Source organism: Podarcis bocagei (genome assembly GCF_964188305.1).
Source record: "Podarcis bocagei genome assembly, chromosome: 1".
Classification (NCBI taxonomy): Eukaryota; Metazoa; Chordata; class Lepidosauria; order Squamata; family Lacertidae; genus Podarcis; species Podarcis bocagei.
Window position 1 is genome coordinate 44,689,464 of NC_138125.1, and position 60,948 is coordinate 44,750,411.

At 44.5% G+C, this 60,948-nt stretch overlaps 1 protein-coding gene across 3 annotated transcripts; it reads left to right on the plus strand.

Moving 5' to 3' along the window:
* The first annotated feature begins 33,317 nt into the window (after positions 1–33,317).
* On the plus strand, positions 33,318–50,063 carry DLL4 (delta like canonical Notch ligand 4). Of its 3 annotated transcripts, XM_081206195.1 has the most exons (11): positions 33,319–34,890; positions 35,057–35,320; positions 35,922–35,979; positions 37,820–38,092; positions 40,469–40,529; positions 40,696–40,826; positions 42,277–42,446; positions 43,608–43,827; positions 45,250–45,958; positions 47,057–47,165; positions 48,217–50,063. In XM_081206195.1, exons 1-11 carry the CDS (start codon positions 34,837–34,839, stop codon positions 48,220–48,222), a joined length of 2,055 nt encoding a protein of 684 aa, XP_081062321.1. In that variant the 5' UTR covers positions 33,319–34,836; the 3' UTR covers positions 48,223–50,063. The 3 variants fall into 3 exon arrangements, with proteins under 3 accessions (XP_081062319.1, XP_081062320.1, XP_081062321.1); XM_081206193.1 differs by having other exon boundaries at positions 33,318–35,320; XM_081206194.1 differs by having other exon boundaries at positions 33,318–35,320; positions 37,823–38,092.
* The last annotated feature ends 10,885 nt before the right edge of the window (positions 50,064–60,948 follow it).

The following is a 60,948-nucleotide window of genomic DNA, read 5'->3' on the forward strand; positions in this document are numbered from 1 at the left end:
CGCCAGAAGCGGCTTAGTCGTGCTGGCCACATGACCCGTAAGCCGTACGCCGGCTTCCTCGGCCAGTAAAGCGAGATGAGCGCTGCAACCCCAGAGTCGTCCGCAACTGGACCTAATGATCATGGGTCCCTTTACCTTTATGTCAATTAGTGTTGCCAGCCTCCATAAATTAGGTCCAGTCGTGGACGACTCTGGGGTTGCACACTCACCTTGCTCTGTAGGCCAAGGGAGCCGGCATTTGTCTGCAGACAGCTTCCGGGTCATGTGGCCAGCATGACTAAGCCGTTTCTGGAGAACCGAATTTAAGATTGGAAAAATGAGGAACTTAGAGACAGATTCGTCCATCCTGACTCTGGAGGGATCTATTCTGAGGAGGAACTCTGTGACAATGGGCTATTTTGTACTGTAAACACTAGTTGCTGCAAAAAAGAGAAAAGGACTCTGTTAATCTTCTTTCCCTGCATGTTTAACAACACTCTATCATCATTAATGTCATTTTCCCAGAGAGAAGGAGTGTCGTTCCCTGGAGGTTTGACAAGACAAATCTAAAACCTAAATGTCTCGCATTCTTACTAACACCGCCATTTTTGTGGTAGCCACTTGAGGGGTGGCCTCTGGGAAGCGGAAGTCATGTTTGCTAAATCTCATTGATCCAAACTCAGCTCCAGGAACAAATCTTGCCCAGGTGTACCCCTGCCATATGGACTTCCCAGTTCAATGAATAATGAGACATGACAACTAGTATTTGGGTTAAATCAGGTCATGACTTTATTGACTACAGATGTAAGAGGCTCCAAACTCAGTTCCAGGACCAAATCTACTGACTTCTATCTTGTGTAGCCAGCCCTCTGCAGAACCTCAAACAGGATGGTAAGTGAGCTACATGGCTGTGTAGGGATTTTGAACCTAGGTGTGCCGGATCCTAACTCAACACAGTAACTATAACATCGTACTATAATGTGGCCAGTTTACTGGGGAAGTATTAGATGTTTTTCTCCCATTTGAATTGTAGCACATACACAAAGCCCAGTCAGAAATCGGAAAAGCCAAACTACAAGAGAATTTTTTTTGCCACTGTTAAGAAGAAAGATTAAAGACTCCGCATATTGTGTTGTTCTGCTCTGAGAATCAACCTGTCCACATTCTGGAATATATCCTCATTTCCCAGAAGTGAACTAGTGACTTTATGTGCCTAAACTGGTAATTGTTTCTTTGCCTCACCTGCAAAGAGTTCCCCTGGATGTTAAATGAGTGAATCATTTGTTAAAGAACATGCCCAATCTGATTTGAAAGTGCCAGGCTGCTGTTTGTCTTATGGGTGGGATATTTGGCAAAGCAAGATTTGTTAAGAGTGTGTGTCTGTGTGTGAGAAAGAGAGAATGTATTTAAAAACAAAGCCCCCCTTCAGTGTCTGCTTAACCTTTCATACTGACTTCTAAGCAGAGCTGCAACAGCTTTTCAAAGATACTCACCACAATTCCAGTCACACAAAACTAACAGCACAATGCAAATAATCTACCTGAATCCTCTATTATCTATTTAATTGAGTTTGCATACCACTTCACCATCAAAACCTCTTAGTGGTTTACATAAAATATATGTTGAAATTACTGACAAATCTTATGTTAAAAACAAGAGGGCCTTGAACTTGGCATCCGTTTTGCCTGTTTTGAAAGATGACAACGTTTGTTCTTGTGAAGATCCTGGGATTTTCTTTTTTTAAGTTAGGCGCGTGCAGGTACAATTTTGCATGCCCAAAATTGGGGGGAGGGGAGTAGTGTGTCCTGCAGAGGTGTCATGGAGGAAGTGACCAGACCCTGTGAAGGAGTGAGAAGCACTCAGAGAGTTGGAGCAGAAGGATCTTGGTAGAGGCCCTAGTGGGACCCCAAGAATTGTCTGATGCTGAGGAAGGGCTTGGAGAGCTGGAGGGGTGTGTGTGGAGAGACAAGTGAGCTGTTGAAATAATGTCTCAGCTCTGATACTGGATGCCCCTAGCTCAGTCCCTCCTGCTGAGGAGCTACCTCCATCGCTTCCTCCTGTCAGCAAAGACTCATCCCCTGATGCTGACCTGGCTTTATCTCCATCTCTGTCTCCATGGAGATACCAGCAAGAACAAACCTCACAGAGACAACCCACTCGAAGGAGGACCTGTTTGCCCAGGCCCCCAACCACTTGTTGCCCCAATAGTTGTGCTGCCCCACTTTTCAAAAAGAAGATGGAGAGGGTGTTACTTGTTCGATCAATGTCTTAGCTTGTGCTTAGCCGCGTATCTTTCCTCTGAACCTTGTAACCCATAGTTTGCCTTATGTGCCAATCTGATCTGAGCATTAAAGCCTTTGGCAGAACTAGAGCCAGGAGTTTGAGTTCTTCATCTTGTGGGGAGGTCCAGGGCATAATGGATGGTAGGAGAGGAGCAATTTGAGGGGAGGGAGAGAAAAACAGAGTCCCAGACACTCTGCTCACTGGGGGAGTGATGAGAAGAATATGTGCAGAGTAATATGCCAAACGCCAACACAGAAAAATGTCATTTGTGACCTTTGTTTATGATTTTCATCGTACAGTATGATCCTAGCAAAAATGAATACCATAAGTTGCCTTGTGATTTCAAGGAATACCGTATATGATAATGCAACTACTGGGAAAGAATAAACAGCCTGAGAAACTTGAAGAGACATGAAGCGGTATGAGTTGGTCACAATGGGAAATCCCAGGTTGTTTTTCTCAGGTGCTAAATGGGTGGGATTTATTCTTCGACACAGAAGATGTAGAACCATCTTCTTCATATAATCCAAATCACTGCAGGATTCAGTTTGATCTCAGGGCATGATCTGAAGGATTCAGTAATGTTCCTAAAGCTAATCAGGTTTAGATGTGGTCTCCCCAAAGAATGTGTGGGTTCTGTGGAAGAAAGATGGGATATACAGGTAACTTTAAAAAAATAATAATGGGTTAAGCTGCTTTTGGTTTCTGGGATATCCTATACTGACTCTTGCCTTTAAGTTAGCTCTTTTAGCCTTCGGTCCTGAAAGCGGAGACAGCCTCCTATGCATACGATGACAAAGACACTGAGTTTACATTCAGACAAAGCAAGAACTCCTGCTACACTGTGTGCTTCCCAGCAACCCCATCGGACGGAAAAGAAATTTAGATTGGCGTGAATCTCTTTCTCTTTGTAAAAAAGAAGAAACGTCAAACCAAGCTGTCCCAGAAGACCCACTGATTCAGACTTTGCTTCAGAAGAAGAGGAAGTGTGTGCTCTGTTCGCTGGCGGAAGACTTAAGAGGGAGCAGGTGGCACGTGCAAGTCTCTTAAATCCAAGAGCTGGTGCCAAGAAAAACATCTCCATGTAGCTTCATCCACAGTGTCAGTGGGGCAGGACAACTACAGTCATTTCCTCTCAACTGATTGGTGAGCAGACAAGTGGGATCGTTTGTTGTACTTGGATCCTGCCTCATGTTCAGCTCTGGATTTTTAGCACCAGACATGGCCCTTCAATTGTCACGTGCTCAGACAAGGATTCCCAAAGTGTGGCCCAGGGAAGGGGAAGAGGACTGCTTGGCACAAGTGTGAAGCATTGGGAAGAGTGATAGATCATGGCTTTTCTTTAACCTCATAAGCCTGGCTGAAAGGCATTGCAGAAAGAAGGGAATCTGAAACAATCCTGTCTCTTGTGGAGAGAGTACATTGCTGGGTAGGACTGCAATTTTACAACCACAGAGGTAGAATATTGTGCACTTCACATGCAACCTGGCGGCCACTTGCACAAATACCTACCCTTCCATTTAGAAATACAGTAATACCTCGGGTTACAGACCCTTTAGGTTGTGTGTTTTCAGGTTGCGCACCGCGCCGAACCCAGAAGTACTGGAACGGGTTACTTCCGGGTTTCGGTGCTCGCGCATGTGCAGATACACCGAATCACGCCCCGTGCTTGCGCAGACACAGCGCTGTGGGTTGCAAACTCTGCGGGTTGCAAACGTGCCTCCCACATGGCTCACGTTCGCAATCCAAGCATCCACTGTAGATTTTAATATTTGATTGTATTCATGTTATGGGGCAGAAATTATAAATAATGACATATTGGATAGCTCTTACTGTGTGCTTCTAGAAGGAGAACAGAAGCTTTCATTTCCATTGTTAACTAGCCACAGTTTAGCATTGCCCCAAACCAAATGCACTGTGGTTCATCTTAACTATGACTTACTGGAACATGGCACCTTTAAACCATGGGTGTCCCCGTGGCATGGAAACCTATGCAGAAGGAGCTCCTCTTCAAACTGCAGAGTACACATGGACACCTAGGAGCAGAGCTCAATGCTGGGGTGGGGCCAGGAGCATGGTGCTGTGACCCACTAATTGTGTGATGTGCCTTCAGGCAAGTAATGCTTGAAGGGGGACATAGGAAGAAGGCAACCATGTCTTTTCTTGCAAACTATAAGGCCTAGAGTTTCCCGTTCATGCTTTCTCTTGCACCCTCAGATGAGAGGGTTTCAACCAGCAGTCGATTATTCAGGAAGTTGCTTCTACAGTCCTTTTAAGTGGCTCCAGAAAACTGTACAAGATCTAGATCCTCCATATAAATACTTAGATACAGGAAAATAAGGTTGCAGAAACACGCTCAAGCCCAAGCTCACTATTTTTCCTCATGGCAACGGACTCTAGCTCCAGGCCCCAGCAAATTGTGCTTGGGTTCTGTCTATGGACTGAGTGTACTTTGCTTCTGTGCTCTTGCTTATGACGAAGCTTTTTAAACCTCAAAATAGTTGGTCCTCAGTCATTAATAATCATGAAATTATTAATGGTTTGTCCAAACTGACCCTTATGCTTCTGGAATACTAAGCAAAAAAACTGTTTCTGCCATAGTCAAAATAAAAAAAAAATTCCTTCCTGTAGCACCTTAAAGACCAACTAAGTTAGTTCTTGGTATAAGCTTTCGTGTGCATGCACACTTCTTCAGATACACTGAAACAGAAGTTGCCAGATCCCTCTATATAGTGAGAAGGTGGGGAGGGGTATTACTCAGAAGGGTGGTGGGAATTGGAGATTGGCAGATAGCTGAGATGAGCCTGTTGACAACTCTTAACGACTGTAATAGGTCTTACAGGAAAAGGCAAGGGGTGAGAAGGTAAGCCATTTCTCACCTTCTCACCCCTTGCCTTTTCCTGTAAGACCTATTACAGTCGTTAAGAGTCGTCAACAGACTCATCTCAGCTATCTGCCAATCTCCAATTCCCACCACCCTTCTGAGTAATACCCCTCCCCACCTTCTCACTATATAGAGGGATCTGGCAACTTCTGTTTCAGTGTATCTGAAGAAGTGTGCATGCACACGAAAGCTTATACCAAGAAGTAACTTAGTTGGTCTTTAAGGTGCTACAGGAAGGAATTTTTTTTTTATTTTGACTATGGCAGACCAACACGGCTACCTATCTGTAACTGGTGCCATTTTTATTGCTTAGCTCAGTGCTTCCCAATTAGCTAAGTAAGATGGAGCCCCTGTTTTAAAACGACCAAGCCATGGACCCACAACTTTTGAAAAAATCGTTATCTCTATGGTAGTTTTGTTACCCCTGGGGTCTGCAGACCACCTATTGGGAACCACTGGCTTAGTTCATTAATTTCATGTTGGGAACAAAGTTAAAGCAAGGTTGGGAACCCTCGGTTGGGAACCCCTACTATTTACTTCTGTTGCTCCACCCACTTTTGCCCCTGCCCCCACCCACCACTTGTATGTGGCCCCTGGAAGGTTGCCTAGTAGGGAATGTGGCCCTCTGGATAAAACAAAACAAAACACCTTCCTTATCCACAGATTAAACGGTGTGTGGCGTCAGAGTAGGTGAGCTGCATATTGGGGGTTGTAATTAAAGGCACAAAAAGGAGCTGGGGGTGGAGGAAGTAGATGGCGAGGCTGAAGTGATTGAGTTTTGTTCTCAGTAATCTGAGATAAAGAAGCTTCAGTGTTTTTCTTTCTCTCTGGCGTTTTCTCTGGGATCCTTACAACGCAACAAGGTGGCAAAAGGAAACGTTGACTATTGTGCAAATGTGTAGAATTAGAAGGAAGTGGGGGAAAGGAAGATCCTGCATCTTAATTACTTTTCTTTACATGCAATAGGGAGAACTAAATGCAGACAGGGATCTTAGGAGGACTTGCCCACGTGGAGTTTCCCTCAAAGGCATAAAACAGAGTGGTAAGTGTTTGACTGGGAAAGGCCACAGCAGCAGGAGAGAACAGAGAAGCTTGACCTCCAGTTTAGGGTGAACGTTTCACTGGTGGAATGGGCTGTGACTCTTCTTGCCCATCAATAAACATTTCCTGAGTGGCTTACAACAAAAAGTAAGAACTTGATCTCTAGATTCACCACCCACCCAGCCCTAGTCCAACACACTAAACTGCATCACTCTGATTCTCAATAATATCCCATCAAAGTTCAGTTTTTAAAAAATACTTCCAGATACAAGACAGGCACTCTGGACATGTATTAGGAGGTTGAACTAGATAATGCCCAATGTCCTTTCAAAATGTGTTAGGGACGGGAAGGTTCATTGGGTTGTTTTTGTTTTATTATGATTTTTTGTGTTTATATTGTGATTTTATGTTGTAACCGCCCTAAGACCTGTGGGTATAGGGTGGTATACAAATAATTAATAATAATAATGATGATGATAATAATAATAATAATAATAATAATAATAATAATAATAATAATAATGTTTTATTACTATGCTAGTCAATGTTTCTTTTTTTCATGGTAAGACATGAGTGGCCTGATTCCAATTCATTTTGTTGAATCTACAAGATGATAATTATTTTCATTTATAATTGATTATGTGTATAACCAGGACACTAGTACAGAGACATTTGAGACTCAGATGCATTATGCCCTTGAGTAACCGTTTAGTTCAGCTTTTATTCCAAGGAGACCATTGTCTGATTATCACAACTTAACAGGGAGATTTTCACATCACAACCTGCATTGTTCCCATTTTACCCCCTGAAGCCATCAATACATGCTGTAGCAAAAATTTATCACTTGCTCTTCCTCCTTCTCCCCACTCACCCATAGAATTCTACCAGATAAGAAGCCGCAACTGAGTCGAAAACAAGCAGAGACCATTCAATTCAGCTCATGTCTCGCACCGGGATGGACATCTTGTTACGATAAATCAAGGTGGATTTCCCCCCTCCCCTTCTCGATTCTTAAAAATAAACAGAGCAATAAAAGTGAACCATGTCACCATTCATACACTTGAAGGGGGGGCGGGAATCTTTAATCTGCTTGGGAAAATCTTTTTCTCCCCTAACAGGAAAAAATATTAGTTGTCCCGATAACAAGGAAAACAAAATCAAGCAGAAGGCATTAAGGAACTTCCTGAAATTGAAAGAAGAAGGGGGGGAGAGCGAGACCAACAATATTTCATGTAGTAGATTTACTTTTTAAAATGTGGGGGGCATGCACAGCACAACACAACAGAAGGATCCTTTCAGTTTTTTCCAGGTCACTTCTGGTTTCAGGAACATGAAGAAATATACAAGCTTCAAAGCGGCTGGGCTTGGAAACAGGGGAGGGGGGATGTTTTGCATGTAACTTCGACATGTTTTACAGATCTCTTTTCCCAGACTTTTTGTGTTTCAAGAGGACCCCATTACGCCATCAGTAACCTCAGGAGGGGCAACAGCATAATCAGCAGTATCCAGTCAGAGCTTTGGGGAAAGCTGAATTCCACCCTATGGGGAAGGCCCTCTGAGAGCTTTCGCAATGTCGAAAAGGAGGCCTGGCACAAGAAGACTGGGGGATGTGGCCATTAGCCATTCCAGATGGAGCTGGTGAGAGGCCCAACAACATCTGGAGATCTGGAGGGTTCTTATCCCTCAGTGTAAGGAATTGCATAGCAGACATTTCTCAGCTAACCATGGTCAAAACCTTCATGCAATGCTCTTTGCATTCCAGTTTGTTCTTGGCTATAGCTCATTGGGGGGGGGGCTGCATGGCATTCCTCAGAGTGCTGTTTTTGTCTGCTGCCACTGCCAGGTCACCCCACCAGAGAGAAGAAGAAGAGGAGGAGGAGGAGTTTGGATTTTATATCCAGCTTTATCACTACCCTAAGGAGTCTCAAAGCGGCTCACAATCTCCTTTCCCTTCCTCCCCCACAACAAACACTCTGTGAGGTGAGTGGGGCTGAGAGACTTCAGAGAAGTGTGACTGGCCCAAGGTCACCCAGCAGCTGCATGTGGAGGAGCGGAGACGCGAACCCGGTTCACCAGATTATGAGTCTACTGCTCTTAACCACTACACCCACCACTGTAGGAGGGAGCCCACCACTTTGTCAAGGGCCGCCTAAAATCTGGAGCCGGTCCTGAAATAAACACAAGGAATGAAGGTTGCCATGCACTCAAGCGCAATCCCACTGACATCATCAGGTGAAATTGTTACAAATGTGAAGCCGTTTATTGCAACCTAAAGCAGTCTGTGAAATATCCCAAATTATACTTTCATGTCCCGCATGTTCGCCATCCCACCCCAGCACAATGAGTCAAAATTTGTTGACTGAAAGCCACTGTATCCTGAGAGGATACGTGACAATACACAGCATGTAAATTGTCACGCTTTATGATCAGATGTTATTTGTTATTGCTGGTGATGCGCAAAAGAATTCACAGCAAAAAAATATACAACAGTTTTCGTCTATTTATCTACCCGGGGGATATCCGTGAACAGATAACTTTTCTCATTAAAGGGTTGCTGTTGTTGTTTTTCCCTTTTACTGAGAAGGCATTTGATGATTTAAGTATGATTTATGCTGTGATTTGTTTATTTTGTAAAATGGTATGTGAATTATTATTATTATTATTATTATTATTATTATTATTATTATTATTATTATTTCAGGTCAATAGTTTATTTAGGTCAGTATATCATTTGCTTTGGCTTATTAGTCTATCATGGCCCTTCGAGCACCGGGACACACAGGAATTTATTGGGTGAAACTTCTTCCTGCCATGGGAACAATTGGTAGGAACAGTAGCAGCATGTCAGGAAGGCACTGTCCTAGTTTCAAAATCCCTCACAGATGCAAGGCATAAGGTTGCCAGCGATTCGACTGACCTCTGTAGCTGTGCTTTGAACTACAACTTGACATGAAAGCAATTCCCAACATGGAGATGACCAAGATCGCTAGCTCGTTGCTGCAGATCATGTTAAAGGCACAGTTACAGAGGCCGGCTGAAACGTTGGCAATCCTTGCACAACCAAATGTCAGACCTTGGGCACCACCTGAATTTGGACCAGCTTTTATGTTTCGACCAGTGTGGCATTCATTAGCGAGAGATTAAAGGGGCTTAGATCCAAGCATTCTGCCTTAACTGGCTAGACTCAGCTGAAAATTCACATGGAGACGTCAACTCCAGAAGGTGCAGCTGCAACCATGCATATTTCACAAAATACAAGCAAAAACATTTCTGACAGCCACACAAATGCCAACTGGAGCCCTTTTTTAATACCTCCTCTGAATATGGATTATTACAAGATGAGCTTTAAAGGTGTACAGAAGATCTTGTCCTTTTCATATAGCTCTCTGGGAGTGAAGGCTTCAACAAACGCAGCTTTTCTCTCGCTTGGCGAACTGCCCCTGCCAAGATTCCCTCTTCTACCCAACGACTGCCTTTTCATCCTTTCCTTCGCCTCAGGTCACCCTGGTATACAACCCAGCCTCCCTTTAGCAAGCCAATTCAGTTTTCGGCTAATTCAACGTAATGGATATCAATGACTGGTGTCCTCTCTTCTGGATGTCCTGGCGAAACCCACCATTGCTCGCTAATTTGTTTTAACGTGATTTGGACTGAGGGGAACCTGGACTCTGCAGAACAAAGATGCCTTTTGAAAGACGGCCTTGTTATTAAATAAATCCCACACTGGCAACATCTATCAGTCTCCAAAGGCAGCTATTTGATTGCTAAGCATGTAATGAGTCCACCACCCAGTCCTGGGTCTTGCGATCTTTCTGTTTTTGCCCCTCCTCCCCTAACAAGAATTTCCATCCCAAGCTCTGTGGTCGACTTCAGTTCCCTCACCACCTGCTTTTCCTTGTTTTCCTAATTACTGAGCAGAGTCAATTCCTAATGAGGCTGCTTGGTTTCCTGTTTTTCCATACTTCTTGAGCCACTTAAAGCGTCAGGCCAACATGAAAGGGACCTTTTCTCAACAGATTTGAAATTAATTACCATAACCTTGGTGCTGCTGGTTGCTATGCAAGGACTTTACACGGCTGCCTTTCTCATTTAACGTTTCCGAGTGAAACAAAACTATGTGTTTCTCCCTCGTCACCAGCGCCTCCTCCTCCTCCCCAACATCGCTATCCTGAGTTAGGAATTCTGGTTCAGGAAGCAACGAGCTCCAGAAACACTGTGCCTAAGGCCGAGGAGGAAAAGCGGATGATGTCACACAAGGGATTGGGCTCTGAGAAAAAGATGGAGTGCCAAGAAGGAGGGAAACAGTCTGACATCCGTCCTACGAGATGCCAGATAAAAACCCGTGTTGTGAATGGTGCCGGCTAGCTTCCAAAGACCCAGCTTGTACAGGAATAAGAACCATATTTAAGCCTAGGTTTTTTTTAAAAAAAATGCACAGCATGTTTACCAATTAGATCAACTAGCTAGAGTGTGGTGCTGATAACGCCAAGGTTGCAGGTTCGATCCCCGTATAGGACAGCTACATATTCCTGAATTGGAGGGGGTTGGACTAGATGATCCTCAGGGTCCCTTCCAACTCTACAGTTTTATGATTCTATGTCTGCAAATCTCTTGTTTATGTATTTATGCATCTCTCCATAGTAGCTAACCACCAAGCATACAGTATTGTATTTCCATGTGCATGTATATGTGAAATTATGCATATGTTTTGTGTGTGGGTGTGGGTGTTTATATATTTGTGACAAGGCCCCTGACTTGGTTCTAAAATTTGGTTCTGCAGTCTGGCCCCAAATCTAAAGGATGAATTTTCTGACATATGCAAAATCCTGGCTGAAGCATCCACAAGCACTATGGGTGGTTTGAGACTAGTGTGGGAGTCAGGCATCAGTGCAGAAATAGATTCCGAAATGTGAGTTTAGATATGTGGGGGGAATCATTTATGCCCATTTAAAGGGGGGGAGGGGAATGGAAACTCAGGAGAAATGCCCAGAAGTCCCTGTTGCAACATTTTGTTGCAGGTCCTATGTGTGTGACTACTTAATAGTTGTGCATCACAATAAACAAACACATTTCAATAACCAGCTTCTGGCTACGTCTCTGTTCTTTAACAAAGTAAAGAAACGTAATTGTCCGAAGGCTGGTACCAATGTCCCCATCCCACCGTAAGCTTTCATTCCCCATGTCCACCCCGACATCCTAGGACAAGAGACAGTTTAATCAACAACCAAATTTGCCAGTCCAGGTATATTGCACTGTTTGTATTATTGCAAACAGAAGAATTACAATTATACCCAAAGCAACCAATTTCGTTGCTACGCCTCACAAACCCAGCCACCCATCTCTCCTATAATCCGTTCTGGCTCCTTGCAACTCCCATATCATAATCAGGGAGGTTTTATTGACATACAGCAAGCACAGCAAAGCTCCTAGTTCTACAAACCTTACAAAAAGATGCACTTAGGTTTCTCGGAGTCTGCAAATGAAGGCCCCAGAACTGACTCTCTAGTTCTCCACTTCAGCAGCGAAAAAGCCAGCGAGTGCTCTGCATTCCAACCCCACCCAAATCATAAAGCTGAAAAAAACTTCAATGGGATCTAGATTATTATTATGACAGGGTTTTCCTCTCAGGATTCGGCTACTTTCTAAATGGTGGGAAAAGCTGCTTTAAACAGCCTCCAGTCACCACATGACAAAGTGGCCGGCCATTCCTGCAGCCCCTCAAACAGAATAGACGGAATAAGCTATTGTCTGCACTCAGGGCTCAGCTACAACCATGACATTTGATTGGTCCAGGATGTAAAAGAACAAAAAGGTCATTGAATAAAAGAGGAACAATGCTCTTCATGAAACAAATGAGCGCCGACTAATTTATACCCTGTTTGGTTTGGGCAACATATACATTGACATGATGCAATTGGTCACTGAGTTGCCCCTTTCCACAGAAAGTGAGATCAGCAGCTCCTCTAATTATGGGAATTTCCTGCCGCTGGGTTATGCTCACTGTGCTTTCGAGCGGTTTATAGGAGTGCTGCTTTTCACGAGGCACCGTTTGTTCTTGTGCCACGTCCATCAGAATGCAGAGGCTACAAAAACCTGTAAAAAGGTGAGGCATGTGCCTCTGGATGTCATGAAGGTTTGTGTCACAGGACACCTCCAGACTGTCACTATTTTGCAGGAGGGATTCGAGAGCATACTGAAATGTTATGTCCGTGCTGCTAAAGTGGATTAAAGGGCCTGTTGCCCTCACGCAACAAATCCCCTTTAAAAAAAGAATCGGACAGTTGTGGGTTGGAAAATGACAGGCGAACGAATTGAAAAGCGTGGAATAAACTAATGACCAATGAAATGAACACACTTGCAAGCAAATCAGGATGAATGCAGGATGTATGTTCATTGTCATATAACTACCCCATCAACAAATCAGAATGAATGCTAACAAATCAGAAAATCTTCAATAAAAAAACTATTTAAAAATAAACAGGTCCTCTAGAGGTGTTCACAAACTTTACCACAGGTTCAATGACCTAGAACCCTCCACACCTGCTTAAAATATCATGGTTTCGGCAAGCCTAGTCAAACATGAAAAAATTGCATGTGTTTTCTCTCTTTTTAGCCACCACTGATTTTAATAATGTTTTTCAATATTTGTTCCTGTTTTTTTAACCGAGAATTCTAATGTTTTATTATATATTTCTGAAAACCACTTGGAGGTTTTCTTGCAATCAAGCAGTATATAAATTCTGTTGAATTAAACAAACAAACAAAACATTGCTGAATTTGCATATCTCGAAAAGAACTCCACGCCTGTAAGTTCACCATGACCATTAGATTGGGCAGAACTCATTCCACAAGCTCTCAACCCTGTTTGCCAAATATCACGAACATGGGGGCCCAGGAACATTTGCATGGGAGAAACAGTGATTTAAACCCTCATCCAATGCTTTCCCCTACTGACCTCGCCAGACCATTTTTATCCCAGCTGGGCTCATCTCTGCTCTCAGAAGTCACCCAGGGGAAAAAGACGATTCTCCCTTGCAAATGCACCTCCACCTTATTCAGCAAGCACACAACTGGAGCACGTGTTCATTGGCAAAGCATGCAGTTCCATTCGAGGTTTGCACTGTGCAAATATGCCCACTGCATCCTGTGTGTCAACCAACACACATGCTCCAAAGGCTGTAATCTGCCTGTCCCTTTTGCCAGTAACAAACCCTTTCGAAGCTGGAAATCTGCAACTTTTAGGGAGTTTTGAATCTACTATTTTTTTTCTTTTAAGGAAGGACATTTTTAAGCACGGTATTCTTCCTTCTCAGGAAATACCCTTACACTTTCCTTTAGCTCAAAGGGGAAAGAGACTGAGCACCATCTAATTCACACCCCTTGTTTTCCCTCACTTGTTATTTGTCGTGCAAAAAGAGAGACCTTTATTGCTGCCAAATATCCCATATTTCACGTAGACTAAAATTCCAGCACTTCCCACATCTGTAAGCAGCTAAAGAGGAAGTCTATTTAACGAGTAACCTTGAAATGACACAGTTGCATTCTTTAGAGCTCTCCGTTTTGCCATTCTTAAGTATGTGCCGAGCTTTACCTTTGCAAACAGAGCTTTTTTTTCAGCCGGAACGCACCGGAACTGAGTTACGCCATCTCTTCAGTGCGTTCCGGCACCTCTTTTTAGCATACCGGCAGCTGTGCAGTATACCGGCACGGCGCCCAGAGCTGCGTGTTGGAGACTTCGGGCAGCATGCTGCTCGTGGCTTTGTGTTGGAGGCTGTGGGGCAGCGCGTGGGAACTCCAGCACCTCTTTTTCTAGAAAAAAAGCACTGCTTGTGAGTAATCTTTCTGAATAGCCAGAGCCTCAACAACCGATGGTTTTCCACCTTGGATGTCAACTCCATGGAGGAAAGAACTATGTGCACAATGCGTATACCTTCACACTTGACAATACCACACCTGTCGTTTTTTGGCAAGTAGAAGTAGTGGGAACCTGTAGCCAGTCACAGTTTCCCATCACTGGTATAAGCAACAAAACAGACGTGTGTGTGTGTGTGTGTGTGTGTCCATGCTTTTCCGGCAGGAAACTACTCTTCTTTACTACTGATGACAACATTGCAAAAACACGTAACACAAAATACACGCATCACACATTTTTATATGACATTTAAGAGCATGCACCATAGAACTTCTTTTTAAAAAATATATATTTATATATATATATATATATTTATATCCCACTTTTTTCTCCAAAAAGTTCAAGACGGTGTACATAGTTCTCCCCCTTTTCATTTAATCCCATGACAATCCTATGAGGTAGGTCAGGCTGAGAGAGACAGTGATTAGCCTCAGGTCGCCCAGTGAGCTTCAAGCTGGTAGAGTGTGACTAATAGCTAGCAGCCACCAAGCATCGAAAGCTATTGGTGGTCATTTAAGCAAACATATTCTAACCATCAATATCCTTTAAGGAACCATCCTTAGGTGTTAAGCTAAGGTGTTAAGCTTCAAAGGACCTTTAAAGCCCTTTGTGGCTTAGGGCCCTCGTATTTATGGGACCGCCTCTCCTGGTATGCCCCGCAGAGGACCTTAAGGTCCATGAATAACCATAGTTTAGAGGTCCCGAGCCCTAAGGAAGTCAGACTATCCTCCACCAGGGCCAGGGCCTTTTCAGTGATGGCTCCAACCTGGTGGAATGCTCTGTCCCATGAGACTAGGGCTCTGCATGATTTAACCTCTTTCCGCAGGGCCTGTAAGACAGAGCTATTCCACCTGGCTTTCAATTTGAATTTAGCCTGATATTTTATTCCCTTCTCTTCCCTCCCCTTTTTATGAAGATTACCTGCTCTGGGACCCCACAGCTAATTCTCCCCTGGCCTCCTTGCTGGCCCGAAATAGGACTAATTTAGCCAGCTAGCCCTGGTGACCATCTAATGTTTATTGGATGGATTTTCCCCCAAATTGATTTTTGAGCTTTGAATTTATTGTTATTCATGCTTTTATACTATATTTTATGCTGTTTTTTGTTGTATCATAATTAAGTGTTTTAAATTTGCTGTTAGCCACCCTGAGCCCGGTTTTCTGAATCAGGAAGGAAGGGGTATAAATAAAGATTTATTATTATTATTTATTATTATTAAATAAAGGCCTAGGAGAAAGTACCATAATCTCCGTTTTCACAGCCACAAGAAATTCTTCCTAGTATGGGGGGGGGGGTGAGAAAAAACCAAGATGTGCATCTTTTTCTTATACTTGTGCAAGCTCTGCCATAACAGAATCCCATTCAATGGAAACACACTGCACAAGAGGGGGAACGCATCATGAAAGATGAGCAGAAGGGAAAAGTGAAGCATCGGAAGGAAGCAGCAATTCAGGAAAAGAAGGTGAAAGTAACATTTGAAAGAGGTTAGTAAAACATAGAAGAGAAGTTGGGAAGATAACAGCGGCCACTGGGTAAGATCCAGGAAAGTAATAGGAAAAAAATCTGTTGAGAAAAAATCTGAGCAAAAAGTAAATAAAGGCAAAAGCAGAATAAGATGGGAGCTACAGTAGCACCTTTCGGTTAGTGACTTTATTTTATTTATACACTTCACTTCCTGCCTTTGACTCTGGAAAATGTCCTACAATTTGTTAATTTGGGGGAAGGGAGAGGGAGGTGATGGCAGAATGTGATTGCAAACGGGATGTAGGCCAACTTTCTGCTTCTCGCTGAGCACAAAACTAGGCTAGTGTCAAAGCAGGTATTTTTAAATATCTCTGCATCTTCCTGTCACCCAGTGTCGGGAAGATGCAGCTATATTTATACTCCCTGCACCATGCTAGAGCAAAGCACCCACAACTGACCATCTTCTTCCTGCAGAGCAGAGGCAATATTTAGCTCTAGAACTACCAGGAGGAAACCAGATCCTTGTTTACTTACACAAAGGCTTGTAATTGGGTGGTATGAAAAATGGCCCAGAGGCAGCAGAGAGATGCAGCCATAAGAACTCCAGGTCATGTGTTTAAAGATCATTAATGTTGCAATGGATAGGTGTGATAATTCATTCCACAAATAAGAGGATATATTGATATCATCATGTCAATTGCCAATATGGGAGCAATCCAGAGCTATGCATTTAATCCTGGTTCACAACTGCATGTTTGCCATGGCTCCTAGACAAGGAAGTCTGGGAACTAGGGTGGTAGGAAGGTGTTCTGAGCTTCTTGGAGGAATGGCAGGATAGAAATACAATTCCTATATGACCAAAATGAAATGGGGCCTGATCACCCTCACACAGCTATAATTCTTTGGAGGAAGCTATGATATTTCCACTGGTTTCAAATCTGTTAGATCAGGGGGACTTCAATACTGCAGAATCATCTTTGTCGCCCCCTCCCTTAGAATCCCCAGGTCCACCAACAGAAACCAACTGCAAAAGGGTGCTTTAGAAAGAGGTGCAGACTTGTACTTCGAATTAAGGAACAGGATGCATCTGAATGCATCTCATGAGACCTCATAGTCCTTCCATGCAAAAAATCCATTTCTAGTTGTCCCATCATCCCAGATTTCTTGGTTTCAGCAGCCTAATTTTTTTGGGTGGAGGGGGGGTTATCACTACTTTAAAACATTTGGTAGACAGAAAACCTTGTTGATCTACTGCAAATTACTTAGATATATATTAGTACAGTATATCCTGATCTGCCCACCCCTAATGTATATGAGCCCATAACTCAATTGTGGCAGCCCATGTCTGTAGCTCCCTTGCTGCAAAGTTTTCTCTTCAGCTTCAGATAAATGCTTCCCCCCCCCCCCCATTTGTGCAACAAAGTTGGTTTTGATGCTGTTTTAACACTGAAACACAACCCATTCTGCTGTTTTGTTATTTTCTTACTAGGTTTTATTGTTAAGCAGGATATCAAGCACATTACGTTAAACAAACAAACTTATAAGAACAATTCATTTTCCAAAATCAGGCAGTAAGTCCATGGCAATAGGTAAGTAAAATCTCCAGTTATCTTAGCAGATTGGACAAAGCTAATTTACACCTTTGTGACATTAGAGAGGTCCAACGCACCTATCCTTGAGATACTAGGAAAATCCATGCTTTTAAAACGTTACATAATGTGTTTGTGAATGCATAGCAAATGTGAATGTATAGAGTGGCATATAGGCTCCATGATTTATAATTAATGATTGAGGATGAATAATAAATAGTAATCCAGTGTCAGGCATTGCAGACAGATGGCAAGCTAACCATTGGAGTTTGCGGTATCTAATAAATTGCTATTCACTTTTTGCCAGTCCTTGAGCTATCCTCTCAGGCTTCCCAATTCTATAATAAAAACTCTCGAACCAGGAAAACTCCAGTAAACTGGAATGAAGCAGTCCTCACCATTCTTCTCCACACTCAAGATTAACAGACAATAGCAAAGCAATGGCCTCCTCCAATGCTGAGTGACATTTCAATTGTTTGTCCTACTTCCAAATGACTTTGTCCTTAAAAAAATAAAAAGCACCGTTGAGTGTGTTTCCACTACTGCCATTGGTTCATCTAAACCAGGAAGTACTACGAGTGTAAAATTTGACCATGCTAGTGCCTGGGTTTTGTCCAGCAGTTGATTTCTGAAAAAGAAAAATGTCTAGAAGCAACGGAGAGAATAGCAGTGTGTGCATACTGAAAGAGACATTTCTTTCTTAATACTTTACATGTTCCAGTGAGTTATGCTCAGGTGACCATGCCTTACCTCAAACCTGTGTTATGCAACAGCCTGCGGGGTTACTTATACAGTGGTACCTCGGGTTAAGTACTTAATTCCTTCCGGAGGTCCGTTCTTAACCTGAAACTGTTCTTAACCTGAAGCACCACTTTAGCTAATGGGGCCTCCTACTGCTGCTGCTGCCGCCCCGCTGCCCCACGATTTCTGTTCTCATCCTGAAGCAAAGTTCTTAACCCGAGGTACTATTTCTGGGTTAGCGGAGTCTGTAACCTGAAGCGTATGTAACCTGAAGCGTATGTAACCCGAGGTACCACTGTATACAACCAAATGGAGGCTGCTCCACGAGGGAAGCTTTTCATGCAAAGATTTTCCTGCTCTCTCCCAACTGAATGCTGTCCTGCATTGATGGCATAGATATATGGGTATATATACAAATTCCCTGGTACATGATGAACTGCATGAATGATCACAATAGCAATGACAACTAAAGTAATAATATTGTATCAGTAAAATAGAACAGGCCATTGTTTATAAATAAATAAACCATCCCATCAACTAGTAGTAGTAGTAGTAGTATTGCTGCCCTTCATCCTAAGAGCTCAGGGCGGTTCACAACATAAAATTACAACATAAAAAACACAAAATACATAATAAAAATAAGAACAGAAACAAACCAATAATCTCCCCTGCCACAACACATTTAAAAGGACATCGGGTGTCAATCAATCAAAGGCCTGGTTGAAGAGGAACCATAGGAGCCAAGGTCCCATCGGTCCTCCCCAAATATTTGTGATTGATTATGCAGTGTGAGGCTTACCCGGGCCCCTTGAATTCAAGTTGGCACCCTGAAAGGAATGTTTTTGCCTGGCACCTAAAGGTGTATAATGAAGGCGTCAGTCGGACCGTCCTGGGGAGAGCATTCTACAACTGTGTAGAGTCAATGCTATATAAATGTATGGAACAATAATAATTCCTCCTCTCTCTTTCTCTCGCCCTTCTTTTTATGTATATATATTATTGGTGCATTTATGGCATTTATCTAGCCAAAAGGGCTTACAAGCAATGGTACTGGCGTGATCCATGTCTGCAGGCTCACAGTCTAAAAAGACATGACGTGTGAGGGGAAAGGAAGTGAGGAGGGAAAAGCAAGCTCAAGTCCAAGCACTTCAAGTTACAGCTCTTATAACACAATTATTTAGGTTCTGGCGGTCTTGCCCCTGAAAATGAACAGTTTTTCGCAGAAGCACCTCCCACATCGCCCCTCACATCAAATCCAGGAGCAGAGCTGGTGACAATGACCAGGCCAGGTCAAGCCAGTTTTTCTCCAGGCCAAGGTTCTATCCAGCAGTATTTCCAAGGGTTTCAACCAGCACAGCCACAAAGAAATACACAAAGATCATTGGAAGCAACTGTACAGGCAAATACCAGGCCCACCTGAGATCCTAACTGCATCAGCAAATGTTACTTCATTGACTTTGGCACAGCTGCACCTGCTTGTGTCAACCATAAATCTGCCCTCTAAATTTCAGCATTAAATAAGTCTTGATGGCCCTGCAGCTGCTGCCTCCGTGATTGCCGTGGGTGGTGATGGCTAGCCATAAAATGGAGCGCAATAAAAAGCATGCATTGCCACACCCAGCAATGTGACAGTGCTGTTGAGAAATATTAGTCAGTCATCAAAAGGCAGCAGGTTCCCAGACGAACAGTAGGAGCTACCTCTTCACACAACAAATAGCTAGAAATTAAATGTTCATGTTCAGGTTACCAGATGTTGCAGGCAAACAGTGCAGAAGCCATCAACCCTGGTACTCTCCAGATGTTTTGGACTACTACTCCTGTCAGCCCTAGCCAGAACAATCAGGTGCAGTGGCCACAGAAAGCTGGCAAACTCAGGCAGTACACCATGAGAATTATTAATAATGATGATGATGATTATGATTATGATGATGATGATTTATACCCAGCCCATCTGGCTGGGTTTCCCCAGCCACTCTAGGCAGCTTCCAACAAAATATTAAAAATACATTAAAACATCAGTCATTAACAACTTCCCTCAACAGGGCTGCCTTCAGATGTCTTCTAAAAGTCAGGTAGTTCTTTATTTCCTTGACATCTGATGGGAGGGCGTTCCACAGGGCGGGTGCCACTACCTAGAAGGCCCTCTGCCTGGTTCCCTGCAACTTTGCTTCTCGCAGTGAGGGAACTGCCAGAAGGCCCTCGGCGCTGGACCTGTGTCCGGGCTTAATGATGAGAGGGTGGAGATGTTCCTTCAGGTATACTGGGCCAAGGCTGTTTAAGGCTTAACCTAAAGAGTCATGGGTTCCGGGAGAAAGCGAGGGCCAGGCCTGTACCACAATCCTCCAAGCCGGATGTCTGCCTTTGATCTAGTCCAGAGGTCGGGGTGCAAAAAGAACAAGGAGTGCTGGTGCCCAAGCAGTTTCCTTCCCGATGGCGAATGGTTAGGTCTGGGCTCCTTGGGGAGGAAGGGCGGGATATAAATTCAATAAGGAATAAGTCAACAAGTGTGCATTTCGCGCGGGATGAGGTCAGAATCCAGCCTTACAGGGTTGGTGCAATCCGGAGATGTTGTTTGACTACAACTCCCATCATCCCTGGCTCTTGGCCATGCCAGCTGGGGCTGACGGGAGTTGGAGTTCATCAACACCGGGATGGCTGTAGGTTCCCCGTCCCGGATCTCGATAGGGCTGCCCGTCAGAGTTTCAAGCACACAGTTCTCCATTACTTTCCGTGTGCACCAACAAGCGTCGCCTGCGCATCTTTTCACCCCGATCCAGATCAGAACTTTGAAGCAACTTTCAAAGGACAAACCACTGACCCACAGGAGTCTCCATTGCCTCCTTGTCTCGATGGCTGCGGTTCCAAACATACCCGACGAAATCCCTTTGACATCCGTCGGATTTTCAGCTCGGTTCTCGGCGTACTTCAGCAGAAAGGGAGTCTCATTGATTTCAATAGGGTTTGCCTCCAAGTCAATATGCTTCGGACTGCAGTGGACTCTTCAGTGCAGAGAGGACTGGATTTCGATCTGCGATACAATTCGTATCTCTACTGGGGAGTCTTAGTCAAGCTGCTCTCTCCGTCTCACTTTCCCCCATGTGTAAAATGGGAATGATTAGGGTAGTGCTAACAACCATTAGACTTCAGAAACGGTGTATGCAGCAGTTAGGTAGGCATTTGCCTTCGAAAATCCTTCTCGATCAGATAAGCCCAAAACTAGGCTACAATCCTGTGCACGCTTAGAAAGAAGAAACTTGGAACTCAATGGGGAGGATCGATCTGCAAGTACCCACGGAACTTCCAGTCTTCAGGTTTTAGGGGCATTAGTAGTGCTGAGATTATAAAAAGGGGACTCCAATTGATTTACATTTTACTGCAGCTTGTTCATTTACCGTTCCTATGAAATAGTTTTTACTATCTTGAATGCGTTTGCCCTTACGACAACCCTGTGCAGTAATAAAGAAGAGGGGTGGTTTGCTACTCATTTTGCAGATGGGAATCCAACCGGAATATCCAGACGATGTCATCCCTGGGCCTGCACGCCCAGTAAACTGCTCTCTAGTAGCTGTTGGTTTTCCTCCCCGGCCACCCCATTACCCTTAGTCTTTCATGCCTCACCTCAGTTGCCTGTGAGCATCCCATGTATCAGAATGTTATTGCCCTGATCACCTTCGCAAGTGATGGTCCTGTTTCTCGGCGCTTAAAAACAAGTTCCAGGAAATACCCTTTCGTGAATGCACACATTGCTCTGCAAAGGGATAATGTTCCCCATGCACCGTGACACACACACCCCTTTTAGCTCACCAAAGGAAAGGTAATTCGGGTTCGAGTTAGGGCCTCATTTGCACTGTACATTTAAAACAGTATCCTACTACTTTAAACTGTCATGGCTCCCCCAAGAATTCTGGGAACTGTAGTTTGTTAAGCTTTAAATGCAGATGAGGCTTTTAGATATTAAATATTCAGCCCTGGAATATTTTTTATTTTCCTGAAACATACCAAGTGTCCCGCCCTATTTTTGTTTTTTTACAAAAGTAATTTTTGTGCATGTACAAGGTGCCTTTTCCTTCCCTGCGATGCATCCTGGCATCTCTCTTAAAAATAAAGTGATTAGTTTATTAATTAAAATACACTTGAGGAATAATTTTACCCAAAAAAATGGGTCGGGATCTAAAGAACCCTGGGAAATGCTCAGAAAAAGAGCAGCCGTCAGAATCTAGAAAGAAAGGAGTCGAGGTCAGCTATGTCTGCGGGTAACCATTTTTCTCCCGTGCTCTGCTGGGTGCAAACGGGCAGACTGAAGCGTCTCCTGGTTCTGCTTGTGGGGAGGCGACTGGTAGGTGGGCCCCGAGCTAGCTTGGAGAGGAGAAGAGCTGGCGCTGCTGTGGCATCTGGCCCCGAAGGAAGGAAAGAAAGGAGGAGGGGGTGATGTCCTGCGAAGCTGTTACATTAAATTGGAAAATCGATTTACTGAATGGCAGGTGTTCGCTACCAAACAGATGGAGAACTTCAAGAAACAAACATGCATTTGTATGGAAAAGAAGCCATCGATTTGGAACCCAGGAGTCAATCGTAATCGTTATACCATTTCCAAAAGGCCTCGTTTTATGAGTTAAACTCTGAATAACAAAAGGAGATGGACGTACCCGGGTTGTAATTGAACCCAGCTCAAGCACTCGCCCCCACCAGCAAGACATCGCTAGCTGGTTCACTTATTGCCATTTGGCGCTCTGAATTCTGTTTGGGAGTGGGGTTAATGGCAGTGCCGCGTAGGTGGCAAATTCTTTGGGCATGCGCTGTGCCATTTCCATTTTTGTGTGTGCAGCGCGTAGCACAAGGAGACGCAACGTGCAACGAGTACAAGAGCTCCACTTGCTAAACAGGTGGTTTCAAAGTTTCCTTAAGGCCAATAAGATTTACCTGGTAGGAAATTCGTTGGGGATTGAGGTCTGCCCTATAAAGAGTTGATTTGAAGCTTGGGATGCAGCGGGTTCAAGTTTCACCACCTCTGCTCTCTATGTGGCGGGGTTAATTCCATGCGGACTAGTGACAGTGATGATATGCAATTGGCTGGAAACGGTTTTCCAGTACACACACACACACACACACACACACACACGCTGCTGGCAGGTTTATTTTTAAAAGAACCCCTGGAAAGAACGGGCATTCGCTTTATAGATCCTACACAGAATTGCACAACTGCCCGCCAAACCAGGAATTCATGTGCTCTGGGCAAAAAAATATCGTCCAACCTCCTTGGAGCGACTTACCGGCCAAACCACAAGTCTGCGAAATGCCCAGCGTGTTGTAATGCAGCCGCTTTTTAAAAAGGAACGAAAGCAGCTTCTAATATTATATTGACATGTGGAAATCCCTGAAATCAAATGTGGCTCGATCCGGCTGCAAGATTGCTATTATATATATATTCAGACTGCCCAGTAAAACATTTGATCGCCTCTCCGCCCCCCAAAGTTGATGGGCACTGCCATTCAAATAGTGCGCCATGTCATGTGATCGATTATGGTGGGTGTGAGAGAGATCGATTACTAGCCCTCCCCCCACCCCAATATATTATTCAATATATGTATGTCTGTATGTCTGTCTTATCACATGGACCACCCAACCCTTGTCTTTCTACAACGGCCGCGCGTGCGTGCCCAAGTAGGACAACCCAGACCACAAGAGCCGCGAGAAAAGGCGAGGTCTGGGGCGCCCGCTTTGGGGGCTGCGCCCTCTTCTTAAGGGGCTGCGCCTGCGCCCACCTCCAGCCCCTCCTTCGCCCTGGCGCGCCGAGCTGCCCGATCCCGATCTCCGCCCGGGCTCCAGCGCGCGAAGGAGCGACCGAGGCGACCCTCGAGGCGCGCCAGCCCGGGCTCGGCGGCGCGGCCCTTGCTGCCTGCAGGCGAGCGGGCTCCTCTCCCGAGTTCCAAGGCAGGCCTGTGCCGTGCGTGTGTATGCGGGTGGGTGGGTGTGAGAGAGCGCGCCTGCCGGGCCCGCTTGCAGCTGCCGGCCGGGGCTGCAGCAGGTGTCCTTTGTGCGCTCCTGCCGGGCCTTGCTGCTGCTGCTGATGCGGGTGTCTGGAGGCTGCCGGGCTGAGCTGGCGCGGGCTTCGTTGTCCCAGTTGGCACGTGGCGTGCTTGGCTGGCTCGTGGCAGCTCCCCTGGAGCAGATGAGGCACGCGCCGGCCTCATTACAATGAGAATGGAGCCATGTGGCAGCAACAGTTTGCAAATCTCCCTTCCTTCTGTGCGAAGCAGGAAACATTTCCAAACGCTTGTCTCCCCAATCGACCACATTAACACCCCTCGGCGCTCCTCTCTCCAGAGAGAAGGGGGCGGGAGAGAGGGGTGGGCAAGGCTCCTGAGCGGGGGACAGTTTTGAGGCTGCAGAAAACAAAACCAGCAGGCTCGTGTGTGTTTTTCTTCGGGTCCTTTATGACTTAACATCGCGGAATTGAAGGCGCCGTTCTTTTCATCAGAAAGGCGATTTTAAAGGGGGCGGGGATCGGCCGTAAAGGAAACCTGGTCGCAAAATGAGGCTGAAGACTTGCAGGGGAGGTGCAATGCTTTGACAGGGAAAGGCGCCCAAGAAACAAGGTTGACTACCTGTGTGGTGCAGGGATGAGAGTGTCAGTCTAGTACCTGGCTGACCAGGGTCCAAATTCCTGCTCCACCCTGAAGCTCACTAGGTAGCCTTCGGCCAGTCACTGTCTCTCAGCCAAACCAACAGGGTTGTTGTGGAGGAGGAAACCCATGCATGGCACCTGGAGCTCCTTGGGGGGATATAAATGGAATAAATGTGTCAGAGTGAGAAAGGATGGGTGGAGAGTGTGTGTGTTAATAATGCGGTTCAAGTCTGCTTTGTTTAATGGGGTCTTCGGTGCTGTATCCAAATTTAATTAATTAATTACAGTTATATCATTTATCCCTCCTTTCCTCCATGGAGCTCAAGAATTGCTTTACAGCAGCCTTCCTCAAGCTGCCCTCCGAATGTTTTGGACTTGCAACTCCCAGTAGCCCTAGCCTGCTTGACAAATGATCAGGGATGATTGGGGTTGTTGCCCCAAACATCTGGAGAGTACCCCGTTGATGGAGATTGATTTACAGGTGTGTCTGTTGCACTCATCCACACCCACCCATGATTTCCATTATTCCTCTATGATGGGTGAATGACTGAAAAAGTGATTTGCCCAAGGCCACCCAGTGAGTCATTGGCAGAGGCTAGCCTTTAGTCCAGCTTTCCCATTCATGAGAGCGGCGCTCTGGTTGTAAACGCCCCCTCATCCCAGCTTGAATTCATTTTTGTCCTGAGCTGAATACACTTAACTAACTCACTAGTGCAGACTTTCCCAACCTGGGGTCCAGCAGATATTTTTGACTACAATACACGTGCTGGCAGGGCCTGATGAGATTTGTTGTCGAAAACATCTGCAAGGCACCAGGTTAGGGGAAGGCTGCACTAGGAGAATTTCTTAATACCGGAGAGCCATTTTCTGTATCCAGAAATCTCAACTACCTGCACACACACAGTTTTCTGGCATTCAGCTTGCTGCAGCTCTCCACTCAAGAACTGCAGAAAATGGGTGCTGAGAAAGTAAGCCAGAGCAGGTGGAGGCAGCAGATGTAACTTACAAGAAGAAGCCTTGTTTTTTATTGCAACTCCTCCACCAGGCTGTCATGTGCTGTACCCTTAGAATAATAGAATTACCGGGTTGGGAGGGACTCTGGAGGGCATGTAGTCTAGCCCCTTGCTCGGTGTAGGATCTGTGATGCATGATGAAACCAGCACCTGTGGCAGATGGCAATCCGGTCTCTGCTTAAATACCTCCAGCAAAGGAGAGCCTGCCATATCCTGAGGCAGTCTGTTCCCCTGCCAAACCCGCTTTCACTGTTAGGAAGCCTTTGTTAAAGCAGGGGTAGGCAGCGTGGTGCCCTCCAGACGCTGAGGACTACAATTCCCATCGTCCCCAACCATTGGCAATGGTGGCTGCAGCTGATGGGCAGAGTGGTCCAAATCATTTGGAGAACACAGCATTGGCTGCCCCCCTCCAAAAAAAAAAAATGAGAAGGAAAGAAAGAAAGACCTGTTCACACTCTGTTGTCAGGATAAGGTTATGCTTTGAGAAACTTTTGTTCTCATTGGGTGATCTAAAATTTAGAGGAAATGACCGTCCTCACATTAGTGCCCATTTAATAAATGTGTCTCAAATGGTAGTGCTGATTATGGCACATGCATGTAAATCTATAAGCCACATCATTTTGATATAACAGGGCTGTGTTTGGGAAATTTGCTCTCTTCAAAAGAGCAGCAAAAATAGTTGCAGGCAGTCCACAACTTAGGTAGTGTCTACCCCGGTTGGCAGCTGCTCCCCCAGCTCTCAGACTGGCAACTTTCTCAGCCCACCTCCAATAAATGGAGACGATTGAACTAGTTGTCTTCTGTATGCATAGCTTGTGTGCTGCAGAAATGAAAGTTAAATGAAAGTCCCCTCTGAACAAACAGCCCATAATGGATTAGCCCCAGCCTATCAGTACACAACAGCAAAGGATACACAACAGCAAAGTTCAGGTGGCTGCTTCCCCAACCAATAATAGCAGCAAAAGAGAATGTAGATCAGAAAAGTATCTCAACTAAAGTTGTGGTAAAGCTAGTGCTGCAGACACTATTTTTATGCTTCTGCACTGATCCAAGTAATTGGCTTGGACTAGCTGTGATCAGCACAGAGACTAACAGGCCCCCTGATTCTGCCTGCCTGCCTGCCACAGATTGGCATTTCCAGGTGTCCAACCCCGCCCGCCCCTCAATAGAAGCAGGCTATTTTTCTTTGGTGGGATCTATTGGCTGTTACTATTTTCCTGCCCCACTATAAAAGGATAAGGTAGAAATGCTGGGATGCAACTCAGCTGGCATTAAAGCTGATGTGTCTGCATGGAAAAGAGTAGAGGAACCTCCAAGCTTCCTAGACTGTCCTTTTGTGGTATTCCTACACATTTAACCTGTGCCGAACTTCCTTCAGGCTAGACCTACACTCTTAGGGTTGTCTTCTTTCCTCCACATAGAGTAGCGGGTGGCACTGTGGTCTAAACCACTGAGCCTCTTGGGCTTGCCGATTGAAAGGTTGGCGGTTCGAATCCATGCAGAGGGGTGAGCTCCCGTTGCTCTGTCCCATCTCTTGCCTACCTAGCAGTTCAAAAGCACACCAATACAAGTAGTTAAATAGATTCTGCTTCGGCAGGAAGGTAAATGGCATTTCCGTGCGCATCATGGTCCTCTTTGTGCCAGAAGTGGTTCAGTCATGCTGGCCACATGACCTGGAAAGCTGCCTCAGCCTGAAGTGAGATGAATGCTGTACCCATAGTCACCTTTGACTGGACTTAACTGTCCAGGAGTCCTTTACCTTTTTTTTTTTAACCTTTTTTCCTCCTTCCTTTTCCATGCCTCCCTCATGAAAGGAGATGACTATTTTGGATCTCACTCCATCCAAGCATAGTTTGTTGCATCTTCCTCTAGATAGAACTAGAATCCTTCCTATCAAGTATGTATTTCCTGCAATAAACATCTCTTATTTTTCAAAACCCAGAGCCTTAGTGTGATTACGTCCAGGGTAAAGTGTGCTCCTCCTGCTGGGATTCAGGATTCAGTTCCACTTCTATCAGCATTTTAACTCCAAATGTCAACAGGATACGCCTAGAATTGCCTCTTTTTGTGGCCTGATTTATCATCTTGTTACAGACTGAAACTCCTGAGCCTCCTTCTTCCATCATCCATTCTTGATGGGGTTCCCCTGGAAGAGTGGTTTATGATCAGTCGTTAGGTTAACACTTGGTATGATTTAGCTACAACTTCTTCCTATGACTCCAAACCATAGAAGATAGCACAACTTGGGTTTCTGGCTCCTTCCCTTGCCATGGGACAACTGAAGTATTTCAAAAGCTGTTAGTGACATGGCCTGGTCGTCTGTTTTTGGAGGCGGATCATTCCCATATGTAAGAGCAGCTCTGCTGCGTCAGGCTAAAGGCCCATCTAGTCCAGCATCCAGTTCTCACAAGGAAGTGAGTCCAAGCTTTCTGGAGTCTGGACTGTAGCTGAACCTTTTTGATCAATGTAACCAAGCACCAGCGTAGCATCAGTCTCCATTTCATCTTCATCATATGAAGGCAGCCCTGTTTAGGGAAGCTTTTAATGTTTGATGCACTACTGTATTTTAATATTTTGTTGGAAGCCACCCAGAGTGGCTGGAGAAGCCCAGCCAGATGGGCGTGGTATAAATAATTTTGTAGTAGTAGTAGTAAAACACTAAATTGTGTAGATTTTGACAACCACCTTCCTCACCACAAAGTGCAGTGGGAGCACAGGGAATCTACCCAGTAAAATTTGCAGTAACTGCTCTAGGACCCGTACAACAATAGATCTTTTATATGTATGCTACGTAAGCACAGGTTGAAATCCAACGTGTGAGGTTAAGCTAATTTCAACTTTTCCATAGTACAAACTGCTCCACTGGACTCATCCACATTCCCACTTGTCCTGTGCCTAGAAAGTGCGGATCCAAGCAGTTTCCTCTCCCTAGCCCTGCTCCTTTCCCAGGGAAAACGTTATTTAGCACTGAATCAGAGCAAATGCCAATCCAGAGAAAACTCAAATAGCTGTTTGCTCCAATGGAGCACTAAAGAGCGGTTTTCTGTGGGGGAAAGCAGCAGGACAAAAGGGAAGTGTGGATGAGCCCTAAGACTACAGTCTTGAACAAGTTTAACTGGCTGTGTAGATGTTACCATTTGCTGTGGCTCCAGTGCACTCCCACTGCTGGTGTTTGAAACCGAGTCTGCGTGATATTAGCCACAATCCATAGGTATCCTGCAGCTTCTTGAGAAATCTTACTGTGATGGGCTTTCCATCAAACCAGCCATCTATCCAATTAGAAAAGCAAGACCCTGGTTATGTTGGGGCGTGTACATTTCAGGCAACCTTTGCAGATGGAGCTCAACATAAACGAATCAGGTAATGAGCATTGGGTAAAGACATCTCTGGCTCCTCTCTGCTGTGAACATCAACATGCATGTGCAGAAAGGCCATCCAACACGGATTGTGCCAACGGATTGTTCAAATGGAAAAACCTAGAATGGGGTTGTTAAAGAAAAACACCAGTTTGGTGTTCCTTTACCAGTTCCTTTACTGACAGGTAGTCCAAAGGATAATTCAGTTCCTCGGCAGTTCCATATACAGTAGTTGTAGCACAAAGTCTGTCCCAACAGCAAAAGTAATAAAAGGTCTTTGCTGCAACATATGCTCCTTACAGCGTTCCAACACAGATTAGGGTCTACCCAAGGCTATACTGTAAATGCAAGAGTATTTATACTCTCAAAAGGTGCAGCTTCAGGTGTATTGCAAGCACACCACTAAATTAACCATTTATTATCCTTTTTCTCTGTGTGCATAAATCCACATTCACTAACATTAAAAAGTACTTAAAACAACGTGGGAGAAAGTAACTGCTGCATTTCAAGCTGCTAAGGCGTACATAGCCTTCGTCTCTTAACTAATTAGGATTTGCTTATTAGTCAACTTTCTTAAGGGTTGCACTGCACAAGGGGATGGGGAGCCCTTGGCTCTCCAAGTGTTGTCAGACTTCAACTCCCACCAGCCCCAGCCAGCATGGCCAATTGTCAGGGAGGATGGGAGTTGTCCTCCAACCAGAGGCGAGACACCCCACCACTATTGCAGGAGATGAAATTCAGGAGAAGCTTCCCATCCTTGCACCATGGCACAAAGGTGTGTGGTAAAGTGTTGTTTTTGGAGGCGGTGGGGGAGACCAATTCAGCTCCTTGCCAAGGATGCAAGGGGCCCTAGGGACGTCTCTCTGCATCCCACAAATTCTGGAGGATCACATCTGCAGCTGCAGTCCTATACATACCTCCCCAGAAGCAAATCTCAGTGGGACTCCTGAGAAAGTACACATAGAATCAGAGTGTACTATGTTGGCTCAATGGCAGATTTCGGTGGCCATTTCCTTCCTTCACATCATGAAGGAACCTTAGCATGATGGCTTGGAGGTCTGCTTTTTGTCAAGAGTCTGGCCTTCTGATCAATAGTCTCAGTATAAGGCAGCTTCTGAGATTTACATAGCTTTGAACCTCTTGGGCTGCAATCCTGCACAGCTGGGTGAATTCAATCCAATTGAAGCTAAGGGCCCTAGCCCAGAAGAAGTATATAATCATGAGTAACTGAAATCCCATTGATTTTAATGGAACACAAGAGTGACTTAACTCATAAGAGTGGCTCAGGACTTGTGTCACTGGTACTCAAGTGAGCAGGACTGCAGTCCAAATGGACTATTAGGCCCTTAAGGGAGATGCTGAAGGCTGTTGTGTGAATAAAATAAAACACTATCAGTCCATTGACTTGCAGATAATTCCTCCTTCTTTTAATAGGACTTGTCTTCCGTGTAATTACATTTAGGGATCAGGATATAACTAACTAATTGGAATGCTTCCAGTATTTAATGCTGGAAGTGCCAACAATTACATGAGATGCTCACTGAAGCCACTCACATTGGTCACTAATAGTTTGCAAACAATTCCCTTCAGGTTATATGGATGTTGTGGCAAGAATTCAAGGCATGAAATTGGAAGAAAGAAATGTGAAACACTTTACATATTTATCTTGTGTCTGCTCCATAATGGCTGGCTTCAACAATGAAAACTTACCTTTAAATAGATTTCACTGACAATACTAAAAACCAAGAGACTTCACAATTTTTTTTAAAAATGTATATAAGGGACTTAAACAATTACTTATGTATTTAAAAGGTTTTTTTTGTACTGGCAAAAACTACAGGCACATGCGTCTTCTAAGGTAGTGCTTGCTGCGACTCAACCATATGCATAATTCAAAATAATGCTTTCCCCCCTTCAAAACCATTATTTTATTGGAATGCAAATATATGCATATTTAATTGACTATTCAAGTGATTAAAAGTCATATGATAAGTCTATTGAGATACATTTAACTGGGTGGCCATCGTAGCTCTCGACTCCTTTACTGATTGTGATTGCAGAATCAGGAAGATATATATGATTATCCTGGATGATTTGACGTGGAGAACAAGAGTTTTGGTCTTGGATTATGGCAGCGAAACAAACAAAGAAGGGAGGCCCCATACAGGTGCTATCTTGTGGGCTCCCATATGGCGGATAATAAGAAAGTGAAGTATACCAATAATTTTAAACGACGGTCGTTCGAACCTGCCCTCTGCAAACTTTTCGATCCAGCTGCCCTTCTGCTCCTCGTTGCAACTTTTTTATCTAAATTTTTGGTCAACACAAAGCAGATGGCCCCTTTCGCATTTATTATTTTACCACCGCCTCTTTAATAGCTACAATCACAACGGCACAATAATGCCCTTGACTTTCGAGAAGATTTCACATCTGTTTTGTGCACCATCCGAAAGCGGAGGGATGCTGTCGGGCGACGTGTGCCAGGTCAGGAGTCATTCTGTGGTCGAGGGAAGAAGGAAAGCAGCGAAGGAGGAGAGAGGCCAACTGCGGGCTGAGAAGAGGAAAGAGGCTCGGTTTCACAGGGGCTGGACCCTTGGCCGCCCACATCATAATATTTTGATCGCGGAGGGAAGCTGATGCCCAGAGCGCGCCGATTCGACGTGAAACTCTATCTGCGAAGGTGCTCGCCCAGAGAGAGAGAGAGGATTGCCCTGAGGTTTGGCAGAGCTGTGAAAGAGGAGGAGGAGAGAGAGAGACCCGCTTGTTCTGGCTTTAACCTACATTGGCTGGGGAAGGAAGAGAAGAATAGAGCGCGTCCATATGGTAGATGCTGCCTGTGGATCTGCAGCCCCAATGCGGTGCCCGGCTCGTGCGCGCTTGTGCCAGATGGCGCCTGGGCCAAGTGGCCAGGCGTGGGGTGGCTCTGGTTAGCCTCATAAACCTCCAGCACAAGTCCCCAAATCAAAACACACACATACGAACATCTGCTCGGGCCCGCAGTACCCAGCTAGCCTTTCAGCCGCGCATTAAAGAGCCCCAACGCCCTTCTGTTCCCCCGGGGTTAGGCGCTCATTACCATTTACCAAGCACTGATGTTATCTGGCCCCGTGTTTTTATTTAGCGCCAGAGCAGATTTGGTGGGTTGACAGTTGACGCGCTAGCGGGTGAGGAGGGGACCTTGGCTGCTCAGGGGAGAAGCAGGGACCTCCTGCTCTACCTTGCGGACTAGGAAAGAGCACCCATCGCCCTGTGATCCTGACTTGGGAGAGATACCCCCCCAATCCAAGAGACCAGCCGGTGGGCATCGGAGGGGATGGTGTCTTGGGCACCTGTTCCCTGGCACAGGCATGGGGCGCTTTCTCAAACAAGTAGGAAAGGAAAACGCTCTGGGCGTGGGGTCTTCTCCGGAGAAACTTTGCTCTGCTACACCAAAGCATGACCAGCCTGTAGGTTACACTCCGTTGGAAAGAGCGCGAGAGGGAGACGGTAAGTGGAAAGGACCCAGGTGAGTTTTTCCAAGGAAACCCTCTCAAGGTGTCTTCTCGACGAAGGATTAAAAGAGAAAGGGGACACTGTGCGCGCGTGGATGGATCCGTGCAAGGGACCCCGAAATCCTCGAGCCAAACACTGGAGGAGATCCCGAGAGAAGTCACACTCGTACAGGGAATCGTGGCTTTTTCTCGCTGCAGCGTTGGGTTTTCATATTAAATCGACAGACGCTCAGCAGTTCATGGGCAGGGCTTTATAAAGGGGGGGGGGGAGAGAGAAACTTTCTAGAGTCAAGCAAGATCAGCAGAAGTTTACATCCATTTCGAAACAAGTGATTCCCCCTCCCCTTCCCCCAGGAGCCATCTGGCAGGCACACTTTAAAAACAAAAACAAAAAACAAAAAAAAACCACCCATCCCTGTTAGTACATCATATCCTAAATCAACATTTTGCTTTGGGTCCTCCTCGGCTTTGTAAGGCAGGCGTTTCTCATGCCGCACACAAACACACAAAAGTTGCTCTTTTGAAAGCAAGTGCATGGGGCGATCCTGTCTGGTTCAGGCAGAAACCCACACCTATGTTTATGCTTTCTGGCCTCAAAATAAAACAAGAGTATTCCCTAAGGGCTGCCTGGGAGACACCCACTGTTTCCCAAAACAACGCACCAACCGGTTATTTCACTTATTTTTTATTTATTTTTTTTACAGGTGAAGAGAAGCGCGGACAGGGGCTGGCATAAAGGTGGCAAGACCTCATTATCATACAGCTGAAGGTTTATCTTCTTCCCCCCCCCTTCCCCCTCCCTCCCTCCCTTTTTAACAAGCTGAAATAAAAGCCACATGAAAGGCCTTCTCTGTGCTTGGCTTTAATGAGGGACACGCGACCCAACAATAAGCACACATTGCAATCAGGCCAAGGGGTTTATTGGCACACACCAGCCTGCAGCCAGGATACAATCTGAGCCGGCGCACCGCTCCGAGGAGGGAGGAAGGCGGGCAAGCAGGCAGGCTGGCAGGCTGCAAGGCTCTCCATTCACACCACGGGGGATGTTGCCCTTGGGACAGGGTTGGTACCCAATGCGTGTTCCTCGGTGTCACGGAAACCGAACTCTATACGGTTACGATTCTCCTGTTGATGAAAATGACTGCCTCCACCGGTCCTCACCTGAGAGGTGAGAGCAGCTTCCCTCTGTCCAAGGAGAGTCAGCTGGTGGGGTTTGGGGGCGCAAATGGTAGGGCTTTGGGAGCCGCAGGAGGAGCATGGAAGAATATGCCAACTTTAGAGCAAAACCACTTTAATTCGCCTAACTCTGTCCGGAGGCAGCGCAAGGGTTAATACGTCGTCCTGCCCCCTCTCCGCTCTTACGCGTCGGGGCTGCAGATAGAAATAGCCACAGGGTTAGGGCACACAGGTGCGCCGGCCTCAGAGCCCTGTGAATCGAAGTGATTTGCCAAACAGCCCGGGGAAAGATGTTTGGAGGGGTGTGGAAATCCGCAGCAAGGTTGGCCTTTCGATTTCTCAAGAACGGGCGTCAGTTCTGGTTTCTTACCTGCTCTCACCTGGGCAGGTAACACTATATGGCCAAACAAGAGTGCATAGGATGGGGAATCTGTGCGCCCCGAAGTTGTTGGACCCCATCTCCCCTCACCTATAACCATTGGCCATGCTGGCTGGGGCTGACAGGTGTTGGAAAACATCTGGAAAGCCACAAGTCCCCTAGCGCTTTGGACTGCATTCGCCTTCCTTTAGGAAGCATGCAGTCTTTTCGAGCCCGAATGAGAAGGGCACTCTTTTCACAAGGCAAAATCTTTCCCCGGTTGCCTGCCTCCTCCTTCCCCTTTGCGAGGGCTCCGTCTCCGTGGCGAGCGCACTAAATCTCTCAACAGATGCTGGGGCATCTTCATAATCAGCTCGGCTCCTTGGTGGTCAGTGTGGAGCAGCAGCAGCAGCAGCAGGGTATTAATTCTGGATCTGCGGGCTCTCCACCACATTGGGTTCCTTCTTCCAGAAAGATAAGGGGGAGGGATCTCCCGAGCCTGACGGACAGTTTACATAATGAGCTTGCGAGGCCAGGAGGCAACTATATAAACAGCGCGAAGGGAAGCCAGCTTTCCACTCACGGAGCGAGCGCAGGAGCAGCAGCTGAGGTCGGGGGAAGGAACTAGCTGCTGCCGCGCCACGCTCACACGCCCCTCCGCCTCTCTCCTCCGGGCTTGGGAGTTTTATAAACGACGGGATTTAACCCTCCGACCACTCCGATGCTTTAAAAAGCATCCCCACTGGATTATACCTTCCTCTTCGTCTTGGGGAGTACTTGGAAGGGAAGCCTCTGACCTGCATGCCACGACTTGGGAGAGCCAGGCAGCAGCAGCAGCAGCAGCGCATCTTTGGACCACCTGAGGAATACGAGCGAGCCTTGAAAGCTCAGCCCGGGAGGAATTAAGCACATCGTAGCGGGAGGATGGCAGCCTTGCGCCTCGTGGGCTTGACATTGGCTGTCGCGGTGACGCTGCAGGTAATGATGTTGGCACAGCCGTCGGGGGAATATGTATATATACACACACACATTTATATATGTGTGCATGGGGAGTTTTTCATTTTCTTTCTGGAAAGTGTTGGCCCCAAAGGGAACAAGCTCGGGGTATAAGCTCTGCTGTTGTGTGTGTCTCCCCTTTGCGCAGAAGGTCTCCGGCTCGGGCGTCTTCCAGCTGGAGCTGCGGCACTTTGCCAACGGCCAAGGCGCCCTGGCGAGCGGAGAGTCGTGCGGGTCCGGCTGCAGGACCTTCTTCCGCGTGTGCCTGATGCATTACCAGGCGGTGATCTCGCCGGGCGACTGCACCTTCGGCAGCATCGTGACCCCGGTGCTGGGCATCAACTCCTTCGCCATCCGGGAGACCGAGGGCTTCGGCAGCCCCATCAAGTTGCCTTTCAACTTCACGTGGCCGGTGAGAGCTCACCTTCAACAGCCTTGGAAAAGCGGGGCGGGGGTTGAGCGAGGAAGTCGAAATAATAACAATAAAAAAGCAGAGGCCGCCGTGGTTCAGCTGCAGGCTATATAAACAAACCCTGCGCTCGACGTTTTGTTTCCATAACTTGGTGCCATGTAGAAAGCTGCGCTCTAATTGCGGGCGTTGCAAATGCATGTCGGAATAGAACGGCGAGTTGCTCAAGGCGAGTGAAATGTGCACATTTTGTAGCTAGGGGAAAGTTGCTTTCCACGAAGCTGGGGTGGGAAGGGTCGCCTTGGGGAGGCAGGGAGAGAACATTTCTTCCTCCTGCACCCTGGTCAGAGGCGAGAGACGCCTTTTCCCAGGAGATGAAAGCAGTCCTCCGGAGGAAGCTCCATTTCATCGACTCAGACAAAGTAATGCTATCTGCAATTAGATTAATTGAAATGTATATCTACCGCCAGGTAGAGGTTTTCTGGTTTCACCCGATTGTTTTAAATCTCTGAGGCCGACAGCCCCTTTCCGATCACTTATCACTAGAACTCCACGCTTGTCTTAGGTTCTGTGCCTTCCTCTCACTCCTCCTTTCCATTCACAGGGAACTTTCTCATTGATCATTGAAGCCTGGCACGCTCCCGAAGGTTACAATCCAGCAGGTGAATATGGCCGTTCCTTTCCTACTCACTAGGGGGCGACAGCTTTTCAAAACTTGCAGCTTTATGCAGAAGCTAGCTTAAAAAAACAACACAAAATAGCTAAGTCTGCCAGCACAGTTATTAAATAGCTTCCACCTAAGCTACATAAATAAATATTGTTTTTACTTATTGCATGTAAGTTCAGAAAATATTTTCGATGCTTGCTTTAATTTGCAAGGCAGAGCTGTTCCCAACATCTTGATGGGTTTTGCTTTGATTTTGTCCCCCTGCTTAATCTCCACACAATTGCGTTTCCTCCCGTTTATTTTTGGCGTGGGAAAGAAAGGAGCTCTTTGGTGAGAAAACGGCAAGGCTGCCAAAAAGTCCTGACTGCCTTTTCCTGTATTTTACACCTTTTTCAAATTCCGCCCTTTGGAAAAGGAATAATGGCTTTGGGATGTTTTTCTGACATAGAGGAAAAGGATATTTCAACAGCACAAGAGCTCTTACTTTGAAAGGCTTTCTGTAAAGCTTCTCAGGACCACAGCTAACAATAATGGATACTAAAGGCAAAAGAGAACAGTGCTTTTACACTGGTATCATGTGACCCCTGACCCCCTAATTACTGGAGCCCAGTGGTTGAGCCTCAAATGTCTCTATATACTCCTGGCTTATTAATATTTTAAACAACATTATTTGGCACACTACTTGGGCTGAATAATTCAATTTTCTTCCTCAGTTTAATTTCAGTGGTAACACGTTGTCACAAATGCCTTTTGAGGGCCAGGTTGATTCTCTTTATTTGGCATTATTAGGATTTCTTACCTTCAATCCCGCTCCCTAAAACAAAATCCTTCACTGTTTTTAATTATATTGAGCATGTTGCAATGAGCATTGCTACTTAAAAAAATATGAGGGCACCAGCTGATGAAATCTATTGCACAGAGTCTGGGCTTGTATGTTGGGGCTAGAAGATTGATGGTAGACGCCATCGCTAATTACGGTGACACTGGAGAGGAAGCACAAGCTGGCGTGTAATGTGAGAATGTTTTAATAAGGGCATAGTGTGTGGTAGCACTGTGCATGGTAGCATGGGCCAGAAGGACGGTGTGTGGGAATTCTTCCTTGTTGTGAACAGCCAAGGCACATCAGACAAGAGGAGCAGTTAAGTGCCCAGTGTGCTTTAACATAAGGGATGAACTGTGAGCAGAGTTACCACCTGCTTCCAGCAGAGCCTCTCTGCCTGAAACAACTGTATTCAGCAGGTGTAGCATGTCTTCACAGGGAGAATGCCAGGATGGAAAATATTTTACATGTTGGATTTCTGCTTATTATACAGCCGTTAAACGGATGCCCTGACACCCGCTGGGGGAAAAGTGGCAACTAACCTGTGAGGATGCAGTACCACACTATGGGATGGGTTCTGTAAAACAAGAGTGCAAATGGTCCTTTGGGATGTGAGAGAGGGATGCAGCAGTGGCATGCAAAGGAGGTTAAAGTGTAGCAGATGGACTAAAGCTAGAGGACGGTGTGAAATAGCGGTGACTCCTGGGTGGTGACTGTCAGTGCAAAGCTTTTTATTATATTTTAAAGAGATGTGCTTCTGCATGCAATCCAAAACCTTATCACCTGCCTCTATGCTCTGTTTATTTCCCCCCTTTGAGTGGTGAGTGAGTGGCACTCTGCACGTGCCCAGGGGCATTTCTTCTCGCATTCCAGATTCCGCAGTTGAGTCTGGCGCAAACCAAAGACCTTGTTGACACAGGGGCCTTGGATGTGGCTAGAAAGGGAGACGGGGCTCGGGGAGAGTGTCCTGCTTCTCCCTCCAGGCCTAACCTAGCTTGTGTCCTTCCCGCCCCAGCAGGATCCAAGCCCCCTGCCCGGAAGTGGCTCATCAGCCAGATGGCGATCCGGCGCTCGCTGGCCGTGGGCGAGGCGTGGCTGCCCGACCAGCAGAGCCACGAGGGGGCCCGCCTCAACTTCTCCTACCGCGTGGTGTGCAACGAGCACTACTACGGCGACAACTGCTCCCGCCTCTGCAAGGACCGCGACGACCTCTTCGGCCACTACGTCTGCAAAGCCGACGGCACCATGGCCTGCCTGCCCGACTGGACGGGGGACTACTGCACAGACGGTGAGCGAGGCCGCCCTTCCCGCCCTAGACTTCCCCCTCCCTCCGCCCCCCACCCCAGCGACCAGTTGGCGCAGAAAACGCGCGGGCGGGCGCGCAAACTGAGCCTCGAGGGCAGGGAAAGGGCGCGACAGCTCCCCCTGCCGGTCGCGAGCGCCAACAGCTGGCGGACGGGGAGGCAAAGAAAGCAAAGCAACCCTAGGGGGACACTGCGCGTGCGCGAGCCCTTAGAGGTCGGCGGAGGGGGGCCGAAAGGGTCGGGGGCGAGAGGGCTGAGGGCAGTGGCGTAGCGTGGGGGGTGCAGGGGGGGCCGGCCACACCAGGCGCAACATCTGGGGGTTAGGGTTAGGGGGCGCAAATTACTTGCCTTGCCCCGGGTGCTGACAACCCACGCTACGCCACTGGCTGAGGGGATTTGGAAAAGGAACCTGCGAGGGTCGAGGCAGAGAGAGGGATGGAGACGGGGTTCTGTTGAAACTCATAGGCAGGACGGCATGCGGGTGCGTTGCTGTGCCCTTGCAGTTCCAACTGAGAACCAGAAATGTCTCACTGGCCTCCTAACCCCGTTATGAGCGCCTCATAGTTATAACATGGACAGTTATAATATGAGGAAACGGGCGCCAGCCTTATCTGGAACAGGCCGAATAAGTTCCTTCTTAAAGCATGAAAATAGTATTTTTTTTTTACAAAAAACACCCACTGCCATATATCCGAGACCAGTTTCTTCTCTCCATCCCTCGAAGTGTATAGACACAGTTTACAGATTAAATGGTTCTCCTAAATCCAGTCTTCAAATGACCAAGCTGCGCTACTGGACATCAGTTCCTTGATGCAATTGTCTTTGGAACTGGCTTCTAATTAATACACACAAATGTGATTTGAAAGTTTATATAAGGCTGCAGCCAGGCAATGGTTTTCCTGATTCACATTACTTACTCTCTGGGACCATTTCTTACATTTAAAAGGGCTTTGGCGATTTCCTAGGCTCCATAGAAGTGGTTCTCAAAATTATATTCCGTTGTGCTACCATTTATGGTGGCTGCAGGTGTGCCCGTTTTGAATGCAGACCTCCAACTCTAAGCAAGTCAGTAGAGCAAAAATGCCATTCCATTCTTCTGGGTGAGGTGGTGTATGTGCAATAATGGAAATGAATGGGAACCACAGTTGTCTCCACCCCATTCCCTTGGTACTAAAGAATCAGGGGAATGTAGCTCCCTCATAAATGGTTCATTTTCTTATTGCACCTGCTCCTGGGGCCATCACACCATTTCCTGCATCTGTACTTCACATCATTTCCACTCCCCGCTTTGCAACTACTTTCAGTCAGCCAGCTTTAGATGGTGACTGCATCGAATGTCCCCAGTATCTTAGCTTAATGTTCTAGATAACAACTGTAAAAGGCATTCTCAAGTCTAATTTTACATTTCAAAACACTTCTAGTTGCCAGGGCAGCTTCTTAGTGAATTTCATACTGGCATTTTAACTATGGGTTCAGGTACATCTAAGAAGTTTAGAGTTTTTTTATTGCTAAAGTTGTGTGTATATCTCACAGCTATCATCAAAACTGATGGCACTGCAGCTGTAGGAATTCTAAAAATCCAACCACTTTTTGTTTTCATTGGTCTTAGGGAACCAAGTCGATATTTGTTGACAAAACAAACAAAAAAAAAAACTCCTGGCCTAAAGGAAATTTCTTTAAAAACGATGCTGGTGCTACAGGTTTCTTCTAGTTCTCTGCCTTTAAAAAGCAAATCAAATGTTGAATTCACAATAATGCATGTAAATTACACCTGTTTTATATATAAAATTGTACATGTTCCCACTTCACATTGATTTACATAATTTTGAGCATGGCATATGAGAATCTTTGGAACAGAATTTGAATTTTTGTTTAGTGCAAAATACAACTGTAAGCAATTGTAGGCCATTCACTCTCTGCCTCTGGGGCAGTCACTGCTTCTCAGGATTGTCAATGAGAAAACATGTGGACCATGTTTGCACATCATAATAAACCAGAGTTAATGGTTTAATCTTTTGGTCCTCCCTGCCAGCATGCAAGAAGAAACAAAATATTACCCTAGCTTAGCATTATACCCAACCAGGGATGAGGATTTGTTTTGCTGAAACCATGGTCATTAGTTTGGGGGCATGAAATAAGCCACAATCCCTGATTCAAGCATAATGCTAAACCAGGGATCGTGGCTTGTTGCCAGATCAGCAGCCCAGATCAGTGTTTACAGTAAACAGTTAACTAATATTTACTGTGATGTGCAAACTAGGCTGCTGTCTTGAGCTTGTTGGATACAAATACAATAATAAATACTTTGAAATGCATTTTTGAAAGTATTAACTTAAACTTTTTTTCCCCCATTGAAACAGCTATCTGTCTAGAAGGGTGTTCAGAGAAAAATGGATTTTGCAGAAAGCCAAGAGAGTGCATGTAAGTAGTTGCTGTATTAGATCTCAATGTGATTAACAGTATATGAGTCCTCTCCCTTCTCACTTTACTCATTTCAGTGGTCATCACTGATAAAATTCCCTTTGACTTCAAGTAAGCTCAAAGTATTGTAACAGTTACTTCATACATTTCAATTGTTTCTTTTCAGCTGTCGTAGTGGTTGGAAAGGCCGTTACTGTAATGAATGTATCCCTCATGTGGGTTGTCGCCATGGGACCTGTACAAAACCAGGAAAGTGCATATGCGATGAAGGCTGGGGAGGCCTTTTTTGTGATCAAGGTTAGTTGATGTAGTTATAACAAAAATGCATTAATTTTTATGTGAGTGGTTTTTTTTCTTGCTGATAAATTTCTTAAGGAGAAATTTAACATTTTAGGTTGCTGCAAGAAGTCTAACTAATAGACTTTGAATATGATTGTCTTGGATGATTGTGGCCAAATGTCAAAATTTCTCTTAAATTCTTCTCTTTCTGTAAAAGTGGTATATGTTTACAGGAACATTCAAAAGTATTCGCACATATTTTTCTTTTAAGTATACACACTACACATTTAGTCTTGCCTCTTGTCCCTTATAAAAACTGTATATTTAGTGATCTATCATATACTTAACTGAGGCCATTTTCTAAACATATGGTATCACAAGCAAACAGAATCTGTCTCTTCCTTATTTTTACTCATGGGAATATTCTTATATGACTAATGCAGAATTTAAAATAAATGGAAATTGGGGAAAATCTCCAGATTCTGTTTCAAGGGACAGGCTTGACTATGCACCTGACATGTTTCCATGATCTCTGATGTAATCTCAGTTGAATAACTATGGTTCTCCAAAGTCATATCTGCACTTTAAACTGGGGTTACAAGTTCTTTTGCTACAATGGAATCCTTATAGGGAATATGCAGACATGCAATTATTTAATTTATTAACCACATACATGGTCAATATATTTCAAGGTGGTTATACCACCTATGTATGATTGAACATCCTAAGAAACATTTCTGAACCTTGTAGAAGAAACTTTGTCTAGAGAAAGCCTACCTAATGAGAATGTTGGAAGTGTATAAACTTACTAGGATCTTTTTCAACTTGATAAATGCACATCCCTTTATTGCTAATAGCTTTAGGCACCTACAAAGACAAGTATTAGCTCCAAACGCAGTACACTTATCAGCCCACCCAGATTCAAAGCAAAATCATTCTTATAGCCCTAAGGATGCATATATACAGTAGTTATTGCAGAATATGGCCTATCTGTTTAAGGGTATTTTAATTGGCCTAGCAGGTGAAATTCTGATTGATCATCTATCATTAAGTAAAGTATGCCATCTTACCTTGGTTATATTCATGATACTAAAAGCTCATAGTACATTCATAAGTCCATTTCCTTCCATGTCGTTTTGATATACCAGGTTATGAACAAAAGTGAGGGCCACCAGGTGACTATCTTTGTTTTTTGTCTTATTGCACATGGAAAGGTTTTAAGCATTACTCATTGTGGCAATGAGAACTACATTGTAGGGAAAGTACTGAGCTTATGCACCCCCAGGATGTTTATTTTAGGCATTCCTAAAAGTCCTCCTGGCTGGGGACACAAATTTCCATTGATTCTATTGAACAATAAATTGAAGGTGTTTTGGTCAAAGTCTCTGTTTTGCTACTTCTAGTGCCTCATCTTTTTTGTTCTTTGTTAAAACAGAACAATCTCATTGTCATGTTTTTGTCCTTGCAGATCTGAACTACTGCACCCATCACAGACCCTGCAAGAATGGGGCCACCTGCATGAACACTGGCCAGGGAAGTTATACATGTTCCTGCAAAGAGGGTTTTACTGGTGTTGACTGTGAACGGAATATCAGCGAATGTGACAGTAACCCCTGCAAGAATGGAGGCAGTTGCACAGTAAGAACTAATTATATGTTGGAAATTTATTTGTGGAAAGAGAAAAAGCAGCCTTCCATATTTATATCTTGTCCTTCCACTGATGAGTTTGGGGTAGTATGCATGAATGTTCACAATACCCCTGTCTGACCAGTAAAGAGGAGGGACTGATTGACTGGTTACAGGTCTGGGGAAGGAGGGTGTACATTGTTAAAATACAGTACAAACAATAAAAGCAACACATTACAGCAGAAATAAATCAAGAAAACCAACCACAGGCAGATCTTTAAAATTTAAATAAAAAATATCAAAACTATTAAAAGTCCCTAAAAAGCCTGGGAGAATTTTAAAATAGCCTTTGCCTGACACTGAAGGGAATACAGAATATGCTCCAAGTGAGCCTCCCTAGGGAGAACATTCCAGAACCAGGATGCTGTTCCTGTGAAGGCCTTTCCTCCTAGCAGCCTCTTGCCATTTTGAGGGCCTCTGATGATGATTTCAAGGTAGATAGTTGGTGGATACCATCTTGGAGACTCTTCCTGGCCACTGGGGAAGGAGAAGTTAGCAGGCACTGCGGCATCGGCAAAAAAGGGTGGGGGTAGCGCTGGTGCAGATATGGTGGCACCCCCAGCTATGGCACAGAGGGGCCCTGAAGCTCACATAGGGCTTGCACACAAACAAAAGCAAAAATATTACTGATCCCCCTGCATAGTCCTGGCCTTCAGTGCTATATAAAACACATCTATCTGCTTCATGTACCTTCTTTTAGCTACACAGTTATACTGCAAGTAATATTTTCAGTCTGTCTTACTTCACTTTGGTAGTGTCTGAGTACGTACAGTCCATATCAGGTTAATAAGTCTTATTCCCTCAGTGCTCTTTTTAGTAACCATCAATAGTTGAGAAGTACATTGTTGGTATGAACTCAAGTCTCTTTGTAGTAGTATCACTTAATTTATAGCGTGAATTTACTTTTTCATCTGCAAGACCCTTTAGCTGTGTTTTAGCCCTGCTTACTTGGAGACCCAATCTGATTCCATTTTAATTTAATTTGTTTTGGGTGCATCTGCTTTCACATCTCTGAAAGTTTATGTCCCTTTGAAAAATGGACAGGAAATGTAACTGAAAAGCAACTAGTTTGAAGGAGCTAAATTTTATATATTCCTTATTTCCCCCCCACAGGATTTAGGGAAATACTACAAATGCACATGTCCCCCAGGATACGATGGTGTTAATTGTGAGCACAGTGCCTTGACTTGTGTTGATTCTCCATGTTTTAATGGTGGCACATGCCTAGAAAGAGAAGGAGGAACCAGCTATGCTTGTATTTGTCCTATGGGCTTTACAGGATCCAACTGCGAAAAGAAAGAAGACAGGTGTACCAACAACCCCTGTTCTAATGGTAAGTCCTTTCACCAGAGGAGTTTCATCTTTGGGGACAGACAATAATGAAACTTTAATCTGATTCTGTGTTCCTCCCTTGATCTGTCAGTTTTCTTTTACTATTATAAGGTATACGTTGTACGGTATATTTTCTACTTACTTGTGAGGTTTATATTGCATGTTACAATGAGTTGCCTATTTTTTCTCCACATTTTTAAAAAAAGGATCAGCTTCGGCCGAGTGGAAGGGGAAAGAGTCTTCTTAACCCTTTCCCTCCAGTGATTCTTTCCCCCCAGCTCAAAATAACTCTTCCTAAGTTGCTCTTTAACTCACAGGGTGGAGGAGTAGCTTGCAATGCTGTTTGTTTATATACATGATCACTTCATAAGACTGTAGTATTTGTTGTTGTTGTTTAGTCATTTAATTGTGTCCGACTCTTCGTGACCCCTTGGACCAGACTATAGTACAGTGGTGCCTCGCAAGACGAAAATAATTCGTTCCGCGAGTCTTTTCGTCTTGCGATGTTTTTCGTCTTGCGAAGCACAGTCCGTCACAACTGCGCCTCTTCAAGCGGCTTTAAGAAAAAAGCGCAAGATGTTTTCGTCTTGCGAAGCAAGCCCATAGGGAAATTCGTCTAGCGAAGCAACGCAAAACTGAGAAACCCTTCCGTCTAGCGAGTTTTTCGTCTTGCGAGGCATTCGTCTTGCGGGGCACCACTGTATAGGGGGTTCCCAAATAGGTCTGTAGACTACTAGTGGTCCACAAACGTTATTCAGGTGGAACAGTGTGTCTGTAAAAATAGAATTCAAAATAATACATGTAGTGCATTATAATTGCTACAACTGACAGAAAAATCCATAAGTGCCTCCAAGACCCTCTGCAATTTTCATGTGGCCCATCGGTGGATTTTGGAAGCAACTGATGGACCATCTGACACCCATTTTTGGGTTTCTAAATCTTAGTTCTGTACTGTATCTTTTCTTCTTGCTTTTCTGCAATCTTAGCTGTTACTGGACCTCTTCTTGTCGTCTACATTCCCTCATTTCTGCACCTTCTGTGTCTAGAAAAGTCTCCTTGTGCATCAAGTCAATATTTCCCAATTGATATCTTTTCTCACAACATTTCCCACACACATTCTGTGATGCCTGCTACTTGCTTATGTCCTCCTACTTCATTCTTGATGATTCTGTATCAGGTTATGTCTTCTCCTCAGCTTTGCCCTGTTGGCTGCACTACTACAGGGTGAGTCTTTGAAAAGAGGCCCTGTGGAACATGTGTACGCTGTATCCACAGGACCTCTTTTAAAGGACACCCTGTATATTCTAGTGCCTGGGTAGTCTTGGTCTTTGCTTCTGTGTTCAGTGCAACACAGCAGTCGCTAAATTATAATAAAAAATACATTCCTAATCAAGATTTTTTTTTATTGCGCTCTTCTCTACAGGTGGGCAATGCTTTGTTTTGGGCCAGCAACACGTGTGTCGCTGTCGTCCTGGTTTCTCTGGTCAGAAATGTGAGATAAACATCAGCAAATGTTCCAGAAATCCATGCACCAATGGAGGATCTTGTCATGACCTTGTGACTACACATGATTATACATGTACTTGCTTGCCAGGCTACGCTGGCAAAAACTGTGAAACCAGAACTAGAGATGAGTGTGCCTCTGAGCCCTGCCAGAATGGGGGAACATGCTATGTTGGGCTTTATCCTACTTCTTTTGCTTGTCACTGCCCTTCTGGCTTCATGGGCAGCCATTGTGAATTTCCAGTGCGTTCAGTTTCAGAGCCTCCTAAACAGGTTCCTTGGGTGGCCATATCCATGGGAGTCGGGCTAGTGGCTCTTCTCATTTTGTGCTGCATGATCGCTATAGTTATCCGGCAGATGCAGAGACAGCCAGAACAGAATTCAGAAGCCATGAACAACCTGTCTGACTTCCAGAAGGAAAATCTCATCCCAGCCTCTCAACTTAAAAACACCAATAAAAACAAAGACCTTGAAGTAGACTGCGTGCTGGAGAAATCAAACTACAAACTTAAGAATCACACATTGGATTATAACCTGATGAAGGAACTGACGAGTAGAGGGGCTCAGGAAGATAAATATCATAAAAGTGAAAAATGTATAGGAGAGAAATCACCTTTCTGGTTACGCAGGTATGAACACCTTCTAAAGAAATCTAATTTCTCTGCATTTGTGAACAAGGAAGCCTATGTAGTGCAAAGAACAGGAGTAGGGAGCAACTCATAAATGTGTTAGATTCTGAAAAGCATAGAAAGTGGATAGCTCTGACATTTTAAATTTCATGCAGAGTACACTTCACTCACAGCAACAGAGGAGCGTTGACAATCTATCAAGTTTCGGAAGAAGTTTACCTTCCTCAAAGCTTAAATGAAATAACATTATTTTAAATGCCTTGGCACGACCCATCTTATGGCCAGGTTGCAGCCCACTGATTCAAGGCCAATCCTGTAGCTAGATAGGTGGTAGGACTATGTTGTAACAGATTCCAAGAAACCATTATCTGAGGGCTAGAAAGCAACTAATGTTTGTTCTTAAGCTTATTTTTGGCTTATTGCTCATCATCAGTTTAAAGCAAACAATTCATGGTCTGGGATTGAATGATGTGATAAGTCATACTATGGCTTGTTTAAGCTACATGGGGCAAGTAGGGAGAAGCCACACAAGGGGTCTACGCAGCAGAGGCACACTCACAATTCAACCATGGTTTAAGACAAACTGTGTCTTATCATGACATGTGAGGCAGGGCTGCATGCGTTTGTTCCTGTCAAAGTTGTTGACTTCACAAAAACACCTCTACCCAGATTCTTTATGCTTGAACTGCTCACCTAATTTAATTGGTCTTGTGAATGTGAGGAAATGAAGAGAGACAAAAAGAAAGTACAGCCAAGTAGTTCCAAATTCTGTCTTTTAATGCAGACTTACAGCCTTTACATAAAATATTTAAAATTTTGTGCATCTACTGCACCTAGTAAGTCAAGCTGATTTACTTGGTTCAATAAAACACAATGAATGCTACTTGAAACCAGGCTACTCCCCATATGCAAGTTTCAGCCTGATCCTAGTTATTTGGTCATAGAAGACTGAGGTTGTCATTGGTTGGAAACTGAATTTTTAAATATTTGCTGTCATTCGTGGCCTAAGCTACTGTAAAAGATCCTTTCTTCAGTTTTAACACATGAAACAAGAACATTTTGCTTAGAATTTTTATCATGGTTTTTTGTTTTCAACAGTGAAAAGCCAGAATGTAGAATATCAGCTATATGCTCTCCAAGGGATTCCATGTACCAATCTGTCTTTGTGATAGCAGAGGAGCGAAATGAGTGTGTTATAGCCACAGAGGTATGTATGTTGCCTACATAGATTTTAATTTTTGCCACCCGCCTGTCTCAAGAGACAGCGGAAGAGTGCGCCATTGGGGCTAAAGTCAAACTGTTGGAGTGTTACAGCGTCCGCTGTTTTAATTACTTAAACATTTCTATATTGCTTTTAGCTCCAAAAAGAGCTCTGAAAGCAGTTTACAACAATAAATATCAATACAAACAAAAATGACATTCAAAACAAAAATTAAACGGAGATAACAACACATATTAAAAGAGGGAAAATGTCTTGACCACCTACCTGACAATAAAGAAGGGGCCAGTGTATTCTTCCTTGGGTGGCAGTTCCACAATCGGAGTGCCATCACCGAAAAGGCCCTGCCTTGGCTGCAGAACATAGAGCAGAGCCCTGGAAGGTGGCCACAACTGACAAGCAGGTTTATGCAGAGAGGGGTGATCCTTCAGATATCCTGCTCCCAAGCTATATTTGTCATTAATTTAGTCATTAATTTATAGAGCTAAGGTCTCATTTTTTAATAATAAAAATCTGAAAAGATAGCAATGTAGTTTTAGACTTTCAGGCATCATTTCCATAAATCTGGCAAGTAGTGAGTAGTAATGGAACTATTTCTAGTGTTGCTCAGATCATTCCTGCAAACAATACTTAAGAAAATAGAGAAATTAATGGGTTAGTTTCTTCAGGGTTTTTTGTTTTGTTTTTAAGGGCTGAATCCCAGAGTAAAGACATTGGCTTAAGCTCTTACTTCCGAAACCAGAATTCTGCATTCTCACTTCCCACTCTAGCACCCCACACCTCCTGAAAACCTGTTTCAAAAAGGCATGGAATGTGGAGCAAAGGGCTACAACAGGAAGGGGATACTGATAAAATTCATGCCAGTCCCCTTGCCCTCACTTGAGAGCATCAGGCCAATTATCCTGCTCCCATCTGGTGGCCCCACTGCTCCACAAAACTCTGCTGCTACTGCGGGGGAATTTGGTTTGCAACTTTAAGCTGTATTTTGAATAGCACTGCCTGTTTCTAATTTCTCCCCCTCCCATTTGTTTATAAACAGGTATAAGAATGAAGGTTGCTCTGTTTGCACCTCAGTGTTGGAGATGCCACAAGGTGGACATTCCTGCTAATTGTTTACAATTCACAATTGGATTGGACTTGGATTTTTTTAATTATATGCAATTTGCTGCTCTCAGGAGGAGGAGAGGATGGAAGTGGGTGAACTGGACAGACTGTGAATTTAAAGCTGCAATAGACCTTTTGGCCCCCTGTTCCCTTATTTTGAAGTCTGATAGGAGGAATATAACTGACTACAGGGAGGGGAGAGGCAGTGATGGTGTCTTTTACTAGCCTTTGAAATTACTTTGCTGCCAGTTGCTCGTGGACAGTTGTGTGACTTTCCAAAACTTCCATCTTGGAAGGTGCCCATTGGTGCAAAAGGCACTCTGCCATCACAGAATAAACCAGCAATACTGTGAGAAGAATGAATGAAGAAACATGTTTTTCTATGCATATAATGGATACAGAATAAATGAGCTCACCATTTTTTTCTGGATTTGAAAGTGCCTGAAGCGTGTTTAAGAATCTAGAGAGCCCAAATCAAGACATAACTGCCTTTCCCCCCTGCAGTACCCAAACAGTATTGGCAAGGAGTTACTTACTAACAGTACCTCCTGTTGCTTCTCTATTTTACATCTTTTCCCCTTCCATGTATTCCAAACAATGTAAGGGGAGATGGATAATGAGCTGGCATTTCATCTCCTAGGATGATGCTTTGGTGAACTGAGCAGTGAATTGGGAATTGCTCCTATTTCTGAATGACAGAAACATCCATGGACTTAAACAGCAGAGGAGAATCCTGCCGCTGCTGCCTCCTCAGTATGAGGAAACTTAATCCCAGTGCTCACTGAAAGCCTTACAAGTGCGTTTAAAATCAATCAGCTGTTTTCATGCCCTTTGCACTACTAGTCACCATGAATAGAAGTGTGTTTCTTCTTCATATGCATTAGGTAGGATTTGGAATTTTGTGTTGGATATCTGAATCTGGTGCCACCACCTCAATTGCAAATAACCTCCAAGTCTAAACTTGTGGGTTTTTTTACAGCCAGGGAAGTGTTTATGAGCCCTGAAGTTTTATTCCTTGCTGCAGAACAACCACCACTATCTACAGCTCTGCTGGGCTAAGAAAGACTAAGCTACAAGGGGGACTTATTGAGGGATATCTGTGGGTGAAATCATAAATTTCTTGGTTTGTCCTGCTTCTTCATTCCTTCACACTGCTACAAGGAAAGGAGTAACCTTATGTTTTTTAGTCCAAAGGAGCAGTTCTGAACTGGAAAACTCAGTTCACGCAGACTCTCATACATTTACAGCAATAATAATAGACATTTCAGATAGGAAGTGCTGTGATGTTTGTAGTGATAAACATGTACTGTGGGAAAGGGAATATGGCGGAAGCAGAGAGAGGAAGCAAATTTTCATTCAAGGAAGTTGGGATTGTCCTTTCTGTGGTGGAAGAGCAATGTTCCTGACCTTGTAAATCCCAGCATCAGTTTTGTTCACCTCCAGCCTTGAATTGTGCAAGCAAGATTTTGCTCAGAATGTTCACTACTGACCTTTTGGTCTGACCATTCAAGACCGTTATGAAAATGACCTTCAGAAATCAATAATATGGTTTATACTAGTGTCTGTTTGTAGTTATTTTAAAACATAGTATTTCAATAATTTAAAAAGAAAATCAGAAGCACTGAACTTTCTACATTTTGTAACATTATTTTGTATATAATGTATATTTATAATCAAAAACAGAAGTGTAAATATGTTTATTACTTATCATGTTATGTTTTTATGTGATGACAAAGTTTGAATTTTATTTTTTTTCCAAATAATGAAAATACTTTCCTGCTACTGCAAAGTTTGGTGTGGTTTCTCATTGTATGACTTGAGTTTCATGATCTTCCAGTGTTTACAGGAAATCTCTTTGTCATAGAGGCTGAGTTCTAACAGGTCCTGTAGTAATATAAATTTGTTGCTTGGCATTACATAACATGTGCAAAGGTCACAAAGTTTCTGGTGAATGAATTCAGTTTATTTTTTTAGTTGATAACCTGCTTTGATGTAAGAATTCTTACATTTTTAATCTAGAAATGTAATAAAGCCAAGCTTTTTACATAGGCCAGGGTTTTGTCCTTATTCTAAGGACTATGTTAGTTCTTACACAACAATAGAAATTACATCTGTTGTTCATTCTGGAAAAGGATTCGGGAATAAATAAACTCACTTCTCAACTTTATATTCTATTAATGAGCGAGAAAGTTCCTTTGCTGGCTTCTTACCTTTCTCTGTTCTAACAGAGTTCAGGATGTATCAGAGCAGCTGTCTATTCCAAAATGCTTTAAACAGGATGTAAAGTAAATATGATAAAATGTGTGAGAGAAAACAGAAATTAGAAACTGCATATGACACATAACTAATTGAATTATTTTCAGTGTTAGGTCACAGCATTGTTTATTACAGATCCGGGCACGCTTCCAGATTTCTGCTTCCCCAAATAATAATGTATTTAATTATTAAATTTGTATCTTTCCTCCCAAAAGAGGGCAGGGCAGTGCAACATCAGTGATAAAACAATACAGTGGAAACATCTTCAAAACATCTAAAAACCTGTAAAACAATAACATACCGTACTTCCACAGCTAATAATGTCAAGGTTACTAGGAAAAGTATTCTTTACCCATCAGGTGCCTGGGTAAACAGGATTGTTTTAAGATTCCTTCTGAAATAGATGCACCTCAGCAGATAGATGCACCTCAGCAGAGAGGACATTCCCCAAATGGGAACTGCCATGAGAAGGCCCTGTCATAGGTCAGCGTTAACCAAGCAGCACCCTGCACCTTCCACCCTGACCTAAACGGCCTCAGTCCAGTATACCTGAAGGAGTGTCTCCACCCTCATCGTTCAGCCCGGACACTGAGGTCCAGCACCAAGGGCCTTCTGCCTGGTTCCCTCACTGTGAGAAGCCAAGTTACAGGGAACTCGGCAGAGGGCCTTCTCGGTAGTGCCACCCGCCCTGTGGAACGCCCTCCCACCAGATGTCAAAGAGAAGAACAACTACCAGACATTTAGAAGACATCTGAAGGCAGCCCTCTTTAGGGAAGCTTTTAATGTTTAACAGACTACTGTATTTTAAGCTGCTGTATTGGAAGCCGCCCAGAGTGGCTGGGGAAACCCAGCCAGATGGGAGGGGTATAAATTAACAACAACAACAACAACAACAATAATAATAATAATAAATAATAAATAATTTAATTATAACAGGGCTGCCTCTACTGCTTATAGGACTTGATAAACATGCCTTGCAGAAATGGCAGGGGAAAGTGCCCTGGGGTTTAATGCTGCTGCTGGTGGTGGTTTTACCTCCCCGTTTCTGGATGTTTCTCAGTAGTAGTAAATACAGTGGTGCCTCGCAAGATGAAATTAATTCATTCTGCGAGTTTTTTCATCTTGCAAATTTTTCGTCTTGCGAAGCACGGTTTCCCATATGAATGCATTGAAAATCAATTAATGCGTTCCTATGGTCAAAAAAAGTCCAAACAAAGCCAAATTTGGTACAAAAAGAGTTTATTAAGTGCTCTTTAAAGTCACGCATACTGTAAAGAGCATTTCAAAAATTGAAGGAACAATAATTTAAGTTTCTAAACATGACAGAAAAGCATTTAAAAATCACCAAAGTGTACTGTACATACATTTTCTAAGACTCTGGGGGACAACTTGAAGAAGGTTCCTCTTCCACTCTTTGCTTCTTGCTGAAGAACCTGTCCATGGTCTGCTGCTTCATCCGCCTTTTCAGCACCTCCCTGAAAGACGACATGACCCTCGTATCAAAAGTGTTCGCAAGGTCACGTGTCAGGTCCTTGTCAGGGTGGTGCCGCTGTGCAAAAGCCTGCACATCTTTCCACTTCATGGAAATACAGCATGAGGTTTAGGACTGTCTTCACGCCAATCATGAGTGGCAAAGGCACTGCTAACTTGTTACTCATAAAAATCTCAGGTTGTTGGCTAATTAGCGATAGGTTTACTACATGTTAAGCATTATCTACCTGAGCTGCAGCTCATTTATGCTGCAGGAGTTGGATTGAAGCCCATGAAGCCAATGGAATGGAATGAGTTTAAATCTAAGTATTTTGTTATGTGGGTTGCTGTGCATTGTCTCTTCTAAAACAAAATCTTTCTTCAAAACAACCTGAAATTGCAAACCCAGTGGGTGGAGTTCAACGTCACACTATTAACAAACATTCTCTCTGTGTAAGCGTATCACCTGGCCAAATGGAGTGATCCTCCCCCTGTGTGTTGCTCTGGGGTTCTCCTCACCCTCCCAGCAGAGGAGGGGAAAGCCCTGTTGCAAGGGTGGAAGGATTAAGGTTAGGGCTGTCCTCTGATGGGGTTCATTAGGTGAATCCTGCCTATAATTCATAACACCTCATTAAACAAGTCATAACAACTATTAATGAGCAGTCCTTATTGTGCCTTATTTTTAATGGTACACAGTTTTGTTTACCTTCTTAAAAACTCCGTTTGCCTCTTTTATTCTTTGCTTAGTAAAATCAGCTGAAAATCCTAATCAGTCTCCTTGACTACCATTTGAGGCAAACAATAATAAAGATGGGAGAAGCGAAAAGATCCCTCCCATCCCCAAACACTCACCCTGCAGAGCAAATTATGAAAAACAAGCCATTGACAAAAAGCAGAGCAGATGCTGCTGATTTGCAGCCCTTCCTTGGCAATGTGAAATAAACCCAACAGATGCTTCTCTTAATTGAACGCACGGATTACATACAGAGAAAGAGAGAGTCCAGCTTCAAACAAAAAACAGCTAAACAACAAAATAGTCAGGGAGCTCTCTCCACAGCTTAGCAAACAGGACTGAGACCCAAATCTGGCTTCTGAGTCTCAAGACAAAGCACAAAATCATATCAAGGAAGGACAGGGCTGAGAACTATGTCCATTGAACCCAGATGAAAAAGGATTTATATGTGAATCTGCATTCTGCGAAACAAACAAGAGCTCTAAAAGGGACCACTACCAACTAAGCATGAACTCCTAAGGAGATTAGAGAAAAAGAATGTAAAGTATTATTGCTTTAAAGTGAGATAACCTGTACACATCCAACTGCAGGATGAGACATCCCTGACTTTTCTCCCAAACCTACAAAGGTTGCTAGTACAGTGGTACCTCAGGTTAAAGACGCTTCAGGTTACAGACTCCGCTAACCCAGAAATAGTACCTCAGGTTAAGAACTCTGCTTCAGGATGAGAACAGAAATTGCGCGGCAGCAGCGGGAGGCCCCATTAGCTAAAGTGGTACCTCAGGTTAAGAACAGTTTCAGGTTAAGAACGGACCTCCAGAACGCATTAAGTTCTTAACCCGAGGTACCACTGTACAGTAAAACCTTCACATGGGATAATTCTTAGCTAAACTGAAGGGACAGCTCAATGATTTCTTTCTTTCTTTTAAGTAATCCACAGAAATTGAATTGCAGGATTATTTGGTCATGAGTTGAAGTTCAGGTGAGTGATATATGGCCATAAGTGAAAGGAAGTAGGATTGTGTGCATTGTACAATGGCATAGTCTACTGCAGGCATGGCCAAACTTGGCCCTCTAGCTGTTTTGGGACTACAATTCCCATCATCCCTGACCACTGGTCCTGTTAGCTAGGGATGAAGGGAGTTGTGGTCCAAAACAGCTGGAAGGCCAAGTTTGGCCACACTTGGTCTACTGTGAAGCCATTCGGTGTTAGTAATGACTCCAACTTCTTTTGTGTAGCTGGGGTCATAAATTTAAAAAAAACAATATAAGGTAAAAACTTTGCTCAGTTTTGCTCATATAGGGGGGAAACTGATTTTTGGCAGCTCTGTGTGTGAGAGAGGTAACCTGACCAGTTGTGTGGTGAACTAAATTTCTGCTTGGTATGGATGACGCCATCGTGTCTCTACATTGTCCCCATTATTTCTTATTCTTTTTTTTTTATAAGATATTTATTGCAATTTTCTTTAAACAACAAACAAACCACCAAGCATATAAGATACCATCACCACAGAAAAATCAGGATAGGATTAAGAAAGATAAACAAAGAGTAAAAGAAAAATAGGTATAAAATACAGTTGTTAAAGATTCATATCTTCATAATCTTAAGACTTCCTCACGTCTCCCTTCTCTGCGTTCTCAATCAAATAGTTATAGACAGCAATTTATTACCTTGTTTCAATTCTTAACTTTTCCCAAATATTATGTCCCAAATTTTAAGTAACCTTATCATAGGTTGGCCTGCTTAATTTAAACATAATATTATTTCAAATTTCTTCATTCCGATACGTCACACCTATTTTCATATATCATAAAGCCAAATTACTGCTGCCCTGTTACATTTCAAGCGTGCATTCTCCTAGCATTCATACAATTTATAGTGTTTTTGTAGATAGTCTTTGAATTTTGTCCAGTCCTCTTCCACCGTCTCTTCTCCCAGGTCTCGAATTCTGCCGGTCATCTCAGCCAGTTCCATATAGTTTATCAGTTGCCATTATTTCTTATTCTTATATCCACCTTGGTTGGTCAATATATATTTGTTGTACATCAGAGAGAAGACTGTACATTTTGCTCCTAATCCAAACCCTAGCTCTGAATAAGTGTATGATTCTACAGCTCTTTGCCAAACTCTGTTTTCATCGCTGCGGGTTATTGTTTCATACGCAGCCTTTCTGGCAGTTCCCTCATTGCGAGAAGTGAGGCTACAGGGAACCAGACAGAGGGCGTTCTCGGTAGTGGCACCCGCCCTGTGGAACGCCCTCCCATCAGATGTCAAAGAGATAAATAATTACCTGACATTCATAAGACATCTTAAGGCAGCCCTGTTCAGGGAAATTTTAAATATGTAACGCTGTACTGTTTTTAACACTGATTGGGAGCCGCCCAGAGTGGCTGGGGAAACTCAGCCAGATGGGCGGGGTATAAATAAATTATTATTATTATTATTATTATTATTATTATTATTATTATTATTATTATTATTGTTGTTGTTGTTGTTGTTGTTGTTGTTGTTGTGAGTCTGAGCGGAAAACACTGATGCAAATAAAATATATTTGTCCTGAGAGCTCTTAATTTTATTATGGTTGTATTTGATCAAATTGTACCTAGAGCAGATCCACCGAAATCTATAGTCTTAAGTTAGTTATGACCATTGATTTCTTTGCGTATGATGCAACATTATATAACCTCCCCTCAAACAAATCAAAATGAATGTTCAATAAATAGGTCTTCTGGACCAGAGGTAAGGAACCATTTTGGCTTTGCAGGCCAGATCCTTATTTGGCCCCACCTCTGCAGGGTGACACAGATGGCAGATGGGCAGGACAACCCAACTGTCAACCCCAGCATGATGACATCAGATGACATCTGGGATAGCTCAGTTGGTATGGCATGAGGGTTGTGGGTTTGATCCCCACCTTGGGCATTTCCGCATTAGAAGGGGCTGGACTAGATGACACCCGTGGTCCCTTCCAGCTCTACAGTTTTGTGATTCTAGTGTGTGGAAATGTGTTGCTCTGCATGTCCATTCCAAGAGGAACTCACGCCTTCATCACTCCATCCCGACCTCCCCAACAATGTTGCTCACTTCCCCAGCTTCACTTGCAAACTGGTGTCTTTTGTTTTGGTCTTCGCTCTTACAGCGAAAAACCCACAGGGCGTGGGTCAGGGTTTGTTTCCTAAAACAACCGTCTGCTTCTGCTTCTGCCTAAGGCAATTGTGTACACCACACACAAAACATCCCTTTGAACTGATCAATAAAACCAGCCCCTTCAAGTTAGTACTGCTCATTTTACCCCACTAATAGGCAGCCCTGCCCAGGAGGGTCTTGTTGTCCACCCACCCACCTTTTGCATGGCAGCACTTCCACATCAATACGACGAGCGCAACTGATGTCCACATCAATACCAGGAGTGCAGATAAGTGTTGTACGCTGCTATTAAGTGTTTGTTTAGGTAAGTGGTGACTGTTAACGATCAACCGCCAACAGAAAATTCCTATCTTGCCCCCTTTTGTCATTGGTAATTGGCAAAATACTTAGAAGGGCCAGCTTTCAAAACCATTGCCTCCAAATGCTAGGCCCAAATCAAGTTACACTAGCAAGCCCTGTCCTGGAGGTTTGATCAGCCAGGAATCACAAAGCCACATTTTGCTTCTAAAAGCATCTGTCTCTCTCAAAAAAGATTTCCCCCCACCTCCCAGGGAGCTGAGTGTCAGATAGGCCTGCTGAGGGTATAAGATCCCAGATTACACAGCACACCCACCGAGTCTCCAGACAGAGGAGGAAACATTTCCTCCAAAGAGGAAAGGAACTATAGGCTTCTCCAGACAACCTGTTTATCCACATAGGCGCCGACTCCATGGGGCTTGAGGGGGCCCGAGCCCCCTCAAAAATTCGTTTGGGGGGGCTCAGCCCCCCCAATAATCTCGGGCGGCGGTGGGCGCGTCCGCGGCTTTTATAGGGCGCCCGGCGCGCACCAGCTCGATAACGGGCACCGGCACGGCGGGGGGCGCCGGGCCGGGGGAGGGGGGCGGCCGGCCTGTCTCCTTGGCAACCCCATTGAGCAGCGCCGGCTCCCCCGGGAGGGCCATCCCCCCGCGCCGCCGATCGCCAACACCGCCGACGCTGTGGCTGCCCGAGCCCGAGCCTGAGCCTGAGCCCGACCCGGAGCCTGAGCCCGACCCGGAGCCCGAGCCTGAGCCCGAGCCCGACCCGGAGCCTGAGCCCGAGCCCAAGCCCGTCAGTCAGTCAGTCAGACAGTCAGGAAGGAAGGAAGGAAGGAGAAATGAGGAGGGAGACGAGGGAGGAAAATTGCGCGCAGGGTGAAGAAAGGAGAAGGGCGAACGAGACGAGCTTCCAACCCAAAAAAGGGCTGGAAGACTGGGAGGATGCAGGATCGGGAAAGAAAGCGACGCCTTCCCCGCCCGCGACGTCGCCCGCTTGTCATTGGCAGCGCAGCGGGCGCCCAGAGGGGCTGGGCACCGGCGCAGGGCCGCTCCGCAGCCGCGGAGGACAGCTGCGCGGCTAGCAAGGTGTGCCGCGTAGAGCGCGGCCCTTGTGTGGCCCGGTGGCCAGGCAAGCTCGGGCGGGGACCCCCATGCGAATCTAAGACGGGAGAAGAGGGCAGAGCAAAGGGGGTCCCTTCCCCAACCTCCGGCTTTGAGACTTCCCTGCGCCCCAGAAAAGCGAAAGGATTTTCTCTCTTTTTTATATATATAAATATTTTATTAAGTTTTCAAATACAAAGTTAGAAACATACACTGAAGAAAAAAGTAAAAGAACAAGAAAAAGAAAAAAAGAAAAAGAAGAAAAGAAAACCAACCATTCAACACATTTTTTATATAACTAACTGGACTTCCTCGCATCTCCCTTACACTGCATTCTTTATAATAAAGATATCAGCAAATTATTACCTTGTTTCGTACCTTATTTTGTACTTTTCAAATACTATACCTCTAAATTTAACATACTTTTCATCAGTTACTTATATCTTAAATTAAACATAGTATTACCTTAGATTTTGACCTTTTCTTACTTAAAATATAATTTCCTGTTTCCCAAATCTAATTGCTGAAGCTATAGTTTCCGAATCGTGTAAATTTTTAACATTCATACAACTTATATTGTTTTTGTAAATAGTCCTTAAATTTTTTCCAGTCCTCTTCCGTTGTTTCTTCTCCCAAATCTCGGATTCTGCCAGTCATTTCAGCCAGTTCCATGTAGTCCATCAATTGCGTCTGCCACTCTTCCAGTGTGGGCAAATCTTGTGTCTTCCAATATTTTGCGATAAGTATTCTTGCTGCTGTGGTTGCATACATAAAGAAAGTTCTATCCTTCTTTAACACTTTCTGGCCAACAATGCCCAAGAGGAAGGCCTCTGGTTTCTTGGGAAAGGTATACTTAAATACCTTTTTTAACTCATTATAGATCATTTCCCAGAAGGTCTTCACTTTTGGACAAGTCCACCAGAGGTGAAAGAATGTCCCTTCAGCCTCCTTACATTTCCAACATTTATTATCAGACAGGTGATATATTTTTGCAAGCTTGACTGGGGTCATGTACCACCTATAAATCATTTTCATAATATTTTCCTTCAAGGCATTACATGCCGTGAATTTCATTCCGGTGGTCCATAACCTTTCCCAGTCCTCAAACATGATGTTATATCCTGAGCCCATTTTATCATGGCTGATTTGACTGTCTCATCCTGAGTGATTTTCTCTTCAACCTGCCCTCCATCCTCTTGCAGAAAACTCTTTGCCTGCCCTGCCCGTATCTCGTTTTTGCTTTTTAATTCCACACACGCACCCTTCGGACTTCGTGGCAATCGGGCGCGCGGGTGCGTTTCCTAAGAGAGTGAGGACCCCCGCCTCCTCCCCACCTGCTCCCTCGCCAGCCAGCCAGCCGCGCGCCCTAGCCGGAGAGCCCCGGCCGTCCCTGTCGCGCAATCGGCTGGATCTCCCTTCAGCAGGCCGTGCTCACAACTCGGCCCAGGGACCCCCAGCAGCGGATCTCCGGCTCAGCTGAAGAATCCGGCAACAAGCCCCCTCCTCCCCAATCGCTCCGCCGAAATACGCTCCAAAACCCCCCAGATAGGCCGCCGGCCGCCAAGTCTAGTGGCGCCCTGAGCGAGGGTCTCTCCCCAACACCGCCACCTCGAACTGCGTTCTCCCGGCTACCCGAGTGAACCAGCGGCAGGACCCCGGTATGGGCCCCCCCAATATTTTTTATAAGTCGGCGCCCCTGTTTATCCAGCATTCAGTCTAAGTTACTTTCACAAAGCTAGTCTGGTCTTTACTGAGCATTTGTTCTCATTTGTTGGGGGAAGGCAGTTGCGTTATGTGACAATGAGCATTCATCTTGCATTCATCCTGATTTGCTTGCAGGGTATTTACACATCTTCCCATTACTCATTCATTCATCACATGCTTTTCAATGCATTTTCGAACCACATAAAGTCTGGGTTTTTTGTTTTTGTTTTTTTTAATGGACCTGTTGTGTTTGCTAGGGCAGAAATTTGCTTCAGATTTAATTTAAGGATCAGTCTTCTACCAGACATGACTTCTGATGTGTATCAGTAATACCAGCTCTCTGTATTTGGAGCTGGGGAGAAATTTGCCTCACAGATCTTAGCACATATCTGTGATATTTTCTCAAGACTACCATTCATTTGCATCCTTATTATTTTAAGTATAATTTTCAAAATAAGGCTAACAAAGGCAGCATTCCACTTTCCACTAGAATTCACATTCCAAGAAGTGTCCATTCATAATTTCTGTACAAACAGAAACAAAAACAAACAAAAGTCTAACAGTGAAATCCTATAGATGTCTGAAGGATTTACTCCTAGATATGTATAGGTATTGGATCACAACGTAAAACATTTATTATGGCAAGAGCGTTCAACATTCTTTGCTCTTGAAAACCTCTAGTTTGCTGTTATTTTTTGATTCTGCAACTCTGTATTGCTCCTGTTGCTTACCTGTTTTGTGTTTTGTTTTTTTGGTGTCTCCTCGTATGTAACAAAAATAATCAATAAAAAGTTTTTGGGGAAAGAAAACCTCTCAGTTAATATCCCCATCCATAATAGGGACTTAGTATGGAATTTTGCAGTATGTTGGTATGAAAATCTAATATTGTAGGTTTATAGGTGAATTTCTAACAAATTATGCTAAGTAAGCATTTTTCTATGTTCTTCCCAGAACTTCCCAGAAAATAAAACACTCAAGCTGAAATAGTTGGAACCAAAACTGCACCTTCTTGGTGGCAGGGAATTCCCCTCCCCCCTTAAGCTTCAACCCAAAGCAAGGAGATCTCATTGTATTATAATCATTGCTTCCTGTTTGTTACCTAGTGACATCATTTCCTGTTTCCTGCCTGATTATATCCTTGCCAACTGTTTTTCTCAAGTATTAACCAACTTCCCACTCTCCCACCCCCTTTCTTGTTAAACAAAAATACCATAATAAATATCTCTGTAACCGGTGGTCCTGACAGAAGAGAGTGCAGCTCCTTCAGTTAACCATTCCATTGCCAGAATGTGTGGCAATCATAAACAAAAGTGGGTTAAACTGTTTACTTTTATTTATGACTGATGGCATGCTAAACTTTTGAGAAACATAGTAGGCCGTTGTACACCTTTGTTGCTGGGGCCGTAAGTAACACCCTTTAAATATAGTTTCTGGAAATCAGATTTGTATATATATACTGTAACATCCACAATTCTTGATACAGTGGTGCCTCGCAAGACGAAAATAATCCGTTCTGCGAGTCTCTTCGTCTAGCGGTTTTTTCGTCTTGCGAAGCAACCCTATTAGCGGATTAGCGCTATTAGCGGATTAGCGGCTATTAAAGGCTTAGCGGCTTAGCGGCTAAAAGGCTATTAGCGGCTTAGAAAAAGGGGGGGGAGCCGAAAAAAATCGGAACACTCGCAAGACGTTTTCGTCTTGCGAAGCAAGCCCATAGGGAAATTCGTCTTGCGAAGCAGCTCAAAAACGGAAAACCCTTTCGTCTAGCGGGTTTTCCGTCTTGCGAGGCATTCGTCTTGCGGGGCACCACTGTAATCATTTTATTAAATAATATTATATCAACTGCCTGCTTCTTTCCTGCACCAGCCAAGTGCTTTTGTACTGTTATTTTTCCTGTGTACATTACATAGTGCAGAAGCCATTGGCAACTTAGCAAACTGTTTTTAAAAATCATCATAGACA

What these genes read in the sequence shown, in the direction of transcription:
- DLL4 (XM_081206193.1), top strand. Translation starts at nt 34,922, where the DNA reads ATGTATATATACACACACACATTTATATATGTGTGCATGGGGAGTTTT. An exon ending in CTTTCAACTTCACGTGGCCG is followed by an intron (nt 35,321 to 35,921) that starts GTGAGAGCTCAC and finishes TTCCATTCACAG; the next exon opens with GGAACTTTCTCATTGATCAT. An exon ending in GGGGGACTACTGCACAGACG is followed by an intron (nt 38,093 to 40,468) that starts GTGAGCGAGGCC and finishes CCATTGAAACAG; the next exon opens with CTATCTGTCTAGAAGGGTGT.